This window comes from Aotus nancymaae, unplaced genomic scaffold (assembly GCF_030222135.1).
Source record: "Aotus nancymaae isolate 86718 unplaced genomic scaffold, 86718_ANA_hifiasm-v0.15.2.pri h1tg000022l_1, whole genome shotgun sequence".
NCBI classification, from domain to species: Eukaryota; Metazoa; Chordata; class Mammalia; order Primates; family Aotidae; genus Aotus; species Aotus nancymaae.
The window spans coordinates 181747-253835 of record NW_026988435.1 but is presented as its reverse complement, the minus strand read 5'-3'; the positions used below and the strand labels follow the sequence as shown (position 1 = coordinate 253835).

Here is a 72089-nt window from a genome sequence, read left to right as displayed (position 1 = left end):
CTGTGTCCGTGTGTTCTCATTGTACAACACCCACCTATGAGTGAGAACATGCAGTGTTTGATTTTCAGTTCTTGTGTCAGTTTGCTGAGAATGATGGTTTCCAAATTCATCCATGTCCCTACAAAGGATGCAAACTCATCGTTTTTGATGGCTGCATAATATTCCATGGTGTATATGTGCCACATTTTCCCTGTCCAGTCTACCATCAATGGGCATATCTGTTGGTTCCAGGTCTTTGCCATTGTAAACTGTGCTGCAATGAACATTCGTGTGCATGTGTCCTTATGGTAGGATGATTTACAATCCTTTGGATAAATGCCCAGTAATGAGATTGCTGGGTCAAATGGAATTTCTATTTCTAGGTCCCTGAGGAATCGCCACACTGTCTTCCACAATGGTTGAACTAATTTACACTCCCACCAACAGTGTAAAAGTGTTCCTATTTCTCCACATCCTCTCCAGCATCTGTTGTCTCCAGATTTTTTAATGATCACCATTCTAATTGGCGTGAGATGGTATCTCTATGTAGTTTTGATTTGCATTTCTCTAATGACCAGTGATGATGAGCATTTTTTCATATGTTTGTTGGCCTCATGTATGTCTTCTTTTGTAAAGTATCTGTTCATATCCTTCGCCCACTTTTGAATGGGCTTGTTTGTTTTTCTCTTGTAAATCTGTTTTAGTTCTATGTAAATTCTGGATATCAGCCCTTTGTCAGATGGGTAAGCTGCAAAAATTTTTTCCCATTCTGTTGGTTGCCAATTCACTCTCATGACTGTTTCTTTTGCTGTGCAGAAGCTGTGGAGTTTGATTAGGTCCTATTTGTCTATTTTGGCTTTTGTTGCCAATGCTTTTGGTGTTTTGGTCATGAAGTCCTTGACTACACCTATGTCCTGAATAGTTTTGCCTAGGTTTTCTTCTAGGGTTTTTATGGTGTTAGGTCTTAAGTTTAAGTCTTTAATACATCTGGAATTAATTTTAGCGTAAGGTGTCAGGAAGGGGTCCAGTTTCTGCTTTCTGCATATGGCTAGCCAGTTTTCCCAACACCACTTATTAAACAGGAAATCCTTTCCCCATTGCTTGTTTTTGTCAGGTTTGTCAAAGATCGGATGGTTGTAGATATATTGTGTTGCCTCTAAGGCCTCTGTTCTGTTCCATTGGTCTATATCTCTGTTTTGGTACCAGTACCATGCTGTTTTGATTACTGTAGACTTGTAGTACAGTTTGATGTCCAGTAGTGGGATGTCTCCCACTTTGTTCTTTTTGCTTAGAATTGACTTGGCTATGAGGGCTCTCTTTTGGTTCCATGTGAAGTTAAGATGGTTTTTTCCAGTACTGTGAAGGTCATTGGTAACTTGATGGGGATAGCATTGAATCTGTAAATTACTTTGGGCAGTATGGCCATTTTCACGATATTGATTCTCCCTAACCATGAACATAGAATGTTTCTCCATCTGTTTGTGTCCTCTCTTATTTCATTGAGTAGTGGTTTGCAGTTCTCCTTGAAGAGGCCCTTTACGTTCCTTGTTAGTTGTATTCCTAGGTATTTTATTCTCTTTGTAGCAATTGTGAATGGCAGTTCGTTCTTGATTTGGCTCTCTTTAAGTCTGTTATTGGTGTATAGGAATGCTTGTGACTTTTGCACATTGATTTTGTATCCTGAGACTTTGCTGAAGTTGCTTATCAGTTTCAGGAGATTTTGGGCTGAGGTGATAGGGTCGTCTAGATATACAATCATGTCATCTGCAAATAGAGACAATTTGACTTCCTCCTTTCCTATTTGAATACCCTTTATTTCTTTTTCTTGCCTGATTGCTCTGGTTAGAACTTCCAGTACTATATTGAATAGGAGTGGTGAGAGAGGGCATCCTTGTCTAGTGCTAGATTTCAAAGGGAATGCTTCCAGTTTTTGCCCGTTCAGCATATTGGCTGTTGATTTGTCATAAATAGCTTTTATTATTTTGAGATAGGTTCTGTCAATACCTAGTTTATTGAGGGTTTTTATCATAAAGGGCTGTTGAATTTTGACGAAGGCCTTCTCTGCATCAATTGAGATAATCATGTGGTTTTTGTCTTTGGTTCTGTTTATGTGGTGAATTACGTTTATAGACTTGCGTATGTTGAACCAGCCTTGCATCCCCGGGATGAATCCTACTTTATCATGGTGGATAAGCTTTTTGATGTACTGTTGCAATCGGCTTGCCAGTATTTTATTGAAGATTTTTGCATCTATATTCATCATGGATATTGGCCTGAAGTTTTCTTTTCTTGTTGAGTCTCTGCCAGGTTTTGGTATCAGGATGATGTTGGTCTCATAAAATGATTTGGGAAGGATTCCCTCTTTTTGGTTTATTTGGAATAGTTTGAGAAGGAATGGTACCAGTTCCTCTTTGTATTTCTGGTAGAATTCGGCTGTGAACCCATCTGGACCTGGGCTTTTTTTGGGTGGTAGGCTCTTAATTGCTGCCTCCATTTCAGACCTTGTTATTGGTCTGTTCAGGGTTTCAACTTCTTCCTGGTTTAGAAAGTTTTGTCTTGCCCTTTATTCTCAATCTCCTTCCACTTCCTCCTCAGAAATTAGTGATTGAATTTCTATAACTTTACATTTGTTTCTCCTAATCTAGAACTTTATATTGTTGGAATCACAGGGTATGTGTTCCTTCTTATATGGCTACTTTCACTCAAAGAAAGTGAAATGTTTTTATTCATGTTATTTCATATCTTAGCAATATTTCCCTTTCATAACTGAATAGCATTTTAGTGTACGTGCATAGCACAAATTGTTACTTTATGTTCCCAAATTGGATATTGGTTTGTTTCCATTTTTTGAGATCTTCATTTTTGAGGAAAACTGGGCTCTTGCAATCTAGTGGCTCAATGTTTAGCTCCCCAGGACACGAGATTTGAGGCTTATACATCTTATACATCTTTGTCCCCAGATGTATGGACTAGCCATGGCTTCTGTGTCCTGGATGCCATTTTAGCATGCTTCTACTCAGTGGATCATGACTCTAGCTGGAAGTGAAACCTTTGTATAAAATCATTAAGTTGACTGAGAAAATAAATAAATTTAAAAGCAAATGAATGGAAGAAAATTAATGCATAGGCAGTTTCTGCTTTCTTCCATGCTAAAAAATACTCCCAGTGGCAAAGAGCACAGATTGTGCTGCAAATGGATTAGGTCTTGGGCAATGTAAAGTTAAAAGCGTTGGTCAATTTTGTCACCCCAGATAGTTTTATCATACACTTTGTCCTCAATCTCCTGATCGTTTCTCCTAAGATAAGCAGAGATAAAATTTTTATCACTATATGTTAATCTATAAGTTAATATAATTGGAATCACATTGTATGTGTTCCTTTGAATATGATTTATTTCACTCATAATGAAACCATAATGTTTTCACCCATGTTATTGCATAGATTTGTATTTTTTCTTTTATGACTGAATAGTATTTCAGTGTATGTGTATAGCGCAAATTATTTTCTTTGCTTCCTAAGTTGGATATTGAGTTGTCACCAGTTTATAACATGTTGATTTTTAAGGCAACGGTGGGCTGTTGCAATCTAGTTGCTCAGTGTTTGTTTTCCCAGGACATAAGGCTCAAGGCTTATGATTCTACATCCCAGATATATTGTCTAGCCATAGATTCTGTGTCCTAGAGGCCACTTTGTCATGCTCAGCTCAGTGGTTTGTTGCTCTGGCTAGGAGAGAAACCTTCATGTGAAATTCTTAAATTAATAGAGAAAATAAATGAATCAGTAAATAAATTTAAAAGCAAATGAATGGAAGAGAAGTGATGCACAGGTAATTTCTGCTTTCTTCCATGCTACAAATCCTCTCAGAAGCAAGGAGCACAAGATTCTGCTGCCATCAGATTAACTCATTGTCAGAGTAAAGATTAAAAATAAATCATGAGAAACTCCAGGGATTAAAAGCCACATCATCGTCCTCTTACACAGTGCTTTCTACTCTAACCAAACACATTTATCTCTTAGCCTAGAACACAGGAGGTAAAACTGGTGGCCCACATATCAAAAGTTCAATGTTTTTGGTAACTTCAGTTCCTTATTCTCTAAAGATAAGGCAATAACCCAAGAAAAATTTTGGTAATGAAATTGATCAACATAAAGTACCATCTGCATTTTGTTATTAGTCCATGTTCCATCTAGGAGATTCATAAAATAAATTGGCCACATGTTCATAAAATAAATTGAGTTTATTTCTGGTGTAATCAATTGAACACATACTTGCAAAGACAGAGACCTCTTCTGGCCTTCCGTGGCTTCTCTCTCTACAGTTTTCATGAGTCTTCAAATATTTTGTATCCTGTTTCTCGAATTAATTTCTTATTCTTCTCATCACTTGCCATCTTTGCACATTCTGAATATCCCAGTTACATACTACATACAGGGCTTCAGATTTGTCTTCTGACTTTGTATGCAAGAGCAAGGAGTAAATGACTGTGGTATGTGTTGACTGAACCCCTGGCTCCTACAACCATATGGTCCGTATATGTTAGTTAAATGAATAGCTGGATGCACTGCTTGAAGAGTCTAAGAAAACTTAGCTGTATCATTTGCAAATAATTATCCTTGATTTTTTTCTAATGTAAAATATTTGTATTAATTGTACTAATATCACTCATTTTCTGCTTACCATTTGCCAGGCAATGTTCCATGCATTTTTTACATTTTTCTCTCACTTAATGCTCAAAACTGTAGGTATGCAGTATTAATAAAGTTATTTTGCTGACAAAGGAACCAATGCATAGGAAAGTTCAATTTCTTGCCCATGAAATGAAGTTTAAATTCTAAGTTCAACATTCTGAGTCCAGAGTCTTTTCTCTGGGCCTCTATGATGCAATGTCCCTCAAAACAAAACCATCCTAGATTGGTGGGTGGCTCATACCTATAATCCCAACACTTTGGGAGACCAAGATGGGTGAATCGCTTGAGTGCAGGATGTCAAAACCAGCCTAGGAAACATAGGGTGTCTCCATTTTTCAAAGATGAAAACATTATCTGGCCATGGTAGCATGTGCTTGTGTTCCTCTGCTGGGCCCAGAAAGGTGGAGGCTGATTCTGCTGTGAGCCATGTTAGTGCCACTACACTCCAGCATGGGTGACACTGTAAAATACTGTACTGGGGAAAAAAATCCCCTGAGAAGGAAAGACATTAAATAAGAAGAGTTTTAATTTTGGTGAAGATGTTTTCATTTCTTAAAGCAAAATTGTTTCACAGGGACATAATTTTCCATGAATTCCCATGTGAGGTTGGCCCAGGAGAGCAGTGGACCAAATTCTCTAAAGTTCTATTGCTTTCCTAATGAATGGGAAACTCTTCACTGTGTGAGTTTAATGGGACACATGCTTTCTCATTCCTTTCTTATTCTCCAAGCCCCATTCCCCTCTCACCGTGATCTATTCCAAGGGCTGGTGAAGATAATCTCCCAAAGATACACTCTCTGTTGCAGTCTACAGTTCAGGAATCTGATTTTCCCTGAAAAAAAAAAAAGTCCATACATATGCATGTGCGGTGGTTTTTTTGCAATATGTGTACACACCCTGCTAAGAAAGGATAAAAGGAAGGTAAAAAGGAAGGTGAAACATGCTTTCAGTTTTACATCACACAACAACGGTAGGAGACGAAAGCCATGGCTGGTGAGTCTTTCACTGTTCCAAGGACTTGTCCCTGGGAAGAAAGAGTTTTGGAAGGGGCTGACTCTTCTGGAAGCCAAAATTAGTATCTGTGGAAGTTTAGGTGAGCCAAAGTGAGGGAGAGGGAGAACAGGGAGGAGAGAAGGAACTAGAAGACTCTTGCAGCCTTTAGAAAGGAAAAACAAGCCCAGAAAGGGACTGAGGCTTTAGGGGTTGCCTGCTGTCATTTTGCAATGTTCATTAAACTCTTACATATTGTAAGCCTAACAGAGGGTACAAAATTGGCACAGGATGAGTACTAGCAGCTGTTGTTCCTAAAGGAAATGGGCTATTTCTGTTTCATTACTTTATTATTTAGAGTTAAATCAACATGGGACACAAAAGGATGGTCTCTGCTTTCCAGAGACTAACCTGGAAATACTAAACTCAGTCTTCAGGCCACTCCATGCACTTGTACGGGGACTATTGAGGTAAACAAATAGGACAACTATATAGTAAGAAGAGGGATTATCCAACTGTAAGGAGGGGGACATTTTACTAATGAAACTTAAATAAGATCTCTTTCTGTTGATAACATGAGAGGAATATGTGGCTGTTTTCGTGATGTAAGAATTCCTTTTGCTCTGAAAAGACAAGATCCTGAAGGAGAAGAGAAAGCTGTTTATCCGTTCAGTGGGTGAAGGAACAATAAATGGCTTACTGGATGAATTATCAGAGAAAAGGATGCTGAACCAGAAAAAGATGCAGAAATTTAAAAGTGAAAATGCTACAGTTATGGATAAAACCTGAGCTTTACTTGACTATCTTATTTCAAAAGGGGCTGTGGCATGCCAAGTTTTCATAACATACATTTGCAAAGAAGACTGTTACCTGGCAGAGAAACTGGGACTCTCAGCAGGTAAGGATCAGTGACTCACACTCAAGTGCACATAGGGCTTATCAATGTGCCAACTATGTGATGTCTTTACTAGTCATGTTAAGTTGCAGAAAACTTTCTTATCTCTGGCTTCAAGGCCATATTTCTGCAACAGGGCCCCTATTGCATGTCCCTTGACTCTCCTTTGATTCTGTTTCTTCATCCTCAGTGGCCCTCTTCTGATTAAACTCATTTCCTCTTCTATGTTGTAGTTCACTTGCTGAAGCTCATGAGAACTATCTGAAAAGCTTCACACTTATGTTCCAGGGTTCCTGTCAAGGCAGAATATTCATTGTGGATTTATTTATTTATTTAGTGAAAGCGGTCCCTAAGCACTAAAGTAGTTGTAAAGCCACATGAAGCTTTAAGGTTTGTAATCAAATACTTTTTATAACTTTTCTCCAAAATTTACCCCTCCAAAAAGAATACAATATATTTCAGTGATGGTGATACACTCGGAGAACATATTGAATGTATAGAAAAATAAAGTTTTCTAGTAGGATCTTTCCTCCAGTTGCCTTCTTATATTTTTTTTGAGTAAGATCACCCACTTGCCTGCTACCAGGTTGCAGTTCATGCTGTGAGGCCTGGACTGTCTCCACTTGCAGCCCTCTTCAGACCTCATACAATGCTCAGGAAGTGAGCTGGCCAAATTTCATGACCACTTGGACCTACCACATGGTGAGGATGAGAGTTCTGGTGGATTCACAGTCACTGATCTCAGTGGAACTTCCTAAATCCACTTCGGAGGGAGATGTTATTTGAAGGTAAAAACCTTTTTTCCTAAGGGTTAGGGAAAGTTTATGCCTGTCTAAGCAGACATTGCAGATGTTTCTGTTTCATCTATAAGTAATAAAAACCTTTTTTTTATTGCTGTCTCTTTCATTTTATACCTCTCAACACTCTCTATATTAAAGAACATGTTGAAGATTATTTAATATCAGTCAGCCAATGTTACAAAAGGAATTTTTAGTGGGGAGCCTTTTGCACATTGGGGTAAAATTTTCCGGAGATGATAAGTGACTATTTCAATATCCTTTATCTTTTCATAGGTCAAACATCTGGACATCACCTTAACATGCAAGAGTCTGAAGAAGTACTTCCTTCCTTCCCTGATAATGCTGTTTTAAAGCAAGAGCATTCTTTGACCCTCCATCTTCCTTGACACTAATTTTTTAGGATGAACCATGGGTAAATGGGATATGGAGAATTTTCATTGATTGATTATATAGTTTTCTTTTCATCATCTATTCTGCTTTTGTAGAAACTGTCCCACAGCGTCACTATCCATGTTTATATTAAAAATTCTGAATTTGTGTCTCAAATCCTGATTACCCAAATAAATACCAAATTTATTGTTTAAGTCTACTGAAATATTCCCTCACATCTCCCAGAGACAGCTTTATCTAAACAATTTCAGAGCTGAGCATGCCATTCTTCCCCACCCTGATTCTCTTCCGGTTTTGTGTAAGTTGGGTATTGGTGCTACCATCACCAGTTTTTCAAACCAGGAACTTGAAACTCATATGGGACACTTTCTTCTCATGTACCTTCAATATTCAAGCCATGGTCAAGTTTTATGCAGGCTTTTCTCAAATTTGGAACCATCTCTCCATTTTTACATCTACTATTTTATTAAGGAACATTTATTCCTATAGTGCTCGCTTAAAATAAAATAAACATATCTGAAAGCAATTTGTAGGGTAGGAATGCAAATTATTTATCAATTTCAGATATTTACTGAATTCATTAAGGTTATCTCATGAATATTTTCTCTTTTTTTTTTTGAAAGATAGAAAGAAAGAAGAAGAGAAAGGGAGAGAGAGAACAGGAGTCTTGCTCTATTGCCCAGGGTAGAATGCAATCTAAAAATAGGTATTAAAGACCTTTTTTATGCCATTAATTGTGCTTAACAATGGAGACAGGAAGGAATTAGGGAAGAAAATAACGAACAAACAGCCAACCAATATTTCATTTAAATCTGTGAAATGCTATGCAATTGCTGAAAAATGATTTACTTCCAATTGTGTTTTCACTTTTAGAATAGATGTAATGTGATATTGAGAAAAATGTATGTTTTATGCATTTTGGGTGGAGAACTCTGTAAATATTTATTAAGTTTACTTGTTCCAGGTCTGAGTTCAAGTCATAGATATCCTTGTTAATTTTCTATCTCGTTGATCTCTCTAATATTAACAATGTGGTGTTAAGTCTCCCATTATTATGGTACGGGTGTTGAAGTCTTTTTATAAGTCATTAGGAACATGTCTTATGCATCTGGGTACTCCTGTACTGGGTGCATATATATTTATGATCATTAGCTCTTCTTGTTGCATTAATCCTTTTACCATTATGTAATGTCCTTCTTTGTTTCTTTTAGTCTTTGTTACTGTTAAAGTCTATTGTGTCAGAGATGGAAATTACAACTCCTGTTTTTTTGTTGTCGTTATTTTGTTTTGTTTTTGTGTATTTTTTTGTTCTTTTTTGTTTTTTTGTTTTCTTTTCTTTTTGATTTTTTTATCGTATTTTAGGTTTTGGGGTACATGTGAAGAACATGCAAGATTGTTGCATAGGTACACACGTGGCAGTGCGATTTGCTGCCTTCCTCCCCTTCATCTATATCTGGCATTTCTCCCCATGCTATCTCTCCCCAACTCCCCACCTCCCACTGTCCCCTCCCCTATTTCTGCCAACAGACCCCAGTGTGTAGTGCTCCCCTCCCTGTGTCCATGTGTTCTCATTGTTTAACACCCACCTATGAGTGAGAACGTGTGGCGTTTGATTTTGTGTTCTTGTGTCAGTTTGCTGGGAATGATGGTTTCCAGGTTCATCCATGTCCCTACAAAGGATGTGAACTCATCATTTTTGATGGCTGCATAATATTCCATGGTGTATATGTGCCACGTTTTCCCTGTCCAGTCTATCATCGATGGGCATTTGGGTTGATTCCAGGTCTTTGCTATTGTAAACTGTGCTACAAAGAACATTCGTGTGCATATGTCCTTATAGTAGAACGATTTATAATCCTTTGAATATATACCCAGTAATGGGATTGCTGGGTCAAACGGAATTTCTATTTCTAGGTCCTTGAGGAATGGCCACACTGTCTTCCACAATGGTTGAACTAATTTACACTCCCGCCAACAGTGTAGAAGTGTTCCTATTTCTCCACATCCTCTCCAGCATCTGTTGTCTCCAGACGTTTTAATGACCGCCATTCTAACTGGTGTGAGATGGTATCTCAATGTAGTTTTGATTTGCATTTCTCTAATGACCAGTGATGATGAGCATTTTTTCATATGTTTGTTGGACTCATGTATGTCTTTTTTTGTAAAGTGTCTGTTCATATCCTTCACCCACTTTCGAATGGGCTTGTTTGTTTCTTTCTTGTAAATCTGCTTTAGCTCATGGTAAATTCTGGATATCAGCCCTTTGTCAAATGGGTAAACTGCAAAAATTTTTTCCCATTCTGTTGGTTGCCGATTCACTCTAGTGACTGTTTCTTTTGCTGTGCAGAAGCTGTGGAGTTTGATCAGGTCTGATTTGTCTATTTTGGTTTTTGTTGTCAATGCTTTTGGTGTTTTGGTTATGAAGTCCTTGCCTATGCCTATGTCTTGAATGGTTTTGCCTAGATTTTCTTCTAGGGTTTTTATGGCATTAGGTCTTATTATCCAGCTTGGATTCATTCTCTTCATCACATTCAGGTACACCTATCAAACGTAGATTAGGTCTTTTCACATAGCCCCATATTTCTTGGAGACTTTGTTCATTCCTTTTTACCCTTTTTTCTCTATTCTTGCCTTCTCATTTTATTTCATTGACTTGATCTTCAACCTCTGATATCCTTTCTTCTGCTTGGTCAATTCGGCTGTTGAAACTTGTGCATGCTTCACGAAGTTCTCGTGTTGTGTTTTTCAGCTCCATCAATTCATTTATATTCCTCTCTAAGTTGTCCATTCTTGTTAGTATTTCATCAAATCTTTTTTCAAGGTTCTTGGTTTCTTTGCATTGGGTTAGAACATGTTCTTTTTGCTCACAGAAGTTTCTTATTACCCACCTTCTGAAGCCTGATTCTGTCATTTCATCACACTCATTCTCCATCCAGCCTTGTTCTCTTGCTGGTGATGAGTTGTGATCCTTTGTAGGAGGAAGGTGTTCTGGTTTTGGGTGTTTTCATCCTTTTTGCAACAGTTTCTTCAAATCTTTGTGGATTTATCCTGTCATCTTTGTAGTTGCTGACTTTCAGATTGGGTCTCTGAGTGGATATCTAGTTTGCTAATGATTAAGTTATTTCTGTTGCTTAGTTTTCCTTCAAACACTCTGGCCCCTCTGCTGTAGGACTGCTGAGGTTCACTCCAGGCCCTACTTGCCTGGGGTCACCTGCAGCAGCTGCAGAACAGTAAGAGTTGCTACCAGTTTCTTCTTCTGCTGTCTTTGTCCCAGAAGGATGCCCGCTAAATGTCTGTGTGACCTCTGCTTTATGAGGTGACTCTTTGGATATACGGGGGAGCTGCTTGAGGAGACAGTCTGTCCTTTATAGGAGGTCAAGTGCTGAGCTGTGAGCTCTGTTGTTCATTCAGACCTGCTGGGCAGGTATATTTAAGTCTGCTGCATCAGGACTTACAAACCCCATTTTTTCCCAGGTGTTCTGTCCTGGGGAGTTAGGGCTTTATTTATGAGTTTCTGTTGTGCTGCTGCCTTTTTATCAGGGCTGCCCTGCCCAGCAAGGAGGCAGGCTAGTCACTGTCTGCCTGCAGAGGCTTCGCTGAGCTGCTGTGGGCTCTGCCCAGATGCCATGTGAACTTTCCTGCAGTCCTGTTCATATGGGTGTAGTTAGAACTGCCTTGGCAATGGCGGCCCACCTCTGTAATGACGGACTCTCCCTGTAATGGTGGGTTGCCTCGGCAACAGCAGGCTGCCTCAGCAATAGCGGACTGCCTCCGTAGTGGTGGATTGCCTCGGTAATTGTGGACGCCCCTCCCCCAGAGAGCTGAACCATCCCTGTTTCAGCTGTGCTTGCTGTGAAACTCTCAACCCAGAGCATTTCCAATTGCTTTTTTTTTTTTTTTTTTTTTTGTGGGGGTGGAACCAGCCAGGCCTGATCTCCTGGCTCCCAGCCTCAGAGCCTTTATTCTTTTTTTTTTTAGTTGAATGGTCAGCTCTCTCCCAGGTGTTGTGATCACCTTTTGAAAAGGCACCAGGATCTGTGTGATTTCCCATGTGGCAACCCACTGCGCCAGTTGAAACAGCGGCGCTGAGATTCGTGGCACTTTTTTGCCCAGGAATATCCTGGCCTGGCTCCCTGTTTCACACCCCCTTCCCTTTTTCTTAATCAGATGAATGAGCAACTCTGCCTTCCCAGAGCTTCCTGGAGCTCCCCTTGCTGGCTAACAGAGGACCCAGTCCCATTTACTCTGCACTGGGAACTGCCATGCTGGGGCACTGGCAAAAGAGCTGCACCAGCCAAAACAGCCATGCTGGTGACCCGTGGGGCTCCTCCGCCTGGGAATCTCCTGGTCTGTGGGCAATAAAAATCCATCTGGAAATGCGGCATCCACTCACTCTCTGTGCTTTCACTGGGAGCTGCAGTCCTGAGCTGCTCCTAACTAGCCATCTTGGATCTTCCCAGTTCGTTATTAATCTGTAACTTATTCATTGAAACCTACCCAAATCTTCCAAATTAGGTCTTTCTATTTCATACTTTTTTAATACCCTGACTTTATCCTGGCTGCACTTATGACAATTCTAATTAAGTAACAGTTGCTTGGCCATATGTGGTGGCTCATGCCTGTAATCCTATCACTTTAGGAGGCCTGGGTAGAAGGGTCACTTAAGCCCAGGAGGTCAAATGTACAGTGAGTCATGACTGGCACTGCCGCACTCCAGTCTGAGCTACAGAGCCAGACCCTTTCTTAAAAAGAAAAAAAAATAGTTGCTTGACTATTCTCAAAAATCTAGCTCTTTGAGTTGACTATGTGCTTCATAAGTCCAAGAACTTACGTTTTAGGGTATAAATCAAGCACATAGCACAGTTTAAGACATACAATGGGGACCTGGCAATTAATGAATGTCCATAATTACCCATATTGCATCATCAGTCATATCCATGTGTATGTGCACATGTGAACACTAGAATATGCAAAAGTAGAACAAAGAAAATTTAGCTGAATTCCTGCATTCTCCTTGGAAGCTGGGGGTTGTTCTTTGCCTACTTAGCTAGTGGGAGAGGGACCCAATAGCTAAGAGACTAAGTAAATCTTCTCCAAGTCTGACCCTGAACACAATAGCCTATCCAAGGTTGGGCTTGGTGGCTCACACCTATAATCCCAGCACTTTGGGAGGCTGAGGCAGGCCGATCACCTGAGGTCAGGAGTTTGAAACCAGCCTGACCAACACGGTGAAACCCCATCTCTATTAAAAATACAAAATTAAGCTGGTTGTGGTGGTGCATGCCCATAATCCCAGCTACTTGGGAGGCTGAGGAAGAAGAATTGCTTGAACCCGGGAGGCAGAGCTTGTGGTGAGCTGTAATTGTACCATTGCGCTCCAGTCTGGGCAACAAGAGTGAAACACTGTCTCAAAAAAAAAAAACAAAATGACCCATCCTTACAAAAATATCTGTCAAATTAAAAGGATAAGGAAAATCAGTCTGACTTTGGCCCTCTCCCTAACAGAATTCAATGCAAGAAGAAAATGGAGCAATGGCCACAAAGTTCACAGGTAAGAAAAAATAAGCCAGCCAGTCATGGTGGCTCATGCCTGTAACCCCAGCACTTTGGGAGGCCGAGGTGGGTGCATCACGAGGTCAAGATTTCGAGACAAGCCTGAGTAACATGGTGAAACCCCATCTCTACTAAAAATACAAAAATTAGTTCTTTACCTATTTAGCTAGTGAGAGAGGGATCCAAAAGCTAAGAGACTAATTACAGTAAATCTTCTCCAAATCTGACCCTGTATAAAAAGAATGTGTCAACTAAAAAGGGTCAGGAAAATCAGTCTGATTTTGGCCATATCCCTATCAAAATTCAATGATGAACATGGTGAAACCTCATCTTTACTAAAACTACAAAAATTAGCTGGGCATGGTGGCACATACCTGTAATCCCAGCTACTCAGGAGACTGAGGCAGAAGAATCACTTGAACCAAGGAGGCAGAGGTTGCAATGAGCCAAGATCGCAGCATTCCACTCCAGCCTCGCTGACAAGAGGGGAACTGTATCTCATAAAAAGGTGGGTCAGGGGGGATTTATCCAGCACCTCGTTTTGACAATTGTAGACACTGATCTCTCTGATTTTTTTTTTTTTTTTTTTTTTTTTTTGAGAAGGTGCTTTGCTCTTATTACCCAGGCTGGAGTGCAATGGCACGATCTCTCCCCAACGCAAACTCCACCCCCTGGGTTCAAGCAATTCTCCTGCCTCAGTCTCCTGAGTAGCTGGAATTACAGATGAGAGACACCGCGCCCGGAAGATTTTTTTTTTTTTTTTTGAGAGGCAGTTTCACTCTTGTTACCCAGGCTGCAGTGCAATGCCAGGATCTCGCCTCAACGCAAACTCCGCCTCCTGGGTTCAAGCAATTCTCTTGCCTCAGCCTCCTGAGTAGCTGGGATTATAGACACGCGTCACCATGCCCAACTAATTTTTTGTATTTTTAATAGAGACGGGCTTCATGATGTTGACCAGGATGGTCTCGATCTCTTGACATCGGGATCCATCCGCCTTAGCCTCCAAAAGTGCTGGGATTGCAGGCGTGAGCCACCGCGCCCGGAAGATATTTTTTTCTTTTGTTTTTGAGACGGAGTTTCGCTCCTGTTACCCTGGCTGCAGTGCAATGGCGCAATCTCGGCTCACCTCAACCTCTGCCTCCTGCGTTCAAGCAATTCTCCTGCCTCACCCTCCCGTGTAGCTGGAATTACAGGCGTGTGCCACAGCGCCAAGAAGATTTATTTATTTATTTATTTTTTTGAGATGCAGTTTCGCTCTTGTTACCCAGGCTGGAGTGCAATGGCACGATCTCGCCTCAAAGCAAACTCCGCATCCTGGGTTCAAGCAATTCTCCTGCCTCATCCTCCCGAGTAGCTGGAATTACAGGCCAGAGACACCGCGCACGGATGATTTTTTTTTTTTTTTTTTTTTTTTTTTTGAGACGGAGTTTCACTCTTTCTACCCAGGCTGCAGTGCAATGGCGCGATCTCGGCTCACAGCCACTTCCTCCTCCTGGGTTCAAGCAATTCTCCTGTCTCAGCCTCCCGAGTAGCTGGAATTACAGTCGTTAGCCACTGCGCCCGGATGATTTTTTTTTTTTTGAGACGGAGTTTCTCTCTTGTTACCCACGCCAGAGTGCAATGGCACGATCTCTGATCACCGCAACCTCCGCCTCATGGGTTCAGGGAATTCTCCTACCTCAGCCTCCTGAGTAGCTGGGATTACAGGCACGCGCCACCACGCACAGCTAATTTTTTGTATTTTTAGTAGAGACGGGCTTTCACCATGTTGACCAGGATGTTCTTGATCTCTTGACGTCGTGATCGACCCGCCTTAGCCTCAAACAGTGCTGGGATTACAGGTGTCAGCCACTGCGCCCGGAAGATTTTTTCTTTTCTTTTTTTTTGAGATGGACTTTCGCTCTTGTTACCCAGGCTGCAGTGCAATGGCGCGATCTCGGCTCACCGCAACCTCCGACTCCTGGGTTCAAGCAATTCTCCTGCCTCAGATTCCCGAGTAGTTAGAATTACAAGCGTGAACCACCATGCCAGGAAGATTTTTTTTTTTTTTTTTTTTTTGAGACGCAGTTTTGCTCTTGTTACCCAGGCTGGAGTGCAATGGCACGATCTCGCCCCAACGCAAACTCCGCCCCCTGGGTTCAAGCAATTCTCCTGCTTCAGCCTCCCAAGTAGGTGGAATTACAGGCATGAGCCACTGCGCCCGGATGATTTTTTTTTTTTTTTTTTTTTTTGAGACGGAGTTTCGCTCTTGTTACCCAGGCCTGAGTGCAATGGCAGGATCTCGGCTCACCGCAACCTCCGCCTCCTGGGTTCAGGCAATTCTCCTGCCTCAGCATCCTGAGTAGCTGGGATTACAGGCACGCCCCACCATGCCCAGCTAATTTTTTGTATTCTTTGTAGAGACGGGGTTTCACCATGTTGACCAGGATGTTCTCGATCTCTTGACGTGGTGATCCACCCGCCTTAGCCTCAAAAAGTGCTGGGATTACAGCCGTCAGCCACCACGCCCAGAAGTTTTGTTTGTTTGTTTGTTTGTTTTATGAGACGGAGTTTCGCTCTTGTTACCCAGGCTGCAGTGCAATGGGGCGATCTCGGCTTACGGCAACCTCCACCTCCTGGGTTCAAGCAATTCTCCTGCCTCAGGCTGCCCTGTACCTGGCATTACAGGCGTGAGCCACCTGGCCAGGAAGATTTTTTTTTTTTTTTTTTTTTTTTTTTTTGAGACGGAGTTTCGCTCTTGATACCCAGGCTGGAGCGCAATGGCGCGATCTCGGCTCACCGCAATCTCCGCCTCCTGGGTTCAGGCAATTCTCCTGCCTCAGCCTCCTGAGTAGCTGGGATTACAGGCACGCGCCACCGTGCCCAGCTAATTTTTTGTATTAGTAGAGACGGGGTTTCACCATGTTGACCAGGATGGTCTTGATCTCTTGACCTCGTGATCCACCCGCCTCGGCCTCCCAAAGTGCTGGATTTTTTTTATTATTATTTTTTAGACGCAGTTTCGCTCTTGTTACCCAGGCTGGAGTGCAATGGCACGATCTCTGCTCACCTCAACCTCCGCCTCCTCGGTTAAAGCAATTCTCCTGCTTCAGCCTCCAAAGTAGCTGGAATTACAGGCGTGAGACACTGTGCCCGGATGATTATTATTATTTTCTTTTTTTGAGATGGAGTTTCGCTCTTGTTATTCAGGCTGGAGTGCAATGGCACGATCTCGCCTCACCGCAACGTCCGCCTCCTGGGTTCAGGCAATTCTCCTGCCTCAGCCTCCTGAGTAGCTCGGATTATAGGCACTCGCCACCATGCTCACCTAATTTTTTGTATTTTTGGTAGAGACAGGCTTTCACCATGTTGACCAGGACGATCTCGATCTCTTGACCTCGTGATCCACCCGCCTCAGCCTCTCAAAGTGCTGGAATTACAGGCGTGAGCCACCGGACCTGGCAGATTTTCTTTTTTTTAATAAGACAGGGTTTCACCATGACGGCCAGGCTGATCTTTAGCTAATGACCTCAGTGATCCACCCACTTCGGCCTCTCAAAGTGCTAGGAGTACTGGCATAAGCCACAGCGCCCGGCCCAATCTCTCTGATTTTTAAAAATAAAGTTGGCTGGGCATAGTGACTCATGCCTGTAATCCAAGCACTTTGGAGACCAAGGTGGGCGGATCACCTGAGGTTGTGGGTTCAAGACCAGCCTGACCAACACGGTGATACCCTGTCTTTAAATAAATAAATAAATAAAGTTGGCCGGGCGCGGTGGCTCAAGCCTGCAATCCCAGCACTTTGGGAGGCTGAGGCGGGCGGATCACGAGGTCAAGAGATCGAGACCATCCTGATCATGGTGAAACCCCGTCTCTACTAAAAATGCAAAAAATTAGCTGGGCATGGTGGCACGTGCCTGTAATCCCAGCTACTCAGGAGGCTGAGGCAGGAGACTTGCCTGAACCCAGGAGGCAGAGGTTGCGGTGAGCCGAGATCGCACCATTGCACTCCTGCCTGGGTAACAAGAGCGAAACTCCACATCCAAAACAATAAATAAAAATAAAAATAAAAATAAATAAATAAAGTTAAGGCTGGACGTGGTGGCGCATGCCTGTAATCCCAGCTACTTGGGAGGTTAAGGCAGGAGAATCGCTTGAACCTGGGAGGCAGAGGTTGCAGTGAGCCGAGATCACACCACTACACTCCATCCTGGGTCACAGAGCAAGACTCCATCTCAACAAAAAAGAAAAAAGAAATACAAATCTATCATGTAAATGGCAAGTATGCAAACCAATAATAAAATAAACACTTGTATACCCACCTTCCAGCCTAAGAAATAGAAATTTCCTGCTACTATGAAGTCCTCCCTCTTCCTCCCATCTCCCTTTGGAGCCAACTGTGGTCCTGAATTTTATCATTTCCCTTGAGCTTCCTTTTTAGTTTTGTCACACACACACATGTGTATACATCATATATATGCACGTACGTGTATATCCTTAATGACAGGCTGATGCATCTTGCGTGTTTTTGAACTTTATGTAAATGAAATCATATTTCATACACACACACACACACACACACACACTTCTGTGACTTGCTTTTGTGGCTTTTGTTGCTTCGTGATTCTTCCAGGTTGATGTGCACAGCTATAGCTCATCACTGCTGTGCAGTGTTCCCTGCTTGGACACGCACTCATTCATACACACCCTTGTCAATGGCCACTTGGATTCTCTTAGAAGTATTGCCGCTTTGAATACTTTTTAAAATTGTCTTCTGGTGGATGGGCCAAAGAATTTCTCTAGGGCAGTGGTTCTGAATCCTGCCTCTACAATTACCTGGGAGAGATTCACAAAAATGCTGATGACCTGGGCCCTACTCCAAGAGATTCTGACTGAATTGGGTTTTGGAAAGAAAACTCAGGAATAGTTTTATTATTATTTTTTTTGGTTTATTTTTGGAAGCTATCCAGGTGATTCTAATATGCAGCCAGTGTTCAAAGTGACATGAAGGTGACATTGCTCAAAGTATCCCCAACAAAAGTGAGATCCCACCTGGCCACATTTTCACCAATACTTGGTAAGGTTTCTGTTTAGCCTTCTCCCTGCCATGAGGACAGGCAACTGGGCTATTCACAGTCTCTCTTCTCCAGTGCAGAGACCAGGGTGCTTCCTGCATGCCAGCCTCCACTGTGGGGTTCTCCCTTCGGCCCCACTGCCTGCCCTGCACTCAGAACCCACTGTTACAAACAGGGGCCCATTCTGCAGCTCAGGGGTATCTTCCCCTGGAGCAGGTTTGCAGCCTCACCTGCTCTCCCTTCTCTCCTGTCCACACTCTGGCTCCAAAGCCTCTGCTCTCACCCTTTTCCAGGTATTTTGGGGTTCAGTTTTGGCTGCCTCTTAACCCCAAGGAAGGTGTGGTTTTTTCTCTGCTGTCCCCTTCACTTTCTGCTTTTTAATGATTTCAGAAGGGGGAAGTCCCAGGTGTACACTGCCAAGTTCTAAGCTGAAGACCTTAGAAAACTGGAAGAGAAGATAGATGATGCACCAAGCCCCAGCTTGGTCCACCATGGGCTGACTCAGAATGTCCAAGGACATCAGGCCTCAGTACTCGCTCTTTCTTTGTTTTTTTGAGACAGAGTTTCACTCTTGTCAACCAGGCTGGAGTGCAATGGTGCGATCTCTGCTCACTGCAACCTCTGCCTCCTGGGTTCAAGCGATTCTCCTGCCTCAGCCTCCTGAGTAGCTGGGATTACAGGCACATGCCACCATGCCTGGCTAATTTTTGTAGAGACAGGGTTTCACCATGTTGGCAAGGCTGATCTCAAACTCCCGACCTCAGGTGATCCATCCGCCTTGGGCTTTCCAAGTGCTGGGATTACAGGTGTGAGCCACTGTGCCCAGCCAGGCCTTAGTACTTTTAAGAGGTGCTCAGGTGAATGATGGCAGCAGGTCACCCTCCTGGCCTCACTCTTTCCTCAGATGTAAGATGAGGTTGCATTCAGTGATCATCAGAGCCCATGTTGGCTCCAACACTGTGAGCTTGCTGAAGGCTAAACCTCTATTCTGTCTGACTGTTGCCTCTCTGGGTGCAGGTGCAAGTGCAGCTGAGCCCGCAGTCCAGCTGTGCACTGCTGATTGGCAAGGACTCTGCCCTCACTCTGGGCCCCAGACTCTGAGCTGGATGGCTTGCCTCGGACCTTGTGGAAAGCCGGCATAAAATCATTAACTATGCCAACTGCAGCTGACAAGAGGTGGCAGCATCCATTTCACCAGCAGCAGCTGGGACTCAGAATAAGAATCGGCAAAGGCTTGAAGTGTTTGCTAGACCACTGCAGGAAGTTCTAGCTCAGGATCTCTTGTCCTCAACTTGGAAGTGGAGATTTTTGTCCTTCATCCGGGCAAGTGCAGCAGAAGCAACTAACAGTGGCCCTGCAGCTTAATAATTATGTTGCAGTCAAACCATTCTGGGGCTGAATTAGTTTACTATTGCTGTGTAACCAATGATCTCACATTTAGCTGCTTGAAACACCCATTTCTTACCACAGGTTCTCTGAGCCAGGAGTCCTGGCACAGCAGACTGGAGCCTCTACTCAGGATCTTACAAGATGCTGGCTAGGCTGCATTCTCTTCTGGAACCTAGTGTCCTCTTCCAAGCTAACCTGGTTGCTGGCAGAATTCGGTTCCCTGCAGTTCCTTCCATGGCCCTCTCACAGCTTGGCAACTGATACGGTTAGGCTTTGTGCCCCCACTCAAGTTTCATCTTGAATTGTAATCCCCATAATCCACATGTGTCAAAGGAGAGACCAGGTGGAGGTAACCGAATCATGGGGGCAGTCTCCCCATGCCGGTCTCGTGATGGTGAGTGAATCCTCAGGAGATAAGGGGCTCTTCCCTGCCTGCTCGGCATGTCTCCTTCCTGCTGCCTTGTGAAGAAGGTGTCTAGCTTCCCCTTCACATTCCACCATGATTTTAAATTTCCTGAGGCCTCTCCAGCCTTGCTGAACTGTCAGTCAATTAAACCTCTTTCCTTTATAAATTACCCAGCCTCAGGCAGTTCTTTATAGCAGTATGAAAACAGACTAATACAGCAACTTACTTCTTCAAGGCTAGCAAGAGACTCTTCTCTAGTTCTTTTAAAGTATCAACTGATTGGGTCAGGCCCACTCAGGATAATCTCCCTCCTAATTAACTTAAAGTCCATTAAGGACTTTAATTACATCTGCAAAATCCCTTCACTTTTGCCACAGAATGTAACCTAATCACAGTAAGGATGATGATCCCATCACATTGACAGGTTCCACTGAAACTCCAGGGAAGGCTATCATACAAGGGCATGAGTCACTAGGGGTCATCTTAGACCTGCGTATAAAAGGGGCTTTGGAGCCAAACTTCAATTAGCCACAGCAACAACTAAAATCCACCAGCAGGGACTAGGATAAGCAAAAGCAAACTTGGAGAATCAAATCAAGTTTCAAGGACAGATACCAATTGAACACTTTTATTTACTAGTAAAATATAAAAATCCAGGTCTCTTAAATCCACATAATTTCTCCAAATATTTGGCAAGATTGATCCCAAGTCCATATGGGTGGGTAACAAGAACAAAGGGGTCTCTGCACAGAGAGACATTGTTGGTTCAGAGTTCTGCCCTGCTTCCCTCTAAATGCTCACCAACCTGGGCTCTTCTAAAGTGGGCAGACAGGCCCTATTCTAAGCACAGAACTAGCCCCATTTGTGTGTGACACTAAGTTTTTCCAATGGTCCAAACTGAGAGTGGATGACTATCCAACATCACACACAAATGCACATCCCCTCTCTTTACAAGACATGCAGAATCTCAAGATATCTCAAGATATGCATCAAGTTTAATACGTGACAGTTAACAGAAATGACAATAAAACACAGATGCAATGCTATAGTAAAATGGGGTTGGGGGTGGAAGGGGGCAGAGGGACACTGAATATCATTACAGCAACCAGTGAGTGACTCCTCTGGTGCCCTGAGGAGGTCGTGAGACACTTGACTTGTGTCACAAAGAATGGAATAAACTAACAACTCTGAAAGACAAGCAGGTGGCGGCATTGCTGAGATGAGACTCCGGGCAGGGGCCTGGAGCTCTGTCACAGAGTGTTAGTGCTCAAGGATGTCTGGGCTCAAGAGTGTTCTGGTCAGCATTTTAACAGAAGGACTGTTTCAGGACGCACTCCCTTCTTTTAACATGAGGTGAAGAAACCCATTCCATTCTGGGTAACCAGGCCCCATAATACCTTGGTGTTTTGATACACAGCAGCACTACGCATCACTGTGCCCACAAGCCAACTTCACTCTGTCTGCTAAGCACCCACTCTGCAAACGGATCTCAAACAGAGTGAACACATCCAGAGGAGGTGGGAGGAGCCACAGTGGTGGGATGTGAGAGACGGGAGTTGGCTGAAGGAGTAGATGTGTCCCATGTTGGGTCCCTCCTAGGCATCATGAAGATTACTATCGCTCAGAAGCACCTTTTCCCCAGGTTTGAAGTCTGGCATCCCAAGGTAGGGGCAGCTGGCACAGCAGAAGGCATCACCCAGGTAGCACTGGAGATAAAGAATGGGGAAGCCAAACGTCAGCTTATCCTAGGCATACTGGCCAGAAGAAAGAAATTCCTAATTTCATAATGTAGCCACAGTGGCTTGAAGGAAATAGCTGAGTATGTTTGCAGGTCCAACTGAGACTCAAATACTAAGAATTTTCAAGATTTCTGGTTTTGTGAAAAACTATAGTCAAGAATAAGTTCCTTAGGAGGCCGTAGTTCTATATATACATACATATATACATATATATATGTATGTATGTATATATACATTTTGTGTGTGTGTGTGTGTGTGTGTGTGTGACAGAGTCTCCCTCTGTCACCCAGGCTGGAGTGCAGTGGTGCAATCTCAGCTCACTGAGACCTCTGCCTCCCAGATTCAAGTGATTCTCCTGCCTCAGCCTCCCAAGTAGCTGGAATTACAGGCATGCACCACCATGCCCAGCTAATATTTTTGTATTTTCACTAGAGATAGGGTTTCACCATGTTGGCCAGGCTGGTGTGGAACTCCTGACCTCAAGTGATCTGCCCACCTTGGCCTCCCAAAGTGCTGGAATTACAGGCATGTGTCACTGTGCCCAGTCATAGTTCTATATTTTATGCAGTTCCAAACACAACCAACCTCGGTTAAATGTCTAACTCTGAAGTAGAAAGAAATGGGCCACAGATTAAAAAACAAGACCCTCTCCAATGGGCACATGCACGCTAACCCACTCTCACCCTCAGGAGACAGCCTTTCTTCCCACTACTACCTACGTCATGTGCTCATGCATTTGTCTGTTCCTAAAATATTGGAGGTGAAGCTTGTCTGTGTTTAGTGTAGAAGGATGCCTAATCCCCCTGGGGGTTTTGTGAATGCTGAGGAATGATCTTTCTATTTACGTTTCCACAAGCTGACTTGAGTTGGGAGCTCATCTGTTCCCTTGACTTCTCTCTTTCCAGGTCTTCAGCAAGGCCACAGGTGCTGTGGGAAAATCAGTAACTAATGAATGAGAATTGCCACCACCCAGAAATCCCAAATCCTAATAGTGCCAAAATGTGCTGTAAGCCTTTTCTCTTCACACCGGGTGTCATAACTCAGAAGCCTATGGGCCAGGCAGATAGCAGCAATGTGAGAGGCTGCTGAGGGAGACAGGAGGGAGAGGAGGATGGGGGGAAGTAGAGGGTGTATGCTCCGTCTACAGAGGGTGGCCACTACTCAGCTTCAGCTGGTGATCATGTTGGGTAAAGTGGACCCAGTTTGCCATATTTTCCAAATTCAAGAACAGAAAGGAAAAAAATCTGTGTTTCCCCTTAAAATCTCCTGATTTGTAAATGCTAGCAGCTTTTACATTTTAAAAACACTGATGATTAAACAAGTCTGAACACCACTGATTAACTTTCTACTGTCCTTCCCAACCATTTATAAAAACAAATGTGAAAACACCAAGGTCTCGCTCTGATGCCCAGGCTGGAGGGCAGTGGCACAATCATGGCTCACTGGTGGGGTTTTGAGGGAGAATGAGATTAGGCACAATTATGGCTCACTGTAGCCTCGACTTCCTGGGCTCGTGATCCTCCTGCCTTTGCCTCCCAAGTAGCTGGGACCACAAGCACATATCACCATGACTGGCTAATTTTTAAAAAAATTATTTGCAGAGATGGCCTCCCTATGTTGCCCAGACTGGAAAATGAATGTTTTAAAAATAGTAAAGCATTGCGATTACTTGAGCATGAGGCTACTGGAGGCAGCAGCACAGGCTCCAGTCACCTGGCACTTACCAGTTCTTGCAGGCCACCACATCCAGCTAATTTTAGTGTTTTTAGTAGAGATGAAGTTTCACCATGTTGGGCAGGCTAGTCTCAAACTCCTGATCTCAGGTGATCCACCCACCTTGGCCTCCCAAGTGCTAGGCTGACATGTGTGGGCCACTGTGTCTGGCCAGCTTAGACATATAGATGTAATGTCAGGCATTGGAGAATTAAACATTTTGGAAAGAATGAGTGACTTAAAACTGTTAAACACAAGATTAATCTGACAACAGTATTCATTTAATTTTAATTTTTTTTTTTTGAGACAGAGTCTCTCTCTGTTGCCCAGGCTGCAATGCAGTGGTACGATCTTGGCTCACTGCAACCTCTGCTATCCAGAGTCAAATGATTCTCTTGCCTCAGCCTCCCAAGTAACTGGGATTACAGGTGCATACAACCATGCCTGGCTGATTAAAAGAAAATTTTTTTCGTAGAGACAGGATCTCCCTATGTTGCCCAGGTTGGACATACTCATTTTAATAGGAAGGGGACAGGGCTTGAGGAGGGGAGTGGAAAGGACATTAGAGTCAGGCTGTGCCTTGGCCCAGCTAGATTCCAGGTCATCCATGGCACTAGCTGGGGGCCTTGTGTAAGTGACCTGACCTGGCTGAGCCTGTTTCCTGATCTGTGAAATGGACTGTATGTCAGAAGCTCTTTGGAGGATGAGTCAATCATTCACCAAGTATTTTACTTGGTTTCTAGAAAGTGCCAGACAGTTTACTAGGTGTCAAACGTACAACAGACAAGAAGAAACATAGTCTTGGTACTCCAGGGTCTTACTGGTGGGGGTAGGAGTCAGATAATAAAAAAGGCAACAGACAGATGAAACACTGCCCAGTGTGGTAAGTACCATGAAGAAGGTGGGCAGCGGGAGAGTTGCCTTTCAGTTTAAGAGGCCAGGGAAAATCTCTCTGAGGATATGAGACTTACTGAGACCAGAGAATTGAGAAGGAGTCTCAGTCAAAGAGCAAAGTGGGCCGGGTATGGTGACTCACACCTGTAATCCCAGCACTTTGGGAGTTTGAGGCAGGCAGATCATCTGAGGTTGGGAATTTAAGACCAGCCTGGCCAACGTGGTGAAACTCTGTCTCTACTAAAAATACAAAAATTAGTCAGGTATGGTGGTGTGTGCCTGTAATCCCAGCTACTTGGGAGGCTGAGGCAGGAAAATTGCTTGATCCTGGGAGATGGAGCTTGCAGTAAGCTGAGATTGTGCTACCACACACCAGCTGGGTGACAGAGTGAGGCTCCAACTATAAATAAGTAAATAAATGAAAAAATAAATAGCTAAAGGGAAGAACATTCCAGAGAAAGGAATGAGATGTGCAGAGACAGGAAGAGCTTGCTATGTTCTGGAAATAAAGACATTTCTAGAACACAAGCAGTGAGGCTAGAAGAAAGGCCTGTGATGAGACAGAGATGACCTTGCTGGCCCTGGCAGGAGTCTGGGCTCTCTTCTAAGTGAAATGGAAGCCACTGAAATGCTTCAGGTGGAGAGGGACCTGTCCAGATGTTATTCAAAAAACTCTTATTCTGCTGTGTGATCCAAGAAACACACTGAAGGTAGGATCAAAGATCTGGGATGTGGATGAAAAGAGGGAGGAAAAGGGTGGAAGCAAGTGTGACTCTTAGCTAAGTTCCTGGCTTGAGTGACAGAGTAGAAAACACTGCAATTTCTGATATGGATATGATCTATATGGATAGGCACAAGTTTGGGGTGGAGGTAACATGTTAAATATCCTTTTCATGCCTGGCAATAGAACACACAATGTGGGAATTGTTACCACCATCTGAACATCCTGTGTTCCATAACAATGACTTCTAGAAAATGAGTGGAAATAGTAACTTCTGTAACCTTAAGTATAGTATGCAAGCATGAAATAGAACAGAATTCTGAAAGTAGATGGCGATAGGTTGTCTCTGAAATGATTACAGAAAACTTCACCAAAAAATAATGATGCAGGCCAGGCCCAGTGGCTCACACCTGTAATCCTAGTACTTTGGGAGGCTGAGGGGCTTTAAAAGAGCAGGTTTGTGAACACACATTGTAAACTGTGAATATAGTATAATAGTAATAGTCCATAGCTTGAAGAAGCTATGTACTACATAAATTGTAGCCCGTACTGCAATTTTTCAGTTGTTCGTGCTAGTTCTTCTTAACTTCACCTCACTTGGGGATACCATGTACACAAATTCTTCATCATAAAGCCCAGAGCCTTATGTTTAAGGTTAGTTTAGGGGCCAAACCATATCAAATATCAGTCTCAGGGCTAAAAAAATCTGTTGCAGCAAAGTTGACTTAACTAAACTTCCGAAAAGTAAATTCTATTTTCCCACCGATGTCCTTATTCACATCAGAATCACATCTCCTAGAAAATATTTCAGTGGATTAGGTTGCAAACTCATTTTCCTATTTAAAGAATAACAGAAGTTGGCAAAATATTTTTGAAGGGTCTCTGTCAACCAAAATAGTATATGGTTGTGATTCTATTTTAGGATTCAGTCCAGCAGCTACCTTTTCTGAAACTGGGATGCCAGTGGGTGTATCCTGCTCAGAATTTCACAGGGTCTTAGGAATGTGTCTCCCTTCTTGATGTCATTCTGGTAAATTTCAGTTTACTCAAAATTTGTTTCTTTTTTAACTGTGTGGCCACAAAGGACAGAATAGAATTTGGACTGATGTCACTGAAGGAACAATTCAATGTAAAAATCTTTCTAGCAACCAGAGCTGTCTAATAAAGAAGGACCTAGTAATGAAGAAACGGAGTTACTATGGCAGGAGGAAATATTAGAGGGAGCTCACCACTTACTGGGGAGAAGCATCCATTTTAGGATATTATTACTCATCCTTTATCTCTTCTAACTAACTGTAGGCATCCTGGGGACAGCTTTTTACATTTTGTTTCTTTCTGGATTTCTGGACATATTGTAGATTTTTAGTAAATATATTTTTAATAATTGAAAGAGTAACACAGGGGAATCCTGCATTTATTGAGTGGGGCATTGGAAAGCAAAACTTTAAGATGCTTTAACTGTGAGATTCTTGGAAGCATTCATCATCCTGTGGAAAACTAAATTCAATGGTAAGGGTACAATGTGTTAGTAAGTATTTTGTAATTTTTAAGAGCCTTTTTCTATCTCCAGACTGTTGTCAGTTTCTTCTTGCAATTCTCTATTTTAAAGATTTTCTTTCTTATGTAAGGCCCCAACTTTATAATAAATGCCCCCCCCCCCAGAACTGAGAAACCACTGTTCTTGTTGCAAAATGTCTAAAATTTAAAAGAGCTATCCTGCCAAATCAACTTTCAACAGCATAAACCACATACTAATTGGAAGAATACCTGATTCTGAAAAACTTTAAGTTTTATATTATGGTATATAAAACCCAAATTTGATAACTTCTGGATTCTACCAGAATAGTTTGTTTTAAATAAAATGTACTTGAATTTCATATTATTCTCAAACACAACCAGCACCCTGATTTGCTTATGTTTGTGATTCAGACTCATACTCTGAGTCTCAATTCTTTTGTGGGTGGTAAAATCAATTTAATGGATTGAATGCAGAATTTTTTTAATGATAAAATGAAATTCAAAAATAGAATGCATTATACCTCATAAGGAAAAGGATTTTTTAAATAAAACTTCCATTCCAGTAATTTAGATTTACATGTATGCATAAGTGGGTTGTGATATAAAATGTATTTCTTACAGTGGATCACATGCAAAAAATAGTTCTGAGGCCCTTTAAAATAATATCTACAGTATGTCAATAGTATAATGTATAAATAATATCCACAGTATGTCAGTATCCAATTTTTTCAGATCATTTTGATAGATAATCAGGCTCATATATGTGAAATTACTCAGTTCAAAGTTTCTCATTAGCAGTAAAGGGAACAGATGATGCAGTTCCCAAGTTTCATGCACCTAGGTTACCTGGAATTGAAATAAGAAGAGGGGGATGCTATTCATTTTACATCTTCCACAGAGGAATTGAAGGTCAAGTGGTGCTTTGCAACCCACCGGTCCAGACGTAGATGCCCCTGCTTCCTTCCCCAGGGTCAGTGCACGGGCATTGTTCCTTTCCTGGAGTTACCTTTGTTGTCTTCCTTCTCCCTTTATAACCCACTACTATTACTGTCTCCTCTACTCTTTTATTTTAGCACTTGGCAAACATGTGAGGCAAAGTTTACAGGAGCTTAATATTTCTAAGAATATTGTTCTTAAAAGGTTGTTAGAAAGGAGTCCTTTCTTCTACCCTCCTTACTTCCCTTCCCCCTCTTTTCTCCACTCTCCCAAGACCACAAGATAAGTGTTTAAAGGCATTTTTGTTCTACAAAGTGGTCTCTGTCTCCTTTAGAATGGGTAAGGTTCTAAGTATGGTGGTAGTGGTTGAATAACTCAAAATAAAAAAGGTTAAGAGAATGTAAACACTTTTAGATTGCCTTTTTCAATTTTCTTTAAGTAGCTTTAAATAGTTATAAATAATATACACTTCACAAACAGAGGAAAGTTAATTCTTACAAATATTGTTTCAGGAGAAATAAAATATTAGGTGCATTTCACTTGGTAATATATTTTTCATTTACCAATTCTTTTCTAAAAGACTTCCTCGTCCCCCAATTTCTGTCTTATCTGTATGATGGATAGAGAATATTTGACTTCAAGCTGAATCTGTTTTCTCAATTTTTTTGAGTGACTATTCTCTAAAGAAAGTATTATTAAAAGCAGGCTTCCCCAAAATTGACTTTAACAACAATTATTTTCTTTGAATATGAGAAGGATATTTTGATTTCCCAAATGCACGTTAACTGAATTTTTGAACTGGATCCTTTATGGCTAAGTTTTCTCTATTTTTTTCTGTAATAGAAATATGACATTACATTGTCTCCCTGAGAAATCTAAAGCTGAAGGCTCCGTGGTATGTCTTTTGCATAAAATAACACTGCAGACTATAGCAAATTCATTTTTGTACTCTGCCATAGCTCCCATGACTCACTAACTTTTGAACTATCACCATGCTGAGTGAATTTTCTTGTCAGGCTCTGTAAAACTGCATTTCAGAGAGAGCAAAAGCAACTTGAGTTTTCTCAAAGGGACCTGTGATAGTGGACAAGTCACATGGCTTTTCTGGGCATCAATAACTTCTATTCCATAAAATAAGAACTTTCAGATAGAATAATCTCCAGGGTTTGTTTTTTAAGACTTTCTAGTAATAAAATAGTGTTGACTCTGTTAACTAATATTTAATCATTTTAAGTCAAACAAAACCAATTTTTACATCATTGTAGCATTACAAATGTATTAGGTTTCTTTTAAGCTGACCAGAGAGAACTTCTTAAATATATATTGAATTTCAGTGTTCTAGATATAAATTTGAGCATTTCTTAATGAAGAAGAAAAGATTAAAACTCACATTGGCTTAATTATACTGGAGCAGGTTGAGAACATCTGACAAGGCAATAGTAAAAACAGCCCAAAATATCTCCTCTCTTTCGTTGAAATATTTCCAGCAAAACAAGACTGATCAAAAAAGACTCACAAATTTGATGACAGTCCATGCCTACAAAATATAATATAATTTGGTCAAGGTACACTAGGTCAATTGCTAAGAGCCTTGTGTTTCTTTTCGTAGTTACATAAACAGTTAGATGTGTTTGCTTTTTTTTAAGACTAAGGAAAAGGGAAAATTGCCGACACAATTACCAAAATAATTAATTAAAAGCCAGCCCATTAAGGAACAGCTGGCTGCAGTTGCCCGAGTGTGCCCTGAGGCAACAGATCCTTTCAACTCCTTTCTCCAGCAAGGAATGCTGCCATTATCTCATTCTCAATGGAAAGCCACCTCCCCTGTCACACTCCTGTAAATTGTTGAACTTAAAGGGCTTTGCCTCAATTCAGAAAAGAAGGTAATGGAAACTAAAGTAGATTGTTCAACCATAAGTCTTGGGAAGCTTCCAAAAGTCTTCATTCCTACCCAGAAGCTCCTAAAGAGGAGGCCTAGGTTAGGGAGATAAGCAATACTACTCTTTGGAGTCTGGAAGTGCTCTCCCCAACTCCATTTATCTTTTAAGTAAGGGACCCAGAATAAGAAATAAATATTTGGGAAAGACACAGGAACTACATTTCAATCTTACAAATACTTTTTCTTAACCTGATGTATTGAAAAGTTTTAGATATATATAAAAGTAGAGAGGGTAATATAATGCACCCCTTGTATGAATCATTCAGCTTCAACAGTGATCAACTTGCAGCTCATCTTGTTCATTGTTTTGAAGGTAATCCCAGCCATCATGTCATTTTAGAGGTTTTAGAGATTGTGTGTGTATATGTAACAGGGTTTTGCTCTGTCACTCAGGCCACAGTGCAGTTGAGAGATTATAGCTCACTGCAGTCTTGACCTGCAGCCTCAAGTGATCCTGCTACTTCAACCTCCTGCATACCTGGAACTATAAGAATGTGTCACCATACTCAATTATTGTTTTATTTATTTTTTTTTGTAGAGACAGGGTCTTGCTATATTGCCTAGGCTGGTCTCAAACTCCTGGCCTCAAGTGATCCTCCTGGCTTCGCCTCTAAAAGTTCTGGGATTAAAGGCATGAACCATCACATCCTGGCTTAGAGATAATTTTTTTTTTTTTTTTTTTTTTTTAAGGTGTTGGGAGACACTGAGAAGAGTTGCCCGCTTTTATTGGTAAACCAGTAGAAGCTTCTTTTTTTTTTTTTTTTTTTTTTTTTAGAGAAAGAGAGAGAGAGAATAGGAAGGAGAAAAAAGGAAGAGAAAGAGAGAGAGAGAATGGGGAGGAGGGAGAAGGAAAAGAAAGAGGGAGAGAGAATGGGAGTATTGCTTTCTTGCCCAGGCTAGAATGCAATTTAGTAATGGGTATTGAAAACCTCTTTTATACTGATAATTATACTTAATGATGTAATCAGGAAGGAGTAAGGGAAGAAGATAACAAACAAACAGCCAACCAATATTTAATTTAAACCTATGAAATGCTATGCGATTACTGAGGAGTGATTTACTTCCAATTATATAGTCACCTTTGGAATAGGTGTGAGGTGGTAATGTATGTTTTGTGTATTTGAAGTGGAGAGTACTATAAATATTTATTAAGTTTACTTGTTCCGGGTCTGAGTTCAAGTTCTGAATATCCTTGTTAATTTTCTATCTCGTTGATCTATAGAATCGTTAGCTCTTCTTGTTGCATTGATCCTTTTGCCATTATGTAATGTCATTCTTCGCCTCTTTTGATCTTTGTTGCTTTAAAGTCTACTTTATCAGAGGTGAGAATTGCATCTGCTGCTTTTTGTTTATTAGTTTATTTTTACTCTCTGTTCAATTGGTAAATCTTCCTCCTTCTCTCTGAGTCTTTGTGTATTGTTTCATGTAAGATGGGCCCGGATGCAGCATACCGATGGGTTTTGGCTTTTTATCCAATTAAAATATATGTAAGTTTAATACCAGCATTTGATGCTAGCTGGCTGTTTTGCCCATTAGTTGATGTGAATTTTTTATTGTGTTAAAGTTCTTTGCTTTTTGATATATTTTTGGAAAGGCTGATATTGGTTGTTCCTTTATATGTATAGTGCTTCTTTCAGAAGCTCTTGTAAAGCAGGCCTGGTGGTGGTGAACTCTCTAAGTACTTGTTTGTTCGCAAAAGATTTAATTTTTCCTTCGCACATAAAGCTTAGTTTGGCTGGATAGGAAATTCTGGGTTGAAAGTTCTTTTCTTTAAGGATGTTAAATATTGGTCCCCACTCTTTTCTGGCTTGTAGGGTTTCTGCTGAGAGATCTGCTGTAAGTCTGATAGGTTTCCCTTTATGGGTAACCTGAACTTTCTCTCTAGCTGCCCTTAGTATTTTCTCCTTCATTTCAACCCTAATAAATCTGGCGATTATGTGCCTTGGGGTTGGTCTTCTTGAAGAATATCTTTGTGGTGTTCTCTGTATTACCTGGAGTTGAATAGTACCCTGCCTTGCCAGGTTGGGAAAGTTTTCCTGAATGATATCCTGAAGAGTATTTTCCAACTTGGATTCATTCTCTTCATCACATTCAGGTACACCTATCAAACGTAAATTAGGTCTTTTCACATAGTCCCATATTTCCTGGAGACTTTGCTCATTCCTTTTCATCCTTTTTTCTGCATTTTTGTCTTCTCATTTCATTTCACTGAGCTGGTCCTCGACTTCTGATATCCTTCCTTCCGCTTGATCAATTCGACTGTTTAAACTTGTGCATGCTTCGCGAAGTTCTCGTGTTGTGTTTTTCAGCTCCATCAATTCACTTATATTCTTCTCTAAATTGTCCATTCTCATTAACATTTCGTTAAACCTTTTTTCAAGGTTCTTAGTTTCTTTGCATTGGGTTAGAATAAGTTCTTTTAATTCACAGAAGTTTCTTATCACCCACGTTTGGAAACCTGCTTCTGTTATTGGAATACCGGTGTAATCTATTAAGCCTTGTTCCGTTACTGATGAGGAATTGCAATCCCCTGTAGAGGGAGAGGCATTCTGATTTTGAGTATTCTCTACCTTTTTACGCTGGTTTCTTCCCTTCATTATATATTTGTCCGTCTGTCGTCTTTATAATTACCGACTTTCTAACTGGGTCTCTGACGTCCAACTTGTTGATTCCCTGCGCCGAAATCTGAGCAATCCACTGAGCCGGCCAAAACAGTGGTGTTAAGATTGATGGTGCTTTTCTGCCCGGGAATATCCGGACTCTGCACCAAGAACTGGCGTGCTAAGGCACCAGCAAAACCGCCACGCCGGCCACAAGAGTCGCCCTGGCGACCCGTGGAGCTCCTCTACTGGGAATCTCGTGGTCCGTGAGCAACTAATATTCGTCTGAAAGTGTGGCGTCCTCTCGTTCTTTGCGCTTTCACTGGGAGGTACGTGCCCGAGCTGCTAATCATCAGCCATCTTGGATCTCTCTAGAGATAATTTTTTTAACATAAAATTATCTTCCATTTTCAGAGGTCAGAAAATCTAAATGAAGGAAGAAAAATGAGAGAGAGATCCAAGATGGCAGATGACTAGCAGCTTGGGCTAGTGGCTCCCAGTGAAAGCGCAGAGAAGGAGAGGACGCCACACTTTTAGATGAATTTTTGTTGCTCATGGACTAAGAGATTCCCAGCAGAGGAGCCCCACGGGTCACCAGGGCAACTCTTGTGGCCAATGCAGCGGTTTTGCTGCCACCTCAGCGTGGCAGTTCTTGGTGCAGAGTCCGGAGATTCCCGGGCAGAAAAGCACCATCAATCTTAACACCACTGTTTTGGCCGGTGTAGTGGATTGCTCAGATTTCGGCGCTGGGAATCAAAAGTTGGACATCCGCTCAGAGACCTAGTTAGAAAGTCAGTAATTACAAAGATGACAGAGGGATAAATATATAATGAAGGGAAGAAACCAGCCTAAAAAGGCAGAGAATACTCAAAATCAGAACGCCTCTCCCTCTACAGGGGATCGCAATTCCTCATCAGCAATGGAACAAGGCTTAATAGATTATGAGTGTGTTCCAATAACAGAAGCAGGTTTCAAAAGGTGGGTGATAAGAAACTTCTGTGAGTTAAAAGAACTTGTTCTAACCCAATGCAAAGAAACTAAGAACCTTGAAAAAATGTTTGACGAAATGCTGATGAGAATGGACAATTTAGAGAGGAATATAAGTGAATTGATGGAGCTGAAAAACACAACACAAGAACTTCATGAAATATGCACAAGTTTAAATAGTCGAATTGATCAAGCAGAAGAAAGAATATTAGATCTCGAGGAACAGCTTAGTGAAATGAAACAAGAAGACAAGATTGGAGAAAAAAGGATAAAAAGGAATGAGCAAAGTCTCCAGGAAATACGGGACTATGTGAAAAGACCTCATTTGCATTTGATAGGTGTACTTGAATGTGATGAAGAGAATGAATCCAAGTTGGAAAATACTCTTCAGGATATCATTCAGGAAAACTTTCCCAACCTGGCAAGGCAGGGTACTATTCAACTCCAGGTAATACAGAGAACACCACAAAGATATTCTTCAAGAAGACCAATCCCAAGGCACATAATCGCCAGATTTATTAGGGTTGAAATGAAGGAGAAAATACTAAGGGCAGCCAGAGAGAAAGGTCAGGTTACCCATAAAGGGAAACATATCAGACTTACAGCAGATCTCTCAGCAGAAACCCTGCAAGCCAGAAAAGAGTGGGGATCAATATTTAACATCCTTAAAGAAAAGAACTTTCAACCCAGAATTTCATATCCAGCCAAACTAAGCTTTATGAGCGAAGGAAAAATTAAATCTTTTGTGAACAAACAAGTACTCAGAGAGTTCACCACCACCAGGCCTGCTTTACAAGAGCTTCTGAAAGAAGCACTATACATATAAAGGAACAACCAATATCACCCTTTCCAAAAATATATCAAAAAGCAAAGAGAAAAAATTTTCACCAACTATTGGACAAAACAGCTAGCCAGCATCAAATGACAGTATTAAACACATATATATTGAAATTGGACAAAAAGTCAAAACCCATTGGTATGCTGCATCCAGACCCATCTCACATGCAATGATACACAAAGACTCAAAACAAAGAGAAGGAGGAAGATTTACCTACCAAACAGAGAATAAAAATAAACAAATAAATAAAAAGCAGGAGATGCAGTTCTCACTTCTGATAAAGTAGACTTTAAAGCAATAAAGAGCAAAAGAGGCAAAAAAGGACATTACATAATGGCAAGAGGATCAATGTAACAAGAAGAGCTAACGATTCTATAGATCAGCCAGACAGAAAATTAACAAGGACATCCAGGACTTGAACTCAGACCTGGAACAAGTAAACTTAATAAACATTTATAGAACTCTCCACTTACATACATTACCACCTCATACTTCTTCCAAAAGTGACTACATAATTGGAAGTAAATCACTCCTCAGTAATCGCACAGCATTTCATAGGTTTAAATGAAATATTGGTTGGCTGCTTGTTTGTTATTTTCTTCCCTTATTCTTTCCTGTTGACATTAAGTATAATTATTGGTATAAAAGAGGTTTTCAATACCCATTACTAAACTGCATTCTAGCCTGGGCAAGAAAGCAATACTCCCATTCTCTCTCTCTTTTTCTCTTCCTTTTTCTTCCTCTTCTTCATTCTTTTTTTTATTTCTTCTTTTTTTCTTTCTAAAAAAAAAGAAAAATGAAAACTTCAGCTAAAACAATTACAGTGGTTAAGATATGTTATATAAACTTGTTATACTCTAAGTATAGTTTTCATTTTAGCCTCAAAATTGATACTTTTCAATCATGAGTCAACAAATATTTATTGAGTGTCCCTTAAGTGCCAGGCTCTGTCACCACAAAGCCTAAAAATAGATCAATGTGAGATCTATTTTTTAATTCTTTTTGGAGATAAGAGAACTTGAGTCTGTTAACTAATATTTAATTATTTTAAATCAAAACCAATTTTCACATTAATAGGGACAGGAAACAAGGACATTCTGGGCAGAAGAAGGTGGGTCCCTGACAAGGGCATCACCTTCAAGCCTGGAACCATGGCCCAAAGTGAGAACATACATCCCTGTTGTCCCGCTTGAATATCACCTTTTCCAAAACCACCCATGGCCCACCCCGCTCCCCATCCTGTGCCCATAAAAACCACAGACTCAGCCAACAGAGAGAGCAGATGCAGCTGGAAGTCAGAGACTATGGTTGGAGAGAAGCAGCTTGACCTCAGAGGGAAAGCTTGATGGCACATCTTTGGAGAAGAGTTGGGCCATCTCAAGCCAGACTCCATAGGAAGATTATCTTCCCCCAATCCATCCCCTCTTCAGCTTGCCTTCCTCCTGACAGCCTCCTTCAGTGGCAATAAAATACCTCATTTTGACAATAAAATACCCCATTTTGACCATCCTTCAAATTCATTCATGCAACATTCCTCCTGGACACCAGATAAGAACTCAGGTGCAGGTGCAAAAGGCTGTCACACTGACCCTCTACTGAGCTGTTAACACGTAAACTGTCCATGGATGGCAAAGCTAAAAGGGCACTGAGAGTAACACTCCTTCTGGGGCTTCAGGGGTCACAGGCAACCCCAAGATGATTTAATAACTTCATGAATTATATAACTGATACATTCAAGAGAAAAATGTTTTTAAAAATTGAAGCTTGCATTATTAAAAATTATGCATATAACAATATAATAGATAGAGGTATATACATCCATTCATGTACACATTACAGGCAAATTGTGAGGTAAATTTTTCATTTGATTTACATTTTTAAACAACTAATGAACATGTTTTAGGTGCATTTTGCCTAAATAAAGTGGTAGCCAAATATGAAATATTGATATTGACCACTATAGAAATGATCACATAAGAAGAAAAGCACTAATACAGAAAAGAAACTGATTCAGAATTGTAAATAGGGTGCAAATTGGGGTTGTGTTGGTTGATACTGGTTTCCATTGGTGAGTTTCTAAAATAAGTCAGCAAATGAATAAAAGTATCAGATTACCAAGAAAATTCTAAACAACTGCAAATAAATTAGATTCCCAAGTAATTAATCTTGAATCCCAGATCACCCTTATCAAGAAGAAGCCTGAGGAAATAGATGAGCTCTCCATCCTGCCCAGATGGTCAAGGACACACTTGGCATCATCAGCTCCACATTCCTAAGGGGAGGACCCTCCACCAAAAATGCAAAGAATGGTTTCTTGGTCTGGATAAAACCACTGCTTCTGGGGCTGTATTTCTACTGATGCATGGCAAGGCAGCATGCAGCAGTTTAAGAATAGTACACTTTGATGCTATTCAGCCATTTAACGAAATCTTTGCTGACATAGGAAAACAGCCCCCCATATGTTGTTAAGAGAAAAACAGGTGCAAATCTGTAAATATAATGTGATACAATTTTTGTGAAGCAACATAAGATACATGAAAAAAAACATTATAAGGATTTGCCAAACATAATACAAGCCACCCACGTGTAACAGGACTTAGGGTAACTTCTTATCCTGTTTCTTTTGAGTTTTTATTCGTTTTCCAAGATTTGGGCTGTATGTGTTATTTCTAAAGTACAGAACAGTTATTTTAAAACATAGAAGGATGTGAGTTAACAGTAAAGTGATACTTAGAGTAAACAAAACATAATATATTTGTAAGTGCTTAGTAAACAAATCAGCACCCTACCTCAGCACATATTTCAAAATAACCACAACATACTATGTTAAAGATTTAATTTAAATTTTTATATGAGGCTGAAATAGGAGTTACTATAAATATTGTGTAGTTATTAGGTATTACTATACTTCATTAGCTAATAAAAATTTATCAAGAAAAAATGCACATGAAATTACAGTTGCCAACACATAGACTCATTTAAAAGTCTTTAAGATCCAAGATGGCTGATCACTAGCAGCTGGGGATCATAGCTCCCAGTGAAAGTGCAGAGAACGAGAAGACGCCATACTTTCAGATGAATTTTTGTTGCTCACGGACCAAGAGATTCCCAGTGGAGGCGCCCCACAGGTCACCAGGGCAACTCTTGTGGCCAGCATGGCGGTTTTCCTGGCACATCAATGTGGCAGTTCTTGGTGCAGAGTCCAGAAATTCCCAGGCAGAAAAGCACCATCAATCTTAACATCACTTTTTTGGCCAGTGCAGTGGATTGCTCAGATTTCAGCGCTGGAAATCAACAAGTTGGACGTCTGCTCAGAGACCTACTTAGAAAGTCGGTAATTACAAAGATGACAGAGGGATAAATATAAAATGAAGGGAAGAAACCAGCCTAAAAAGGCAGAGAATACTCAAAATCAGAATGCCTCTCCCTCTACAGGGGATTGCAATTACTCATCAGTAACGGAACAAGGCTTAATAGATTACAGTGTGTTCCAATAACAGAAGCAGGTTTCAAAAGGTGGGTGATAAGAAACTTCTGTGAATTAAAAGAACTTGTTCTAACCCAATGCAAAGAAACTAAGAACCTTGAAAAAAGGTTTGACGAAATGCTAATGAGAATGGACAATTTAGAGAGGAATATAAGTGAATTGATGGAGCTGAAAAACACAACACGAGAACTTCGCAAAGCATGCACAAGTTTAAACAGTCGAATTGATCAAGTAGAAGAAAGGATATCAGAAGTCGAGAACCAGCTCAGTGAAATGAAACGAGAAGACAAGATTGGAGAAAAAAGGATAAAAAGGAATGAGCAAAGTCTCCAGGAAATATGGGACTATGTGAAAAGACCTAATTTACGTTTGATAGGTGTACCTGAATGTGATGAAGAGAATGAATCCAAGTTGGAAAATACTCTTCAGGATATCATTCAGGAAAACTTTCCCAACCTGGCAAGGCAGGGTACTATTCAACTCCAGGTAATACAAAGAACACCACAAAGATATTCTTCAAGAAGACCAACCCCAAGGCACATAATCGCCAGATTTATTAGGGTTGAAATGAAGGAGAAAATACTAAGGGCAGCCAGAGAGAAAGGTCAGGTTACCCATAAAGGGAAACATATCAGACTTACAGCAGATCTCTCAGCAGAAACCCTGCAAGCCAGAAAGGAGTGGGGATCAATATTTAACATCCTTAAAGAAAAGAACTTTCAACCCAGAATTTCATATCCAGCCAAACTAAGCTTTATGAGTGAAGGAAAAATTAAATCTTTTGTGAACAAACAAGTACTTAGAGAGTTCACCACCACCAGGCCTGCTTTACAAGAGCTTCTGAAAGAAGCACTATACATATAAAGGAACAACCAATATCACCCTTTCCAAAAATATATCAAAAAGCAAGGAGCATTAACACAATGAAAAATTTACACCAACTAATGGGCAAAACAGCCAGCTAGCATCAAATGCCAGTATTAAACTTATAAGCTATCCTCCCACCTCTGCCTCCCTAAGAGCTGGGATTACAGGCGTGAGCCACAGCGCCCGGTGAGACTCCATCTTAAAAAAAAAAAAAAAATTCCCAAATGGAATAAAGTATTTGAAATGAAACATAAAATTAATAATTTATAGAGAAACACATAAAAATAACAATGGAAATCAAAATTGCCTCACACCCATTACAGTGGCCACTATAAAATGTTTAAAAACACCAAATCTGTTCATGATGCAATAAAAATAAAACCTACGTTGACTGTTAGTAGAAAACAAAGATGCAGTCATTATATTAAAATGTTTCTCAAATAATTAAGATGGAGTTATCATCAAATACAGCAATTTCATTTATTAATCTATAGTCCAAATATTCAATACAAGACCTGGAAGACATATTTGAACATCCGTATCTTATTCACAACAGCCAAAAGACTGAAGCCACTCAGATGCCTCTTGATTTATAAACACATAAAAAGTGTAACATATACATACAAGGGAATATTATTCAGTATAAAAACAGAAAATCTTATCACACTTTAAGATAAATTATTCAAATATTGTGTCACCTATATAAGCCAGCAACAAAGTGATGGATACTGTATGATTCCACTTAGACAAGCTATCTTAAGTAGTCACACTTACAAACACAGAAATTGGAAGTGTGTTTGTCAAGAGCTGGGGAGAGGGCAAATGGATTGTTCTTACTTAATGGGTACTGAGTTTTAGTTTCACAAGATGTAAAACTTTTAGAAGGCTTTTGCATAACAATGTGAATATATTTAACATGCCTGAAATGTAAACCTTTTTGAGAGTTGGTCTCTGTCACTCAAGCTGAAGTGAAGTGGCACAATTAAGGCTCACTTCAGCCTCAAACTTCCAGGCTCAAGTAACCCTCCCCTCTCAATCTCCCAAGTATCTGGAACCACAGGTGCACAGCACAATGGCTGTCTAATTTTAAAAAAAATTTTTGTAAAGAGGAAATTTTCATATGTTGCCCAGGCTGGTCTTAAACTTTTGTGCTCAAGTGATCTTTCTGTCTTGGCCTCCCAAATTTATGAAACTACAGATGTGAGCCACTCACATCTCTGGCCCTGAAATGTACACTTAAATAGATTCAAGATGTGAAATTTTATGCTATGTGATTTTAAAACAATTAATTTTCTAAAAGAAAAACTGGAAAAAAACATAGAATTATAAATCTTTTCAAATATTACCTTCAAATCACAGAAGCGTTTATCTCACACAAAGGAAATATATATTCATCATTAAACACATCATGAAAATAAGAAACGGTGAAAATATTTTCATGACTACTCACTTAGACAAGATAAAACAACCACTGAAAATCAGCTAAGAAAGAATATATACAAGGTAAGCCATAATCAATATTCCGATTATAATTATAGATAAACACACATATATAATCTGACTGTGATAGACATATGGCTGATTTATCTTTTATTTAAACCTCACATTGACTTAAAGTTTAGAAAGAGAACTGTATATTGACTAAAATTAAAATATGTAAGAAAAAACAAAAAGCACAATAAGCTGATGTTAAGAAACCAACACTAAAAAAACACTAACATGAAACTGCACAGCAATAAAAGACATATTTACTTACAATATTTGGTATGTAACATTAATGTACCATTAAACAATATAAATATAGTATTTGACTGTAAGAGAGTACGCATGAAAGGCAGGTATTTTGAATTACTGGCATGCACTATGTGGCAATAAAATTTGAGAGAGTATGCAGTATACTTAAAATATTCTGATGAGACACTTCTTTTTTTTTTTTTTTTGAGACGGAGTTTCACTCTTGTTACCAGGCTGGAGTGCCATGGCGCGATCTCGGCCCACCGGAACCTCCGCCAACTGGGTTCAAGCAATTCTCCTGCCTCAGCCTGCAGAGTTGCTGGGACTACAGGCACATGCCACCACACTCAGCTAATTTTTGTATTTTTAGTAGAGACAAGGTTTCACCATGTTGACCAGGATGGTCTCGAACTCTTGACCTCGTGATCCACCCACCTCGGCCTCCGAAAGTGCTGGAATTACAGGGGAGAGCCACTGCGCCCGGCCTGAGAAACTTTTAATAAATAAATATTAAATGGAAATGACTGGACAGGCATAGTGGCTTATGTCTGTAAGCCTAGCACTTTGGGAGGCCCAGACAGGTTGATCACCTGAGTTCAACAGTTGGAGACCAGCCCGGCCAACATGGTGAAACCCCATCTCTGGTAAAAAATACAAAAAATTGGCCGGGTGCGGTGGCTCACACCTGTAATCTTAGCACTTTGGGAGGCCGAGGCGGGTAGATCACGAGGTCAAGACATCCAGACCATCCTGGACAACATGGTGAAACCCAGTCTCTACTAAAAATATAAAAAATTAGCTGGGCATGGGGGCACGTGCCTGTAATCCCAGCTACTCAGGAGGCTGAGGCAGGAGAATTGCCTGAACCCAGGAGGCGGACGTTGCGGTGAGCCGAGATCGTGCCATTGCACTCCAGCCTGGGTAACAAGAGAAAAACTCCGGATCAAAAAAAAAAAGAAAAGAAAAGAAGAGCAAGAAAGAAAAGAAAGAAAGAAAAAGAAAGAAAGAAAGGAAGGAAGGAGGGAAGGAAGGAAGGAAGGAAGGAAGGAAGGAAGGAAGGAAGGAAGGAAGGAAGGAAGGAAGGAAGGGAAGGAAAGGAAGGAAAGAAAGAAAAAGAAGGAACACACACAAACACGCACAGAGGCAGACACTAACCCACTAGGACAAGCCCAACAGTAGCAGGCACCTCCTGAGGCTGTGGGGTTCTGCTCTCTGCTGGAAAGCCCCTCGGGGATAGAGCAGACCCGCAGCACACATTCTGACCTTACCTGGAAATCCCAGCAGGGACAGCTTCCAAGGAAGCGCACCCCAACACCCTCTGGGCAGGGGTGAGGCATCTAGGGGAATCTTGGGGATCGATCACCTTGGGCAGCCCCGAAGCTCCCCTGGTCATTTTCTCAGCCTGGTTCCGCCAAGCCGGATTCCGGAAATCGCGCGAGCGTGGCAAGGATCGCCGTGAGTGGGGGGCCGTCGTCCCACGCGGAGGCACTGCCACAATGGGCCTCTGCTTTGCCAAGCCGCTGAGAAGGTTGCCCAGGACACGGTGGCCCTCACTGTGACGCCAGCACCAGCTCAGCGCTCAGGATCTTGATAGGCCGCTTGCGCATGCTCATTGGCGTGCCGGGATGGCCGGCTGCAGTGTCCGCGCTGTCCCGCCACATTCGCAAAGGACAAGGCTGGAGGCGGTGCCCAGGACGGTGCCACAGGAAAGAGCCTGCCTGCCACAAGCAGCGCAGGAGACTGACAGTTCTGACCTCTGTACCTCTTCCAGCCGGATTTCCTGATCGGATTGGCTGGAGGGGAAGGGCGCTTCAGATCGTGAGTTGGGCACACGGGAATGCCCTCCCCATTGCATCCCGGATGGCTTGGAAGGCATGGGCCGAGGTCGGCTCCCATCGGGCTGGAGATTCAGTCTGATGAGGTGTGGCGGGGGTCGGCGGACCCCAGAAACATGGGCCTGAGGCCCTCGAGGGGGTGTCAGCAGAACATTCCCCTGCTCCGTGTGCTCACTGCCTCCCTTCGATATGGAACACCCACCAAGGGGCTCTGCCTAGTTATCCAAGTCCAGGGACCCCCGCTTCTCAGCACTGCTGATGGAGAAGGCATTATTACCGCGAGGGCCCCTGCTTTGCCCAGCTGCTGAGACGGTTCCCCAGGACACGGTGATCCTCAAGGTGAGGCGAGCGCTGGATCAGTGCTCGCGGTCTTGATCGGCCGCTTGCGCATGCGCATTGGCGTGCCGGGATGGCCGGCTGCAGTGTCCCCGCTGTCCTGCCTCAGCCACACAGGACAAGGTTGGAGGCGGTGGCCGGGGCGGTGCCCGGGAAAGAGCCTGCCTGCCACAAGCAGCGCAGGAGACAGACAGTTCTGACCTCCGTACCTCTTCCAGCCGGCTTTCCTGATCGGATCGGCTGGAGGGGGAGGGCGCTTTAGATTCACAGGTGGGCACGCGCGACTGCCCTCCCCATTGCATCCCGGATTGCTTGGAAGGCGTGGGCCGAGGTCAGCTCCCATTGGGCAGGAGATTCAGTCTGATGAGGTGTGGCGGGGATCAGCGGACCCCAGAAACATGGGCCTGAGGCCATCGAGGGGGGGTGTCAGCAGAACACTCCGCTGCTTCGTGTGCTCAATGCCCCACGTCGATATGGGCCACCTATAAAGGGGCCCTGCCTTGGTCTCCAGGTCCGGGGACCCCCGCTTCTCAGCACTGCTGATGGAGAAGGCATTATTACCGATGAGGGCGCCTGCTTTGCCCAGCCTCTGAGATGGTTCCCCAGGACACGGTGATCCTCACTGTGACACGAACACAGGCTCAGCGCTCCCGAGCATGATCCGCCGCTTGCGCATGCGCATTGGCGTGCCGGGATGGCCGGCTGCAGTGTCAGCGCTGTCCCGCCGAAGTCGCACAGGACAAGGCTGGAGGCGGTGCCCAGGGCGGTGCCCGGGAAAGAGCCTGCCTGCCACAAGCACCGCAGGAGACCGACAGTTCTGACCTCCGTACCTCTTCCAGGCGGCTTTCCTGATCGGATCGGCTGGAGGGGGAGGGTGCTTCAGATCGTGAGGTGGGCACGCGGGACTGCCCATCCCATTGCATACCGGATGGCTTGGAAGGCGTGGGCCGAGGTCGGCTCCCATCGGGCTGTAGATTCAGTCTGATGAGGTGTGGCGGGGGTCAGCGGACCACAGAATCATGGGTCTGAGGCCCTCGAGGAGGGTGAGAGCAGAAGACTCCCCTGCTCCGTGTGCTCACTGCCTCCCTTCGATATGGAACACTCACAAAGGGGCTCTGCGTTGTTCTCCAAGTCCAGGGACCGCCGCTTCTCAGCACTGCTGATGGAGAAGGCATTATTACCAAGAGGGCCCCTGCTTTGCCGAGACACTGAGACGGTTCCCCAGGACAAGGTGGTCCTCACTGTGACGCGAACACCGGCTCAGCGCTCCCTATCGTGATCTGCCTCTTGCGCATGCGCATGGCGTGCCGGGATGGCCGGCTGCAGTGTCCGTGGTGTCCCGCGGCAGCCGCACAGGGAAAGGCTGGAGGTGTTGCCTGGGGTGGTGCCCGGGAAATAGCCTGCCTGCCACAAGCAGTGCAGGAGACCGACAGTTCTGACCTCCGTACCTCTTCCAGCCGGCTTTCCTGATCGGATCTGGTGGACGGGGAGGGCGCTTCAGATTGTGATGTGGGCACGTGGGACTGCCCTCCCCATTGAATCCCGGATGGCTTGGAAGGCGTGTGTCGAGGTCGGCTCCCATCGGGCTGTAGAATCAGTCTGATGGGGTTTGGCGGGGGTCGGCGGACCCCAGAAACTTGGGCCTGAGGCCCTCGAGGAGGGTGTCAGCAGAACACTCCCTTGCGCCGTGTGCTCACTGCCTCCTTTCGATATGGAACACCCACCAAGGGGCTCTGCCTTGTTCTCCAAGTCCAGGGACCCCCGCTTCTCAGCACTGCTGTTGGAGAAGGCATTATTACCGCGAGGGCCCCTGCTTTGCCCAGCTGCTGAGACGGTTCGCCAGGACACGGAGATCCTCACTGGGATGCCTGCACCGGATCAGTGCTCGGTAGCCTGATCGGCCGCTTGCGCATGCGCATTGGCGTACCAGGATGGCCGGCTGCAGTGTCCGCGCTGTCCCGCTGCAGCCACACAGGACAAGGCTGGAGGCCGTGCCCGGGGCGGTGCCCGGGTAAGAGCCTGCCTGCCACAAGCAGCGCAGGAGACCGACAGTTCTGACCTCCGTACCTCTTCCAGCTGGCTTTCCTGATCGGATTGGCTGGACGGGGAGGGCGCTTCAGATTCTGAGGTGGGCACGTGGGACTGCCCTCCCCATTGAATCCTGGATGGCTTGGAAGGCGTGGGCCGAGGTCGGCTCCCATCGGGCAGGAGATTCAGTCTGATGAGGTGTGGCGGTGGTCGGCGGACCCCAGAATCATGGGCCTCAGGCCCTTGAGGAGGGTGTCCGCAGAACACTCTCCTGCTCCGTGTGCTCACTGCCCCCCTTCGATATGGGCCACACATCAAAGTGCCCTGCCTTGGTCTCCAAGTCCAGGGACCCCCGCTTCTCAGCACTGCTGATGGAGAAGGCATTATTATCGCTGAGTGCCCCTGTTTTGCCCTGCCGCTGAGACGGTTCCCCAGGACACGGTGATCCTCACTGTGACGCAAGCACCGGCTCAGCGCTCGCCATGGTGATGGGCCGCTTGCACATGCGCATTGGCGTGCTGGGATGGCCGGCTGCAGTTTCCGCGGTACCCCGCTGCAGCTGTACAAGACAAGGCTGGAGGCGGTGCCCAGGGCTTTGCCCAGGAAAGAGCCTGCCTGCCGCAAGCAGCGCAGGAGACTGACAGTTCTGACCTCCGTAGCGGCTTTCCTGATTGGATCGGCTGGAGGGGGAGGGTGCTTCAGATCGTGAGGTGCGTACGCGGGACTGCCCTCCCCATTGAATCCCAGTTGGCTTGGAAGGCGTGTGCCGAGGTCGGCTCCCATCGGGCTGGAGATTCAGTCTGATGAGGTGTGGTGGGAGTCGGCGGACCCCAGAAACATGGGCCTGAGGCCCTCTAGGAGGGTGTCCACAGAACACTCTCCTGCTCCTTGTACTCACTACCCCCTTCGCTATGGGCCACCCACCAGGTGGCCCTGCCTTGTTCTCCAAGTCCAGGGACCCCTGCTTCTCAGCACTGCTGATGGAGAAGGCACTATTACCTCAAAGGGCCCCTGCTTTGCCAGGCATGTGCCACTAAGCCCGGCCAATTTTGTATTTTTAGTAGAAATGGGTCTCTATGCTGGTCTTGAACTCCTGACCTCAGGTGATCTACCTGCCTTTGCCTCCCAAAGTGCTTAGATTACAGGAGTGAGCCACCACGCACAGCCAAGACTCTTTTTAAAACAAAAAAATGACAATTGTTTTATTTGGGTGTCAGGTCCGCCAGTGTGTACCTGAGACAGTAGCACGAAGCTCTTGGGAGTTGTGAGATGTAACAAGCAACAGCTTCCAGCCAGTCTAGACTGTGACTGTTTAAAATTCTTTTTTTTTACCCCCTGAGATGGAGTTTCATTCTTGTCACCCAGACTGAAGTTCAGTGGCACAATCTCCACTCACTGCAACCTCTGTCTTTGAGGTTCAAGAGATTCTCCTGCCTTAGCCTTCTCAGTAGCTGGGATTACAGGTGCCCACCATCAGGCCTGGCTAATTTTTTTCTATTTTTATTATAGACGAGGTTTCACCATGTTCACCAGGCTAGTCTCGAACCCCTGGCCTCAAGTGATCTGCCTGCCTCGGCCTCCCAAAGTGCCGAGATTACAAGCATCAGCCACTGTACTAGACGTGTTTAAAATTCTTTAGAGTATTGTGAAGATAGGAACAAACAGCTCCTGAATGCTAACAATGGCTGTTAGTACAGTCTATGGTAGTACAAACTGGCCATGCTGTGGTTCTTGGTTTTTCTGTAGCTCCTCTTTCAGTGGCTGGTGGAGTGCTTTTATTAGTCCTGTGATACAGTATGAATGTCTCTAAGGGCAGTTGAGCACAGAGTGGAAAAGGAGGTAGAAGCCCGGGCTGTGGAGGGCACCTCCAGGCATTATTCCTTTTGCTTGGCAATTTTTTTATTTTTTTGAGATGAGGTCTCACTCTGTCACCACGCTGGAGTATGGTGGCACAATCTTGGCTCACTGCAACCTCCCCCTCACCAGTAGCTAAGACTAAAGACAAGCACAACCACACCCAGCTAATTTTGGTAGTTTTAGTAGAGACAGGGTTTCACCATGTTGGCCAGGATGGTCTTGATCTCCTGACCTTGTGATCTGCCAGCCTCAGCCTCCAAAACTTCTGGGATTACAGTTGCCATCCACCACACTCAGCCCCAAATTTTTATTTGAATTTGTTTCTTGTTAATGGTTTATGTGTTCTGAGCAAGGCTGTGAGAAAAGAAGCTCAGAGAAGTCTGATGAATTTATCAAGCCTGGAGAGATGAATATGAGACTTCAATCTGATGCCATAGCTATGCCCAGGGGCAATTGTTTAAAGACATTTTGTTTCTAACTAGCTGTCTCACCTATTATTTCTTTTGTTCTAGAATATGTAAAACAAAGAAATATATGTAGCCAATTAATACCCAATCAATTTACCAAGAATTTTAATGTCAATTCTTGGTAAACAAATTAGAAACTGCCTTTGTATTGTTTCAAAGACCGGCCTGTAATGGCTACTAATTGGAATATATTCAGGGTAGCTTCAATCTATTATTTCGTGGCAATCCTCAAAATCTGACCTTAAAGCAATTCTTCCCCAATTACATTCTGACCTTTTTTATTATTTTAGGTTAAGTGGGATCTGGTCGTAGTACACTCCTAGATGAAAATAGCCCAACCATGAGCCTTCTCAGCAGTTGAGATGAAATTAAAGATACTCAACTCCTCAAGGCCCAGCGACTATCACTAAAGAGGCGGGCATGCGAGACTGTAAGAACCGATTTGGAGCCAGGCACGGAGGCTCACGCCTGTAATCCCAGAACTTTTGGAGGCCGAGGCGGGTGGATCACGAGGTCGAGAGATCGAGATCATCCTGGTCAACATGGTAAAACCCCATCTCTACTGATAGAAAAAAATTAGCTGGGCATGGTGGCACGTGCCTGTAATACCAGCTACTCAGGAGGCTGAGGCAAGAGAATTGTCTGAACCCCGGTGGAGGAGGTTGCGGTGAGCTGAGATCTCACCATTGCACTCCAGCCTGGGTAACAAGAGCGAAACTCCGTCTCAAAAAAAAGGGAAAAAAAGAACTGATTTTGAGATAAAATAACTTCAGTTTTTCTATAAATCCATCATTAATGTCAAAGGCACACTGATGCAAGACCGGAATGGGGACTCCTGTGTTAGATTAACAAAGTCTTCTTGAAGCATTGACTCCTTAATAAAAGTTCTAAAAGGATTATAGAAGTTATATTTTATGGTCAAGAGTAGAATTTTACAGATTGTTTATAACATTTTGAAAATTAAATTTAATCAGCTTTATGCAGTTTTATTAGACATTATGTTTGGCAAATTAAGTCTTCTCTCTCAAAGAATGAAGGGATTTTTTGATTTTTTTTTCTTTTCAAATCTTTAAGTTATAAATTTGGCTAACTTATTTTAAAATGACCTGTGATATCAAGTGTTTTCAATCTTTAATATTTGACTGAGATTGTCTGTGAAATGAAGTTTCATCAAACTTTCCAAAATCAAGTTCTGTTATGTATTTTTCTATTTAGTCCTTTAAAATGTTTCATAAAGTTTAAAATGACATAATTTTGCTTATTTCTTATGAAAAACTTACACAGAAAACATTGTCAAATATGAAATGGTATTTGGTTTTCTTTGGGCTGTGTTTGTATAAATAAGTGTTCCAAATTTGGGAGAACTCAAAACTCTTATATGACTCAGTGTACATTATCAACAATCATTAAAATTATGTTAAATTATTGTGTGCCACAGAGGTAACAAATTTCTGTGTCAATTGTGTCTTTGACTATGGCTGTCCTAAAACTTTCTGTCATTCACAAACAATTGTTGAATTGTTTTGATCCTCTTTAGAAGGTGGGTTTACAATCAGCTATAAAATTCTAAAGGTGCTCTTGAATTCAAATTTCTGATAACTTTGGAGATTGTGACATCACAGAAAAAAACTTCAGGACTCATGGAGAGCTGAAAAGTTCATGAGTATCAAGCAGAATAAGGATTAACTGCGTGCACTGAACTAATAGAAGACTGAAGTAATCTTTTTCTTTTCTTTTTTTTTTTTTTGAGACAGTCTTGCTCTGTCAACAGGCTGGAGTGCAGTGGCATGATGTCAGCTCACTGCAACCTCTGCCTTCCAGGTTCAAGCAATTCTCCTGCCTTGACCTGCCAAGTACATGGGACAACAGGTGATTGCCACCATGCCCAGCTAATTTTATGTATTTTTAGTAGAAACAGGCTTTTACCATGTTGGCCAGGATGATCTCAATCTATTGAACTCATGATCCACCCACCTTAGCCTCCCAAAGTGTAGGGATTACAGGTGTGAGGCACTGCACTTGGCCACGAATCTGTTTTTTATAAGTAACAGGGCACAATTGGAGAAACTGGTTATTTTACCAAGGGTATGACTGGCATGGTGCTGTGTTTTTAAAATATCACACTTGATTTATGGAACCACTAATAGCCCCTTGGGAAAACTGCCTCAGTTTCCCAAAGGGTTGGGATTACAGGTGTGAGCCAGTGCTCCCGGCAAGAGATTTTTTAATTAGGTGGGCAATATTTATGATATTTTCTATAGAAAACTAAAGACATACTTTGGGAGGTCGAGGCGGGTGGATCACGAGGTCAAGAGATCTAGACCATCCTGGTCAATATGGTGAAATCCCGTCTCTACTAAAAATACAAAAATTAGCTGGGCATGGTGGCACGTGCCTGTAATCCCAGCTACTGAGGAGGCTGAGGCAGGAGAATTGCCTGAACCCAGGAGGCGGAGGTTGCGGTGAGCTGAGATTGTGGCATTGCACTGCAGCCTGGGTAACGAGCGAAACTCCATCTCAAAAAAAAAAAAAAAAGAAAGAAAAGAAAACTAAAGACATTAAAATGTAAGGTGCATAATGAAAATCTAAGTTGAGAGGCTCTTTGGGGTTCAGTTATAATATTGAGTGATGCATGAGGTAGGTGTTCAAACTAATTTTCTGCATTATGAGAAGAAAACATTTGAATTTTTTTAGAAATTAAATTTGTAGTGTATTTTTGTACTAATTGTACTTTTATTTAATAAAATACAGTACACGTTTTAAATTTTAAATTGTGAGGTTAATAGTTTAATTCAACATTTGTAACATGTTAGATACTATTGTACATTCAGTGAAGTGTTATTACACCACAAACTTTAACCTCTTTCACCTTACTCAAAGGTATAGGGAAAAGATGGTGACAATATGCTATTTAGTAACACAATGGATTAACATCTCTAGTGACTTTTTGTGCCAGTGGCTTTCAACTGCAAATAAGTTAAAGAATATTGTTTCTGTAGGTTAAATTTGTATTCTATTTTTAATTATTTAAATGTATTTTAATTTTGACATACTTAAAAAAATTTCTATGAAGCATGTCACTGGTAATATCATAGATGTTGCATTATATCTGTAGATCATTTTGTGTGATACAAACATTTAATTATTAATAATGCCAGTTCATGAATGAGTAATATTATTTTATTATGTATTACTTAAGTCCTATCATGTCCTTTAGAGTAGAATGTATTGTTGTTATAACCAATATGAAATCTCACCAACATGACTTCTTTTATGGTTAGAAAAGTTAGAGAAATTTGAGGTGTTGTCAAAAGCATTGTCACATCTTTCTGTTGTGTAGAGTTTCTCTCCAGGATAAACTATCTCATGTCTTTTAAGAACTGAAGACTAGTTAAAGGCTTTGCCATATTTTTCACACGCAGGATTTCTCTACAGTGTGAATTTGTTTATGTTTAGTAGGATATGAGTATTGGTTAAAGGCTTTGTCACATTCTTCACGTTTGTAGAGTTTCTCTCCTGTATGAATACTCTTATGTCTAGTAAGGTATGAGTATAAGGTAAAGCCTTTGCCACATTCTTCATATTTGTAGGATTTCTCTCCAGTATGAATTATTTTATGATTAGTAATATGTGAGGAGTATTTAAAGTCTTTGCCACATTCTTCACATTTGTAGAGTCTCTGTCCAGTATAAATCATCTTATGTTTACTAAGGGTGGAGAATACATTAAAGGCTTCATCACATCTTCACATTTGTAGGGTTTTTCTCAAGTACAAATTTTCTTATGCATAGTAAGGTGTAAGAATAGGGTAAAGACTTTACCACATTATTCACATTTTTAGGGTTTCTGTCTAGTATGGATTCTCTGATGTGTACTAAGAGTTGAGGACTGGTTAAAGGCTTTGCCACATTCTTCACATTTGTAGGGTTTCTCTCCTGAATGAATTCTCTTATGTCTAGTAAGGTGTGAGGATACAGTAAAGCCTTTGCCACATTCTTGACATTTGTAGGATTTCTCTCCTGTATGAACTGTCTTATGTCTAGTAAGGTGTTCGTGCTGGTTAAATACTTTGCCACATTCTTCACATTTGTAGGGTTTCTCTCCTGTATGAATTCTCTTATGTCTAGTAAGGTATGAGGATAGGGTAAAAGCTTTGCCACATTCTTCACATTTGTAAGGTTTCTCTTCAATATGAATTATCTTATGTTTAATAAGGTATGAGGACTGGTTAAAAGCTGTTTCACATTCTTCACATTTGTAGGGTTTCTCTTCAGTATGAATTTTTTTATGTCTACTAAGAGTTGATGAATGCTTAAAACCTTTTCCACATTCTTTACATTTGTAAAATTTCTCTGCAGTATGAACTCTCCTGTGTGTATGAAGGGCTGAGACCCAGGAAAAGGCTTTGCCACATTCTTCACATCTGTAGGGTTTCTCTCCTCTATGAATTCTCTTATGTTGAGTAAGCTATGAGGATAGGGTAAAGACTCTTGCCACATTCTTTACATTTGTAGGGTTTCTCTCCAATATGAAATTTCTTATGATTAGTAAGGTTTGAGGACTGTTTAAAAGCCCTGCCACATTCTTCACATTTGTAGGGTTTGTCTCCATTATGCATTATCTTATGTTTAGTAAGGTTTGAGAACTGATTTAAAGCTTTGCCACATTCTTCACATTTGTAGAGTTTCTCTCCAGTATGAATTACCTTATGTCTACTAAGAGCTGAGAAATCCTTAAAAGCTTTTCCATATTCTTCACATTGGTAAGAATTTGCTCTAAAATGAATTGGTTTATGTTGACTTAGATGTAAAAGCATACAAAACGATTTACCACATTTTTTACATTTGAAAGATTTCTTTCCAGTATATCCTGTCTTCTGTCCATTTGAATTTAAGAATGTATGAAAGACTTTCACATGTTTATCACATTGAGATATTTGGCTTCTGTTAGTTGTGAAACACTGGTTTAGTTCATTATAACCTGCTTTGTGCACATTAAACTTATGAACACCTTTACAGCCTTTTCTTAACTGTAAATCCTTATGTCCACATTTTCCATATTCTCTCAGTATCACTTTTTGAAAAGAATCATTTATTCCTGGTCTTGGCCAAAGGTCTTGGCTAAAATGAGAACACAGAACAGAAAGAAATAAAAACAAATTATTCCAGTTACTAGACTCAGATAAATATACATTATAAATCTAACCTGTAACAAGGCACTAATTTTTAAGACATATATATGTTACAACAACATACCAACCAAAATACACCTGAGAAGAAATTATAAATGAGTTAAGTGAAGTGCCCCAAGTGCCCCACGATGCAAAAAGGAACATAGAAGAAAAAATAATGTTTGTTACATTTACCCAGCACAGCTCTTTAATTTTCTTTAAGTAAAAAATAAACACAAAATTTCAGACAAGACACATTCTAAGAACATATTTGAGAGACTTACCAAATCTCTGACCCAGACAATTGTTCAAAGTATGCCAAGAGAAAGTCATATTATCAAGATTGGGACAGGTTACTTTTATGTTCTAATTTTTTTTTTTTTTAAAGATGGGGTTTCACCATGTTGGTCAGGTTGGTCTTGAACTCCTGACCTCAGGTGATCTGCCTGCCTTGGCCTCCAAAGTGCTTGGATTACAAGTGTGAGCCACCACACCCATCCTAATGTTCTAATTTTAATAAAAGATTAAAATGTATATAAAATAGGGCAATGTGGTTTCAAGAAAAATATAACATTTTCAGAAAGAAATGAAACTTGACGTACACATTGACTTTAAAAATTGAAAATAAATTGAATAATACTCAATGAGTGAACTGCGAACACAGAGAACCATAAAAAATCAGAAAACTGGAAATAACAAAAATATTTAAAATATTAGAAAAACAGGCCTTGCGTGGTGGCTCACAATTGTAATACCAGCACTTTGGGAGGTCGAGGTGGGAGGATCACGAGGTCAGGAGACACATCATTTTGGCCAAAATGGTGAAACCCCATCTCTACTAAAAATACAATAATTAGTCAAGTATTGTGGCTGTAATCCCAGCTACTTAGGAGGCTGAGGCAGGAGAATTGCTTAAACTGGAGAGACAAAAAGACTGCAGTGAGTCAAGATCATGCCACTGCACTCCACCCTGGTGTCAGAGAGAGACTTCATCTAAATAAATAAATAAATGAAAAATGAAAACAGAAATTATAGAGTTAAAAATATAAAAAGGAATAACTGAAAAAAAAATTTTTTTTTTTTTTTTGAGACGGTGTTTTGCTCTTGTTACCCAGGCTGGAGTACAATGGCACAATCTAGGCTCACTGCAACCTCTGCCTCCTGGGTTCAGGCAATTCTCCTGCCTCAGCCTCCTGAGTAGCTGGGATGAAAAATCTTTTTAAAATGATGCAAAAATGAAGAAGCTCAGCAAACAAACTAGGATACAGACAAAAATATTTATATCAAACAGATATGTAAGCACAATTTTAAAAGTCACAGAAAAGAGAATCTTAGGAGCTGCAAGATAAAAGTGATGTGCTGGCCGGGCATGTACCTCATGCATGTATACCCAGCACAAGAGGAGGCCTAGGTGGAAAATCACCTGAGGTCAGTAGTTCAAGATCTGCCTAACCAACATGGAGAAACTCTGTACCTACTAAAAATACAAACTTAGTTAGACGTGGTGATGTAACCCTGTAATCTTGCAACTCAGGAGGCTGAGGCAGGAAAAAAGCTTGAACCCAAGATGTAGAGGTTGCAGTGAGCTGAAATAGTTACATTGCACTTCAGCCTGGGCAAAAAGTGTGAAACCCTTCCCCCTTCCAAAAAAATAAAAATAAAAAAATAACTGAAAATGTACAGGTACGTAGAAAGAAAGCAACACACTCATAAGCATGCTCCCGTTCAAAAGTTGAAATAATATTTTGAAGATGTTCATAATACCCAATGTAATTTATAGATTTAATGCAATGTTTTTTGAAATTTCTCATTCCATTTTTGAGGAAATACAAACAGCAACCTCAAAAGTATATGGAATCTCAAGAGACACTGAGGTACCCAACAGTCTTCAAAACAAGAAACAATGATAAAGGCATTACAGTTTCTGATTTGAAAACACATTACAGGCCAGGCACAGTGGCACATGCCTGTAATCCCAGCACTTTAGAAGGCTGAGGTGGGTGAATCACCTGAGGTCAGAAGTTCCAGATGAGCCTGGTGAACATGGTGAAACCCCATCTCTATTAAAAATTCAAAAAAGTTAGTTGGGCATAGTGGTGGGCACTGGGAATCACAGCTACTCAAGAGGCTGAGGTGCTAAAATCTCTTGAACCTGGAAGACAGAGATTGCAATAAGTCAAGATCACACCACTGCACTCCAGTTTGGGCAAGAGAGCAAGACTCTATCTCAAAAAATAAATAAATAAATAAGAAAAACACATTTCAAAGCTACAGAATTAAAACAATTTGGGGGCAGTAGTCATATAGCTAATTCATAGTTGATTTTGCTCAACACTGTCTTATGTACAGAGCTAAAGATTGTCATACACAATTATAATACAAACCAAAATAAGAAAACACAATTAACTGGTTAGAGGTAGTATACCCTGAAATATATAACACAAAAAGAAAATATTGCAGAACAAAATTAAAGCATGGAATGTAAAACTTACTGGACACCATCAAATAAGTCAATATATTCATGAAATATTCTTAGAAGCAGAATATAGAGAAATAGTAATGCACAGGTAACATAAAAAAAGACTGAGAACTTCCCAAATTTTTATGTAATGAAAAAATTCTAACCAATCATACCTAATTCAAAATTATTTTACTTCAAAAAGAAGATAAAAATAAAGGCCTTCCAAAATAAAAGCTCAGCATATTTATTACAACTAGAACAGTCATAGATTCTTCATATTAAACAGAGAAATACTAAAATAGTCCATTATGTTGAGAAATAAGTGGTGCTAGACAGCATCATCAAACCATATATTTAACTCTCTATTAAACATAAATATACAGCCACACAAAGAATGTTTTAGTTCATAATGGCAGCGCACAAAACCCTTAAAGTACAAAGACTAATGACACTATGAAACAACAACGTCTAGTCTGCAAAACAACCAGCCAGCATCATGAGGACAGGATCAAATTCACACAAAACAATATTAACCTTAAATGTAAATGGGCTAAATGCCGAATTAAAAGACACAGAATGGCAAGCTAAATAAAGAGTCAAGACTCATTGGTGTGCTGTATTCAAGAGACACATCTCGCGTGCAAAGACACACATAGGTGGAAATTTACCAAGCAAATAAAAGCAGAAAAAAAAATGAAGTGTTGTAATCACTGACAAAACAGACTTTAAACCAACAAAGAAAAAAAAGAGCATTACATAATGCTAAAAGAATTAATTCAAGGAGCATCCGAATTAAAAAACACACTCTTAGAGACCTACAAAAAGACTTAGACTCCCACACACTAACAGTGAGAGATGTTAACACCTCACTGCCAATAATAGATTATTGAGAAATAAAAGTAACAAGGATATTCAGGACTTCAACTCAGCTCTGGGTCAAGTAGACCTGATAGACATCTATGGGACTCTTCAGCCAAAAACAACACAGTACGTATTCTTCTAAGTGCCACATGGCACTTATTCTTAAATTGGTTACATACATGGAAGTAAAACACTTCTCAGCAAATGCATAAGAACTGAAATCCCAATAATCTCTAACAGCACAGTGCAATCAAATTAGAACTCATGGCCGAGGCTGGGTGTTGTGACTCATGCCTTTAATTCTAGCACTTTGGGAGGCTGAGACAGGTGGATCCTATGGTCGGGAGATCAAGACCATCTTGGCGAAAATGGTGAAACCAGTGAAAATCCTTCTCCACTAAAAATGCAAAAAATTAGCCAGATGTGGTGGCACGTGCCTGCAGTCAGCTACTTGGGAGGTTGAGGCAGTTGAATTGCTTGAACCCAGGAGGCAGAGGTTGCACTGAGCCAAGATCACACCACTGCACTCAGCCTGAATGACAGAGACTCCATCACAAAAAAACAAAAAACAAAAAAAGCTCAAAAAATGGTGCCTCTCACTTGTAATCTCAGCACTTTGGAAGGCCAAGGCGAGCAGATCATGAGGTCAGGAGTTTGAGGACCAGCCTGGCCAACATGATGAAATCCCATCTCTACTAAAAATACATAAATTACCCTAGGCTGGGTAAGGGTACCTGTAATCCCAGCTACGTGGGAGGCTGAGGCAAAAGAGTCATTTGAAACTGGAAGGCAGAGATTGCAATGCGCCTAGATCAAGCCACTGCACTCCAGCCCAGGTGAAAGAACAAAAATTTGTCTCAGAAAACAAACAAACAAACAAAAAGCCTCACTCACAATCACTCAATAACATGGAACTTGAACAACTTGCTCCTAAATGACTTCTCAGTAAATAAAAAGTTAAATCAGAAATCAAGAAAGTCTTTGAAACCAATGAGAATGATAGAAAAGGAGGGACTTCTTAATTCATTCTATGAGGCCAGCATCATTCTGATACCAAAACCTGGCAGAGATATTGCAAAAAATAATAATAATTAAAGTCAATATCTCTGATAAACCTAACTTAAGATGGATTATAGACTTAAATGTGAAATCCAAAAGTGCAAGAACCCTAGAAGAAAATCTAGGCAATATCATTTAAAACACAGGCCAGAGCCAAGATTTTATGATGAAAACTTCAAAAGCAATTACAACACAAGTAAACATTGATAAATGGGATCTAATTAAGCTAAAGAGCTTCTGCACAGCAAAAGAAACTGTCATCAGAGTGAACAAACAACCTACAGGATGAGATAACATTTTTGCAATCTAACCAGCTAACAAAGGTTAATATCCAGAGTCTACAGCAAACTTGAACACATTTACAAAAATGTGAAGACAGTATGGCAGTTCCTCAAAGACCTAACACCAGACATACCATTTGACCCAGCAATCTCATTACTAGATATAAACCCCAAAAATGTAAATTATTCCATTATAAAGATACATGGATGTGTAAGTTCATTGCAGCACTATTCATAACAGCAAAGACTTGGAATTAATCCAAAGGTTCATCAGTGATAGACTGGATAAAGAAAATGTGGAACATATCTATGATAAAATACTATGCAGCCATAAGAAAAATAAATAAAGCTCATGTACTTTGCAGGGACATGGATAAAGCTGGAAACCATTATCCTTAGCAAACTAATGCAGGAACAGAAAACCAAACACCAAATGTTCTCACTTATCAGTGGAAGCTGAACCATAAGAACACATGGACATATGAAGGGGAACAACACACAGTGGGGCCTGTTGTGGGTGAGAGAGAGAATTAGGATAATTAGGCAATGCATGCAGGGCTTAATACCTAGGTGATGTGTTGATAGGTGCAGTAAACCACCATGGCACACGTTTACCTATAATAAACCTGCACGTCCTGCACATATATCCCAGAATGTAAAATAAAATAGAATAAAAAATAAACCAATAATTACAATACTGGTAATAGTAACTTCATCTCTTTAAGCAACCATTTTTAAAATGTTAAATAAACTACTTAATAAAAAAATGTAAGCTCAGGACTTTGAGAGCTCAGGGGGTCTGAACACTTTAACTCAGGAGTTTAAGACCAGACTGGACAACATGGTAAAACCCTGTCTCTACCAAAACAACAACAACAACAACAACAACAATAACAAAAACTTGTTGGAAGTGATGGACTTTGTTTCTTTGAGATGCAGTCTCATCCTGGTCACTCAAGCTGAAGTGCATCGATATGATCTCTGCTCACTGCAGCCTCTGCCTCCTGGGTTCAAGTTATTTTCCTGCCTCATCCTCCCAAGTAGCTGGTAATACGGGCACATGCACTATACCTGGCTAATTTTTGTAGTCTTAGTAGAGATGAGGTCTCACCATTTGGCCATCTAGGCTTGAACATCTGACCTCAGGGTGATCTGCCCACTGTGGCCTCCCAAACTGCTGGGGTTACAGGCCTGAGCCACTGCACCCAGCCCCTGATGACACATATTTGCAACCTAGATACTCAAGAAGCTGAAATTAGATCATGTGAGTTTAGGAGGTTGAGGCTGCAGTGAGCTGTGATCATTCCACTGCAAACCAGCCTGGTTGACACAGTGAGGTCTTTTTTCTTATTTTTAAATGAAGTCTCACCCTGTCACCCAGGCTAGAGTGCAATAGTGCAATCTTAAGTAACGGCAACCTCTGCCGCCTGGGTTCAAGCAATTGTCCTGCCTCAGCTTCTGGAGTAAGTGGAATTACACAGGTGCATGCCCCCACGCTGGCTTATTTTTTGTATCTTTAGGAGAGACGGGGTTTCACCATGTTGACTAGGCTGGTCTCAAACTCCTGACATCATGATCCACCCACTTCGGCCTCCTAAAGTGCTGGGATTACAGCAAGTGTGAGGTGAAGAAGCCAGGTTCTTTTAATGAACCAGCTCTCATTTGAATTAATGGAGTGAAGACTTTCTGATTATCAAAAAGATGGTGCCAAGGCATTTATGAGGAACTTGCCTCCATGACCTAAACACTTCCCACCAGGTTCCACATCCAACACTTACTTAGGATTACATTGCAGCATCAGGTTTGCAGAACATGGACATCCAAACCATACCATAGACCAACTAGGCTTAGCAGACATGTACTAAACTTTCCACTCAAAAGCCAAAAAATATTCAATATTCTTAGTTGCACCTGATGTATTCTGTTAGGAAATATAACAAGTCTTATTAAAGAATACCAGCTGGGGGTAGTGGCTAATACCTATAATCATAACAATTTGGAAGATGAAAGTGAGGGAACCACTTGGCACCAGAAGTTTGAGACCAGCCTGCATAAGATAGTGAGACCCTGTTCCTACAAATAATTGAAAAATTAGCCAGGCATGGTTGGCCCATGTCTGTAATCCCAGCTACCTGGGAGGCTTAGGTAAAAAGATCATTTGAATCAAGGAGGCTGAGGTTGCAGTGAGCCAAAATGATGTCACTATATGCCACCCTGAGTGACAAGTTTGATCCTGTCTCAAAACAAAAACAAACACATTTAGTACCAAAATCATACACTGTGCATTTTCTTACCAAAACTGAATAAAACTGAGAATTAAAATAAAAAATAAAAGTGGTAAATCCAATAATAAATAAAACACACAGGCTGAATGTGGTAGCTCACACTTGTAATACTGGCATTTTGGGAGGCTGAGGCAGGAGGACTGCTTGAGCCCAGGAGTTTGAAATTAGCCTGGGCAACAGAAAAAAAAAACAACCCTATGTTGAAAGAAAAGAAAAGAAGAAAAGAGAAGAGGAGGAAGGAAGGAAGGGAGGGAGGTAGGGAGAGAGGGATGGAGGGAGGGAGGGAAGGAAGGAGGGAAGGAGGGAAAGAAAAAGAAAAAGAAAGAAAGGAAGGAAGGAAAAGAAAAGAAAGAGAAAGAAAGAAAACTGAAACACACTCTTCATCACTTCATCATATTCTTGGTCAGGGGTCAAAAAATTTAATTGTGTTAAAAAGTCAGTACAACCTACAGTGGTGAACAACTTAAATATCATCTATAAAAATCACAATGGCATGAAAGGCAGTGGCTCCTGCCTGTAATCCCAGCACGTTGTGAGGCTAAGGCAGGCAGATCATGAGGTCAGAAGTTTGAGACTAGCCTGGTTAAGATCTTGAAACCCTGTCTTTACTAATACAAAACTTAAATGGGTGTGGTGGAAGGAGCCTGTAATCCCAGCTACTTTGGAGACGGAGAAAGGAGAATCACTTGAAACTGGAAGGTGAAGGTTGCAGTGAGCCAAAATCACACCACTGCACTCCAACCTGGGAAAAAGAACACAAAAGAAAAAAACAAAGACAGAAACAAAAAAACACAGTTTCAATACAGAAATATTGTTTAACCTTTTAAAATTTGATTTTAAGCTATACGTAGCAAAACATCCATGAAAAAGAATGAAGATATATTATAATTTCTGATTTTAAAACATATTAAAAGCTATAGTAACAAAAACAGTGTGATACTGATACAAACTAGGATAAAAGGATAAAAGAACAGAATAGCTCAGAAATGAAGCCTTCTGTAAATCATTACATCTTTCCTAAAGTTGCCATGAGCACACAATAGAGAAAAGATAATTTTCTCAAAAAGTGTTAAAAACTGTAATCAACACGAATAAAATAAAGTTGGATCACATCCTTGAACCACATACAAATAATTTAAAAAATACTTAGACATTAAAAAAATATCTATAAAAAAGACATGATATGAGTCTAGGCACCATTTTCTTTTCTTTTTTTGAAACAGGGTTTTTCTCTGTCACCCAGGCTGGAGTCCAGTGTCGTGATCTTTGCTTATTGCAACCTCCACTTCCCGGGTTTAATTCATTCCCCTGCCTCAGCCTCCTGAGTAGCTGGGCTTACAGGTACCCACTACCACGCCCGGCTAATTTTTCTATTTCTTATAAAGATGAGGTTTTGCCATGTTGGCCAGACTGGTCTCAAACTCCTGACCTCAGGTGATCCACCTGCCTCACCCTCCCAAAGTTCTGAGATTACAGGCGTGAGCCACCGCACCTGGCCTCTAGGAACCATTTTCTTAGATATGACATTCAGTGCATTAAGAAAAAAAAAATATATATATACACACATATATATATACTATACCTAAAATTTCTGGACATAACAAAACTATATTCAGTTGAGTAAAAATGCCTTCTAGGAAACAGATGAAAATATTTGCAAATCACATGTGATATTAGTTAATATTTACAACATATAAACTTTAAAAACTAAATAATAAAGCTAAACAAATTGATTTAGAAATGAGCAACGCATTGAACAATATTTTATGAAAATACTACAAATACACCGGGTATGGTGTCTCACACTTGTAATCCCAGCATTTTGAGAGGCCAAGACAGGCAGATCACAAGGTCCAGAGTTTGAGACCAGCCTGTCCAACATGGTGAAATCTAGCCTCTACTTAAAAATACAAAAATTAGCCAGATATGGAGGTGCCCACCTGTAGTCCCAGCTACTCCGGTGGCTGAGACAGAAGAATTGCTTAAACCTGGGAGGCAGAGATTGCAGTGAGCTGAGATCGCACCACTGCATTCCTGCCTGGGCAGCAGAGCGAGACTCCATCTTTCTTTTTTTTTTTTAAAAGGGGGGGTGGGGGTTGCTGCTTTGAGGGCAGTTATACTTTTTTTTTTTTTTTTGTCTTTTTGTTTTTTTCCTTTTTGTGGAGAACAGGGTCTCTGTATATTGCCCAGGCAGGTCTCGAACTCCTGGGCTAAAGGTATACTCCCACCTCTCCCTCCCTAAGAGCTGGGATTACAGGCGTGAGCCACAGCGCCCAGTGAGACTCCATCATAAAAAAAAAAAAAAAATACACAAATGGAATAAAGTATTTGAAATGAAACATAAAATTAATAATTTGTAGAGAAACACATAAAAATAACAATGGAAAACAAAATTGCCTCACACCCATTACATTGGCCACTATAAAATGTTTAAAAACACCAAATCTGTTCATGATGCAATAAAAATAAAACCTACGTTGACTGTTAGTAGAAAACAAAGATGCAGTCATTATATTAAAACGTTTCTCAAATAAGATGGAGTTATCATCAAATACAACAATTTCATTTATTAATCTATAGTCCAAATATTCAATACAAGACCTGGAAGACATATTTGAACATCCGTATCTTATTCACAACAGCCAAAAGTCTGAAGCCACTCAGATGCCTCTTGATTTATAAACACATAAAAAATGTAACATATACATACAAGGGAATATTATTCAGTATAAAAACAGAAAATCTTATCACACTTTAAGATAAATTATTCAAATATTGTGTCACCTATATAAGCCAGCAACAAAGTGATGGATACTGTATGATTCCACTTAGACAAGCTATCTTAAGTAATCACACTTACAAACACAGAAATTGGAAGTGTGTTTGTCAAGAGCTGGAGAGAGGGCAAATGGATTGTTCTTGCTTAATGGGTACTGAGTTTTAGTTTCACAAGATATAAAACTTTTAGAAGGCTTTTGCATAACAATGTGAATATATTTAACATGCCTGAAATGTAAACCTTTTTGAGAGTTGGTCTCTGTCACTCAAGCTGAAGTGAAGTGGCACAATTAAGGCTCACTTCAGCCTCAAACTTCCAGGCTCAAGTAACCCTCCCCTCTCAATCTCCCAAGTATCTGGAACCACAGGTGCACAGCACAATGGCTGTCTAATTTTAAAAAAATTTTTGTAAAGAGGAAATGTTCATATGTTGCCCAGGCTGGTCTTAAACTTTTGTGCTCAAGTGATCTTTCTGTCTTGGCCTCCCAAATTTATGAAACTACAGATGTGAGCCACTCACATCTCTGGCCCTGAAATGTACACTTAAATAGATTCAAGATGTGAAATTTTATGCTATGTGATTTTAAAACAATTAATTTTCTAAAAGAAAAACTGGAAAAAAACATAGAATTATAAATCTTTTCAAATATTACCTTCAAATCACAGAAGCGTTTATCTCACACGAAGGAAATATATATTCATCATTAAACACATCATGAAAATAAGAAACGGTGAAAATATTTTCATGACTACTCACTTAGACAAGATAAAACAACCACTGAAAATCAGCTAAGAAAGAATATATACAAGGTAAGCCATAATCAATATTCCGATTATAATTATAGATAAACACACATATATAATCTGACTGTGATAGACATATGGCTGATTTATCTTTTATTTAAACCTCACATTGACTTAAAGTTTAGAAAGAGAACTGTATATTGACTAAAATTAAAATATGTAAGAAAAAACAAAAAGCACAATAAGCTGATGTTAAGAAACTAACACTAAAAAAACCACTAACATGAAACTGCACAGCAATAAAAGACATATTTACTTACAATATTTGGTATGTAACATTAATGTACCATTAAACAATATAAATATAGTATTTGACTGTAAGAGAGTACGCATGAAAGGCAGGTATTTTGAATTACTGGCATGCACTATGTGGCAATAAAATTTGAGAGAGTATGCAGTATACTTAAAATATTCTGATGAGACACTTCTTTTTTTTTTTTTTTTTTGAGACGGAGTTTCGCTCTTGTTACCAGGCTGGAGTGCCATGGCGCGATCTCGGCCCTCCGGAAACTCCGCCAACTGGGTTCAAGCAATTCTCCTGCCTCAGCCTCCAGAGTTGCTGGGACTACAGGCGTACGCCACCACGCTCAGCTAATTTTTGTATTTTTAGCAGAGACAGGGTTTCACCATGTTGACCAGGATGGTCTCGAAATCTTCACCTCGTGATCCACCCGCCTCGGCCTCCGAAAGTGCTGGGATTACAGGGGAGAGCCACTGTGCCCGGCCCGAGAAACTTTTAATAAATAAGTATTAAATGGAAATGACTGGCCAGGCATAGTGGCTCATGTCTGTAAGCCTAGCACTTTGGGAGGCCCAGATAAGTTGATCACCTGAGTTCAACAGTTGGAGACCAGCCCGGCCAACATGGTGAAACCCCATCTCTGGTAAAAATACAAAAAATTGGCTGGGTGTGGTGGCTCACACCTGTAATCCCAGCACTTTGGGAGGCCGAGGCGGGTAGATCACGAGGTCAAGACATCCAGACCATCCTGGACAACATGGTGAAACCCCGTCTCTACTAAAAATACAAAAAATTAGATGGGCATGGTGGCGCGGCCTGTAATCCCAGCTACTCAGGAGGCTGAGGCAGGAGCATTGCCTGTACCCAGGAGGCGGAGGTTGCGGTGAGCCGAGATAGCGTCACTGCACTCCAGCCTGGGAAACAAGAGCAAAACTCTGTCTCAAAAAAAAAAAAAAGAAAAGAAAGAAAGAAACAATGAAAGAAAGAAAGAAAAAAAAGAAAGAAGGAAAGAAAGAAAGGAAGGAAAGAAAGAAAAAGAAGGAACACACACAAACACGCACACAGGCAGACACTAACGCACTAGGACAAGCCCAACAGTCGCAGGCACCTCCTGAGGCTGTGGGGTTCTGCTCTCTGCTGGAAAGCCCCTCTGGGATAGAGCAGCCCCGCAGCACACATTCTGACCTTACCTGGAAATCCCAGCAGGGACAGCTTGCAAGGAGGCGCACCCCAACACCCTCTGGGCAGGCTTGAAGCATCAAGAGGAATCTTGGGGATCGATCACCCTGGGCAGCCACGAAGTTCCCCTGGACATTTTCTCAGACTGATTCCACCAAACCGGATTCCGGAAATCGCGGGACCGTGGCAAGGATCGCCGTGCGTGGGGGACCATCGTCCCACGCCGAGGCACTGCCGCAATGGGCTTCTGCTTTGCCAAGCCGTTGAGACGGTTCCCCAGGACACGGTGATCCTCACTGTGACGCGAGAACCGGCTCAGCGCTCAGGATCTTGATCGGCCGCTTGCGCATGCGCATTGGCGTGCCGGGATGGCCGGCTGCAGTGTCCGCGCTGTCCCGCCGCACCCGCACAGGACAAGGCTTGAGGCGGTGCCTGAGAAAGAGTCTGCCTGCCACAAGCACCGGAGGAGACCGACACTTCTGACCTCCGTACCTTTTCCAGCCGGCTTTCCTGATCGGATCGGCTGGAGGGGGAGGGCACTTCAGATCCTGAGATGGGCATGGGGGACTGCCCTCCGCATTGAATCCCGGATGGCTTGGAAGGCGTGGGCTGAGGTCGGCTCCCATCGGACTGGAGATTCAGTCAAATGAGGTGTGGCGGGGGTGGGCGGAACCCAGAATCATGGGCCTGAGGCCCTCGAGGAGGGTGTGAGCAGAACACTACCCTGCTCCGTGTGCTCAATGCCCCCCTTCGATATGGGCCACCCATCAAGGGGCCCTGCCTTGGTCTCCACGTCCGGGGAACCCCGCTTCTCAGCACTGCTGATGGAGAAGGCATTACTACTGCAGAGGGCGCCTGCATTGCCAAGCCGCTGAGAAGGTTCCCCAGGACACGGTGGCACTCACTATGAAGCGAGCACTGACTCAGCGCTCCGGCTGGTGACCGGCCTCTTGCGCATGCGCATTGGCGTGCCGGGTTGGCCGGCCACAATTTCCGCGCTCTCCCGCCGCAGCCGCACAGGACAAGGCTGGAGGCGGGGCCCTGGGCTGGGCCAGGGGAGGTGCCCGGGAAAGAGCCTGCGTGCTACAAGCAGTGCGGGAGACCGACAGTTCCGACCTCCGTACCTCTTCCAGCCGGCTTTCCTGATCGGATCGGCTGGAGGGGGAAGGCATTTCAGATCGTGAGGTTGGCACGCGGGACTACCCTCCCCATTACATCCTGGATGGCTTCGAAGGCGTGGGCCGAGGTAGGCTCCCATCGGGCTGGAGATTCAGTCAGATGAGGTGTGGCGGCGGTCGGCCGAACCCAGAAACACTGGCCTGAGGCCCTCGAGGAGGGTGTCAGCAGAACACTCCCCTGCTCTGTGTGCTCAATGCCCACCTTCGATATGGGCCACCCATCAAGGGGCCCTGCCTTGGTCTCCAAGTCCGGGGACCAGCGCTTCTCAGCACTGCTGATGGAGAAGGCATTATTACCGCTGACGGCCCCTGCTTTGCCCAGCCGCTGAGACGGTTCCTCAGGACACGGTGATCCTCACTGTGACGCCAGCACCAGCTCAGCCCTGGCAATCGCGATCGGCCGCTTGCGCATGCGCATTGGCGTGCCAGGTTGACTGGCCGCAGTATCCGCGCTCTCCCGCCGCAGCCGCACAGGACAAGTCTGGAGGCGGTGCCCGGGGCGATGCCCGGGAAAGAGCCTGCCTGCCACAAGCAGCGCAGGAGACCGACAGTTCCGTCCTCCGTACCTCTTCCAGTCGGCTTTCCAGATCGGATCGGCTGGAGGGGGAGGGCGCTTCAGATCGTGAGATGGGCACGCGGGCCTGCCCTCCCCATTGCAACCCCGATGGCTTGGAACGCGTGGGACGAGGTCGGCTCCCATCGGGCTGGAGATTCAGTCAGATGAGGTGGGTCGGGGGTCGGCCGACCCCAGAAACACTGGCCTGAGGCCCTCGAGGAGGGTGTCAGCAGAACACTCCCCTGCTCTGTGTGCTCAATGCCCACCTTCGAAATGGGCCACCCATCAAGGGGCCCTGCCTTGGTCTGCAAGTCCGGGGACCCACGCTTCTCAGCACTGCTGATGGAGAAGGCATTATTACCGCAGAGGTCCCCTGCTTTGCCAAGCCGCTGAGACGGTTCCCCAGGACACGGTGGCACTCACTGTGAAGCGAGCACTGGCTCAGTCCTCGGGCAGGAGACCGGCCTCTTGTGCATGTTCATTGGCGTGCCGGGATGGCCGGCCGCAGTGTCCGCGCTCTCCCGCCATAGCTGCGCAGGACAAGGCTAGAAGCGGTGCCCGGGGCGGCGCCCGGGAAAGAGCCTGCCTGACACAAGCAGCGTAAGAGACCCACAGTTCTGACCTCCGTACTTCTTCCAGCCGGCTTTCCTGATCCGATCGGATGGAGGGGGAGGGCGCTTCAGATGGAGAGGAGGGCACACGGGACTGCCCTCCCCATTGCAACCCGGATGTCTTGGAAAGCATGGGCCAAGGTCGGCTCCCATCGGGGTGGAGATTCAATCTGATGAAGTGTGGCGGGGTTCGGCGGACCCCAGAAACATGGGCCTGAGGCCCTCGAGGAGGGTGTCAGCAGAACACTCCCCTGCTCCGTTTGCTCAATGCCCCCCTTCGATATGGGACACCCATCAAGGGGCCCTGCCTTGGTCTCCAAGTCCGGGGACCCCCGCTTCTCAGCACTGCTGATGGAGAAGGCATTATTACCGCTGAGGGCCCCTGCTTTGCCCAGCCGCTGAGACGTTTCCCCAGGACACGTTGATCCTCACTGTGACACGAGCACCGGCTCAGCGCTCACGATCGTCATCGGTGGCTTGCGCGTGGGCATTGGCGTGCCGGGTTGGCCGGCTGCAGTGTCCGCGCCATCCCGCCGCAGCCGCACAGGACAAGGCAGGAGGCGGGGCCCGGGGCGGGGCCCGAGCGGGGCCCGGGGCGGGGCCCGAGCGGTGCCCGGGAAAGAGCATACCTGCCACGAGCAGCGCAGGAGACCGACAGTTCTGACCTCCTTACCTCTTCCAGCCGGCTTTCCTGATCAGATCGTGAGGTGGGCACGCGGGACTGCTCTCCCCATTGCCTCCCGGATGGCTTGGAAGGCGTGGTCCGAGGTGGACTCTCATAAGGCTGGAGATTCAGTCTGATGAGGTGTGGTGGGGGTCAGCGGACCCCAGAAACATGGGCCTGAAGCCCTGAAGGAGGATGTCAGCAGAACACTCCCCTGCTCCGTGTGCTCAATGCCCACCTTCGATATGGGACACCCATCAAGGGGCCCTGCCTTGGTCTCCAAGTCCGGGGACCCCCGCTTCGCAGCACTGCTGATGGAGAAGGCATTATTACCTCTGAGGGCCGCTGCTTTGCCTAGCCGCTGAGACGGTTCCCCAGGACACGGTGATCCTCACTGTGACGCGAGCACCAGCTCAGCGCTCGCGATCGTGATCCGCCGCTTGCGCATGCGCATTGGCGTGCCGGGTTGGCCGGCTGCAGTGTCCCCGCTGTCCCGCCTCAGCCTCACAAGACAAGGCTGGAGGCGGTGCCCGGGCGGTGCCTGAGAAAGAGCAGGCCTGCCACAAGCAGCGCAGGAGACCGACAGTTCTGACCTCCATACCTCTTCCAGTCGGCTTTCCTGATGGGATCGCCTGGAGGGGAGGCCGCTTCAAATTTTGATGTGGGCATTCGGGACTGCCCTCTCCATTGCATCTCGGAGGCTTGGAAGGCGTGGGCCGATTTCAGGTCCCATCGGGCTGGAGATTCAGTCTGATGGGGTGTGGTTGGGGTCGGCAGACCCGAGAAACTTGGGCCTGAGGCCCTCGAGGATGGTGTCAGCAGAAAACTCCCCTGCTCCGTGTTCTCCCTGCCCCCCTTCGATATGGGCCACCCACCAAGGGGCTCTGCCTTGGTCTCCATGTCCAGGGACCCCTGCTTCTCAGCACTGCTGATGGAGAACGCATTACCGCAGAGGGCCCCTGCTTTGCCAAGGCACTGAGATGGTTCCGCAGGACACGGTTTCCGTCACTGACGCGAGCACCAGCTCAGCGCTCGGGCTCCTGACCGGCCGCTAGTGCATGCGCATTGGCTTGCCGGGATTGCCGGCCATAATGTCCACGCTCTCCCGCCGCATCCTCACAGGTCGAGGCTGGAGAAGGTGCCCGGGGCGGTTCCCTAGAAAGAGCCTGCCAGTTCGGAGTGCCCACTTCACGATCTGAAGCACCCTACCCCTCCAGCCGATCGGATCAGGAAAGGCGGCTGGAAGAGGTACGGAGGTGGGAACTGTCGGTCTCCTGCGCTGCTTTTGGGAGACAGGCTCTTTCCCCGGCACTGTCTGGGCACCGCCTCCAGCCTTGTCCTGTGCTGCTGTGGCAGGAGAGCGAGGACACTGCGGCCGGCCATCCCGGCACGCCAATGAGCACGCGCAAGCGGCCGTTCACGAGCGGGAGCTCTGAGCCAGTTCTCGCGTCTCAGTGAGGGCCACCGTGTCTTGGGGAACATCTCAGCGGCTGGGCAAAGCAGGGGCCCTCTGCGGTAATGCGTTCTCCATCAGCAGTGCTCAGAATCAGGGATCCCTGGACTTGTTGACCATGGCAGGGCCCCTTGGTGGGTGGCCCATATCGAAGGGGGGCAGTGAGCACACGGAACAGGGTAGTGTTCTGCTGACACCATCCTCGACGGCCTCAGGCCCATGTTTCTGGGGTCCGGTGCCCCCGCCACACCTCATCAGTCTGAATCTTCTGCCCGATGTGACCCGACCTTGGCCCACGCTTTCCAAGCCATACGTGATGCAATGGGGAGGGCAGGCCTGAGTGCCCACTTAACGGTCTGAAGCGCCCTCTCCCTCCAGCCGATCCTATCAGGAATGCCGGCTGGAAGAAGTGCGGAGTTCAGAAATGTCGGTCTCCTGTGCTGCTTGTGGCAGGCAGGCTCTTTCCCGGGCACTGTCCCTTGCACCGCCTCCAACCTTGTCCTGTGCTGCTGCGGTGGGAGAGCACGGACACTGAGGCCGGGCATCCGGGCACGCCAATGCGCATGCGCAAGCGGCCGGTCATGAGCACGAGCGCTGAGCTGGTGCTCGCGTCACTGTGAGAGCCACCGTGTCCTGGGGAACCGTCTCAGCGACTTGGCACAGCACGGGACCTCTAGGATAATGCCTTCTCCATCAGCAGTGCTGAGAAGCATTGGTCCCTGGGCTTGGAAACCAAGGCAGGTCCCCTATGTGTGTCGCCCATATTGAAGGAGGGCTGTGAGCACACGGATCAGGGGAGTTTTCTGCTGACACCTTCCTCGACGGCCTCAGACCCATGTTTCTGGGGTGTCCGCAGAACACTAAAAATACAAAAGTCATCCGGGCGTGGTGTCACAAGCCTGTATTCCCAGCTACTCAGGATGCTGAGGCAAAAGGAATGGGTTGAACCAGGGACGGAAAGATTGCAGTTAGCCTAGATCGTGCCATTTCCCTCCACCCTAGGCCACGGAGCGAGACTTCCGTCTCAAAGTAAATACATAAATTCATTCGTTCTTTCATTCATTCTAAATAGATATGTAGGATGTCAGCTTCTGACCTCATGGACTCTGAGCTGACGAGTTCCGTGGTCTGCCTATTGGTGGACGGTTCACGTAAGGAGCTTAAACCGTCAAGTTTAAAACAACTAATTTGGTTATAGGAAATACACATATCTACCCAAAACTCCGGGTGATCCCAATTCATTCCGGGTTGACATTCTCTACTGGCAAACTTCGGGTATCACCTAGCAGCCACCCTTACTCGGAAAACCGAGGCGTCACTGAGGAAGAACGCTCAGGCCGCCTGCGCACAGCCCGGGGCAACTGTGTCTTGTCCACTGCCCCCGCCCCATCTCCAAGTTTCTCCCTCCCTTGTTGCCTAGGGAATCGCCATTCTGACCACTGGGTCTCATTGTTGTTTGATCAGATAAAACAAAGAAATAGGCCCAGGCGCGGTGGCTCACGGCTGCCTGGGAGATCGTGCCGGGTGGATCAGAAGTCAGAAGCTCGAGACCGGCCTGGTCAACATAGTGAAACCCCTGTCTCTACTGAAAATACAAAAAAGTTAGCGGCCCATGTTGGTGTGTGCCTGTAGTGTAGTCTCAGCTGCTCACTCACTGAGGAGGCTGAGGTAGGAGAATCGCTTGAACCCAGGGGGTGGAGGTTGCACGGAGACTGAGCGACAGAGCAAGACTGCTTCTCAAAAACATTAGAATGAGGCCGGACGCGGTGGCTCACGCCTGTAATCCTAGCACTTTGGGAGGCTGAGGTGGGTAGATCACCTCAGGTCAGGAGATCAAGACCAGCCTGGTCATCACGGAGAAACCCCATCTTCAAAAAATAAATGAATAAACAAAAAATTAGAATGGAATACCATAGAAGAGAATGGAACAGAATAAAAGAGGACTGAACTAATGAATGATTGAGTGATTTTTCGGGAAGAAAGGAAAAAAAAGAAAACCCACAGTGACACAAAGCTCCTCTTCTGGGCCAGGCGCGGTGGCTCACACCTGTAATCCCAGCACTTCGGGGGGCCGAGGCGGGTGGATCACGAGGTCAGGAGATCGAGACCATCCAGGTCAACATGGTGAAACCTCGTCTCTACTAAAAATACAAAAAACTTAGCTGGGCACGGTCGCGCGTGCCTGTAGTCCCAGTCTCAGCTACTTGGAGGCACTTCACCCTGAGCCACAGACAGAGTGAGACCCTGTCACAAACAGACAGATGGACGGCCAGACAGACAACAGGTATATTACATCCTTCTCAGGGTACAAAGCAGAACTAACAGAATATGGCATTTAATATTGTTTTATTTTAAATTTTAATCTTTTTATTATTATTAATTTGGAGCCCAGGTTATGAAGCCAGCTAATGCTTGTATTTTTGTGGAGACGAGCTTTTCCCGTGTTGCCAAGGGTGGTCTCAATCACCTGGGATCAAGGGACCCACCCACACCTGGCCTCCCAAAGTGTGGGAATGACAGACACCAATTATAATAATTATTATATGTCCCTTGTTTTTAATCGCATGTCTTTCTGAGAGTTTCATGGCAGAGTGTTTGACTGGCTTCTCTAAATTCATTCTAGGCTGGGTGGGCACAGTGGCTCACATGTGTAATCAATCCCAGCACTTCGGGAGATGGGTGGATCACGAGGTCAGGGGATCGAGACCATTCTGGCTAACACGGTGAAACACCCTCTCTGCTAAAAATACAAAAATCATCCGGGTGTGGTGGCACATGCCTGTATTCCCAGCTACTCGGGAGGCTGAGGCAAAAAGAATGGCTTCAACACGGGACAGAAAGGTTGCAGTGAGCCTAGATCGTGCCATTGCCCTCCACCCAAGGAGACAGAGCGAGACATCCGTCTCAAAATAAATAAATAAATTCATTCGTTCGTTCATTCGTTCTAAATAGATATGTAGGATGTCAGCCTCTGGCCTCATGGACTCTGAGCTGACGAGTTCCGTGGTCTGTCTATCGCAGGACTGTACACGTAAGAAGTTTAAACCGTCACGTTTAAAACAACTAATTTTATTATATGGAAATACACAGATCTACCCAAAACTCCGGGCGATCCCAATTCATGCCGTGTCGACACTCTCTACTGGCAAACTTTGGGTATCACCTAGTGGCCACCGTTACTCTGAAAACCGAGGCGTCGCTGAGGAAGAACGCTCAGGCCGCCTGCGCACAGCCCGGGGCAACGGTGACTTGTCCACTGCCCCCGCCCCATCTCCAAGTTCCTCCCTCCCTTGATGCCTAGGGAATCGCCATTCTAACCACTGGGTCTCATTGTTCTTTGATCAGATAAAAAGAAGAAATAGGCCCAGGTTCGGTGGCTCACGCCTGCTTGGGAGGTCGTGGTGGGTGGATCAGAAGTCAGGAGTTTGAGACCGGCCTGGTCAACATAGTGAAACCCCTGCCTCTACTGAAAATACAAAAAAGTTAGAGGGCTGTGGTGGCGCGTGCCTGTAGTGTAGTCCCAGCTGCTCACTCACTCGAGAGGCTGAGGTAGGAGAATCGCTTGATCCCAGGGAGCGGAGTTTGCACCGAGCCTGGGCGACAGAGCAAGACTGCTTCTCAAAAACATTAGAATGAGGCCGGACGCAGTTGTTCACGCCTGTAATCCTAGCACTTTGGGAGGCCGAGGTGGGTGAATCACCTTAGGTCAGGAGTTCAAGACCAGCCTGGCCGTCGCGGAGAAACCCCATCTTCAAAAAAAAAAAAAAAAAAAAAAAAATTAGAATGGAATACAATAGAACAGAACGGAACAGAATAAAAGAGGACTGAACTAATGAATGAATGAGTGATTTTTCGGAAAGAAAGGAA

General features: G+C 43.4%; 1 long non-coding RNA gene across 4 annotated transcripts; it reads right to left on the bottom strand.

The window, feature by feature from the left end:
• Nucleotides 1-21122: 21122 nt before the first annotated feature.
• On the bottom strand, nucleotides 21123-64667 carry LOC105709176 (uncharacterized). 4 transcript variants are annotated; one of them, XR_010343911.1, is made up of 4 exons: nucleotides 63772-64667; nucleotides 34692-34810; nucleotides 22730-23772; nucleotides 21123-21851 (listed from the first exon to the last, which is right to left on the bottom strand). It is a non-coding gene; the product is annotated as an uncharacterized LOC105709176 (long non-coding RNA). The 4 variants fall into 4 exon arrangements; XR_010343910.1 differs by lacking the exon at nucleotides 63772-64667 and having other exon boundaries at nucleotides 34692-40382; XR_001105470.3 differs by lacking the exons at nucleotides 34692-34810; nucleotides 63772-64667 and having other exon boundaries at nucleotides 22730-22811; nucleotides 23609-29198.
• Between the last annotated feature and the right edge of the window lie 7422 nt (nucleotides 64668-72089).